We start from the raw sequence: 55,612 nt of genomic DNA, 5'->3' as shown, positions 1-55,612 counted from the left end.
CTGCAGTGCTTTTTTGTGCCACATTGATCCGAAAGACCGTAACTTAAACTAAGGGCGTCTTGCACAACAAAGTTCATCAAAATTAAATAGTTTGTCTCTTGCTCTGACAGTATAATGTCAGAGCAAGAGGACATAGATTTAATTTTATTTAAATTTGTTGTGCAAGACGCCCTAAAATTTCCTTTAGATAAATTAATTTAGGTACATGTAGACAAAAACACCAATCATTTTAAGAAACTGTGATGTTTATAGTCGAGATAACACCACTTTACCTTAATAACTAAGCTTTTTTATAAATTAGTGCTTCGGATATGCACATGTTTATAGAACACAAGTGGCCAACCCAATGTTCAATGCTGATACTTTATTTTACATAATAGAAACCTGGAGAGCTATGTACATTACCTACTTTATAAATAAAACATATTTTCTTTCTAGTTATAGTCTATACCACTCTCCCTCGGGAGTTTTGTGGTAAGTACATAGCGGCGAATGCGTGTGACTTAGATCCGCTTCTACGACTAGACCCTTGCGTTCTAGACACGTCTTCACATACGCCTTACAGTGCTTGATGTCTCGACTGGAGCAGTACCAGGTTATTACCCGTAATACCTTGTTTTCATAGCGGTATTTGTATGTGAATCCTTTGAACAGCAAGCGAGGATTCGTCCCTCTTCCCGAAGGCATGAACTCGGCTGGAATTGTTTTAAATGTAGTTAACCCTTAATAAGGCTCGGGGTATATAGATCTCACATTAATATGAAAAATTGCAATAGCTGTGCCCTATTAAGGGTTAAGGTTCATGTAAATTATGGCGTATCGCAGAAGTCATTCTGAATATTACATTTTTAATGTATTTTATGTAACAAATCGGCCTGTAAAATATAATACATTAGAGCGACTTCTCCGATACGGCCCGGTATGATGTGCTTATTACCTATTTAATAGGCCACTGCAGTCGAGAGTCAGGAAAAAATAATCTTCACTTGCCGATACATACTCAAAACTCACAATCTTTATTCGTGTTCACAGGTAATAGACAATAAAATTATAGGTTCCATGCTGTTAATACAGATATAAGATAACATCAACTCGGAGGTATTTATATGTAGTAAATACTTCTTAACTAATAATCGAGATGTCTCATGGGCCCATAAGCCGCGTAAGGAATTCACCAGTCCAGTACCGAGCCATTACCCCAGCATCTCCAACCTAGCTCCTAGAACCTGACAAACTGTCCGTCCCTAGTGCGGTACTAGTACCTGACAAACTGTCCGTCCCTAGTGCAGTAGTACTGCGGCGGCTCGTGGTCGTGGTCTCCCTGCACGTCCAGCACCCCATGCTGCTCCTGGTGCATCTTCACGTGCGCCCGGCACCCCCCCGTCTTCCGCCGCGAACAGTACCACAGGGTAGTGCCGTCTCGGTTCTCTTTATGCATATTGTAAGTGTAATTCATGTACAGTAGTAGCGCCTTTCCCTTTCTGGAGGTTATGATTTTCACTGGAATTTAAAATGTGGGAGGGTTAAACCGGAATGGATTACGCTGATTACGCAGTAGGAGAGGCTGCCTGTGCACCAGTGCGGAGAGAGAGAGCGGAGCGGAGAAATTGACCAATGAGATTGCATAAAAACTTCACTCATGCAATTTGCGCTCCGCTCATTGGATGATGTTTGACTCGCACACCGCTCCGGTACCCTGCTCCGCACTGGTGGACGGGCACCCTTATTATCTGTGAATATTTTTTGTCAATAACATATAACGCAATAAGCACGCAGCAGCACGGTAGCGTCTCTTACTATGTTCATTATACATTTACAAGGTCTATAAGCTGTAGGAGTCATTCGTCAACTGGCGAGCCTTAGACTGGCGAGCGCGCGCCAGTTGGCACCTTCTGTTTTTTATATCGTCAACTCGCTTGCCCGTGTAAAGATGCAAACGGATTGAAACTAACAAATATAAATAAATATTGTCTCCCTGGCTGATTCGTATAAGAACGTACCGACTAGACAGTCGCCATTATAGTAGATGCATTTTTTTTTTTCTTTTTTTTTTTATCACTCCACAGACTTTATGTCCGTGCCTTTTTGAGAGATCAATATATTGTGAGAGTTTGGTTGTTTTTTATCTTCATCTTTTAACTACTCACTACTCAATGTGGAAGCTTATAATATATATATTTTATCTTTTCTATATATATATATACCTATATATTATTGATATTTTATTTTTTTTGCACTCCTGGAGGAAAATCTACACAGACACCTGGGAAGGGGACCTAGTAGATGCATTGATTTCGGGATAAAGATACGATAACGCCTATATTGGAAGTGCGGAATGAGGCAAAAGGGGACGTGACCTATGACGCATGATACCCAAGTTTGCTATCTCTCTCATCCCGAGCGCAAACTTTACCTGTTATAGCTATGTCCTTCTAATTTTTGTTGCAAACACCGGTTTAAAGGGTTAATATGTCATTGTTTTAGGGACGTCGTTTCAGGGTTACATACATCTCCAAAATGATATTGTGTTTTATTTTAATGTAAAGTCGTATAAAATACCCTATATATTTTAAGTAGTTACCTTAAGCATAATAAATTATAACTTTTGTGGCTGACTCTACATATTTTCACAGTCGAGCCAGTTGACGACAAAAATAGTAGGTAAAATACGGAAGGTCCAACTGGCCAGTTTCACAGTAGCCAGTTGACGAATGACTCGGCGGTAGAGTAGACTAAGAGCAATCAAAAGATAGAACGGTGCTTTATTAATACATTTTGATTAGCTATAAGTATTTGTATTTACATTTTTATATAATTTTATAAACCTAGATTTATGACGAAGCATGTTGTGGATATTTTTTTTATATTTGGCCAAATTGATTCGTCTCGTGCAGTACCAAAGATTATGTTGTTTAAAATTATACGTGTACTTTTTATGTATTTTATACAAGAAATTTGATTATACAATATAGTACTTCTCCGATACGGCCCGGTATGGTGTGCTTATTATTTAACAGGCCACTGGTGTCGAGAGCCAGAAAAAAATTAACCTTAACTTTTCGATACATACTTAAAACTCCAAATCTTTATTCGTGTTCACAGGTAATAGACTATAAAATGATAGGTTCCATGCAGTGCTTTAAGCCTACGAACATTTATCAACTCGAGGCTATTTATATTTAGTAAGCACTTATTATCTAATATAGATATCTCATGGGTCCATAAGCCGAATAAGGAATTAACTCGTCCAGTAACGAAAAATTACCACAGCTTCTCAACAATCTCAAACTATCAACTAGTATCTGACAAACTGTCCGTCCCTGGTGCGGTACTAGTACACACGGCAAAGTTAAATGGTTGGCAGGGCACACTAACGTAGGTAGTGTATGTGTGTGTCGGCGACGTCGACGTCATTATTTAGTTCTGGGCAACCCACACACGGATATTGTAAGCATGTAGTTGTGCCAGTGACAATGATTCATTGTTTTTATGATATGAAGCAAAATTTTGCAAGGCATTGTAATAGAATGAATGGCTCAGTTGGTATGATACACGACACGACTAACATTAATCAGTATGGTGGTTCAAATCCTACTGAACTTGCAATATAACTTTTTTGTTTTTTTAATAGATTTAATTTATTTTTTAAGATGGTTAATAACAGTATTGTAGTATATACGAATAAAAGCAACACAGAAAGCAAATAAAACAAGTTATTAAGTGTTAAAATTACCAAATTTATTCTTGCCATAACATAAACATTAAGGATGTTACGTTTTTGTTGTTTTTCGTTTTAAAACATAGTTGTAGTTTATATTAATAAGGAAAATTTTCAATTTACAGTTTTAAATCATAATAAACATCAGACAAGGATGGAATGGCCGTTTTACTAAAGTAAATAGGCAAGTCATTAGTTATATGAATCAACATGTTAATTAGCTAGAAATAAGATAACTTATTCTAACCTCAGTAACAATAACATCACTAACACATTGGCTTACCCATAATTGTAAATAATGATAAGTATTTAACAAAATAACTAAAATCTTATACAAATGGGAAAATAAAAAATACTGAGCTAACCCCAATAACTATAATTTTCACCACTTTTTCGCCATAATATCTTACTTCCATCCTTGTCTGACTTAAAGAACTTTTCATCACTAAATATCACAACATTGTTGCACCAATCAAAGTTTAAAATAGTCAGTCGCAAAACGCACTCTGTTTCGACGATGCTGATCGGTTAGAGCAATTTTCTTCGGCAGCACGCAAGTGAACCCGTACGGCTTGTAGGGATAGATTATGTATTGTGGCCGTAGAACGGGTGCTGCAGAACGGATCAGCGCTATGTGCAGCTACGATTACTCGATGGCGTGGTGATGCATCCGTATGGACGACTACTGTCTACATGTCCCGAATCTGCGTATCGGTGAACCCATAATTGAACAGTTCTCCTCTGCAAACAAAAAAAACAAATACTTAGCATATACAAATACAAATATTCTAACAGTCAAATAAAATATTTGTAATTCTATGTTACTTACCGTTAAACGTCTTGCGATTTCACTAATTGTAATATTTTGTTCATATAAATACAATTATCTCCGCCTTTTTGAACATGGTTAAGTGACTTTCCATAGTGACTGCGAAGAGTAATTAATTAAATTCACAAATCACAAAGTGAATCACTATGCAGTCGCAGAGGTGAATTGTCACTAAAACTAATTTCGTTTATTCATATTGTATGAGGGTAGAATGGTTTTAATTCTCAAATGAAGAACGAATTATATATTTTTGGCGAAGAGAAATAGTCGACAGCTATGCAGCTTGTAGTCATTTGTCAGTTTCAAATAAATTAATTTTATACTCAACAGCGTTTAAATTAACGCAAAATTTGAATTAAGTAAAATAAAAATAACCATCAGTGGACTCGAACTCACGACCTATGTTTCATAAGTCTAAAATTCTACCAATGAGCTACGAAGTGTATAGACGCAAGCAGTGAAATTTTGCTTCACGTCAATTTTATAACTATTTAACTAACACTACCGGTTGATATTTTTATGTCACAGCTGGTATACGGGCGTTTGCCTACGCGCAAACTCGTTTGTGCTGTTGTGTGTGTGTGTGTGTGTGTGTGTGTGTGTGTGGTTTGTTACTGGTGTGTAAACCGATTTCTGCGTTTATGCACACATAGACAACGTTAGTGTGTACACATACACTACGTTAGTGTGCCCTGCCAACCATTTGACGTTGCCGTGTGTACCTGACAAACTGTCCGTCCCTGGTGCGGTACTAGTACCTGACAAACTGTCCGTCCCTGGTGCGGTAGTACTGCGGCGGCTCGTGGTCGTGGTCTCCCTGCGCGTCCAGCACCCCATGCTGGTCTTGGTGCAGCTTCACGTGCGCTCGGCACCCCCCCGCCTGCCGCCGCGAGCAGTACCACAGGGTAGAGCCGTCTCTGTTCTCCTTGTGCATGTTGTAAGTGTAACTCTTGTACAGTAGTAGCGCCTTTCCCTTTCTGGAGGTTATGATTTTCACTGGAATTTGAAATGTGCGCGGGTTAAACCGGAATGGCTTACGCAGTAGGAGAGATTTGAGTATTCACAAAATAACATTCTGCGGAGTCTAAGGCTGCCTGTGCACCAGTGCGGAGAGAGGGAGCGGAGCGGAAATTGACCAATGAGACTGCATAAAAACTTCGCTCATGTAATTTGCGCTCATTGGATGATGTTTGACTCGCACACCGCTCTGGTACCCCGCTCCGCACTGGTGGACAGGCACCATAATTACCGGTGAATATTTTTTGTCAATATCATATGTATAACGCAATAAGCACGCAGCAGCACGGTGCGGTAGCGTCTTTTGCTATGTTCATTGTAGATTTACAGTAAGGCTGTAGAGTAGACTAAGAGCAATGAAAAACGAGACAGGTCCTTTATTCATATATTTTTATTACTATACCTATATAAAATAATTAAACTTTAATCCAGTCTCCGTCTTTAGTTTGATGATACTGAGGTGCTTCATGGTTGTGGTCGTGGACCACGCCACGCACCAGTAGAGGATTGTTTTTATCCGTTTTTATAAAGCATTTACATTTCTTCGATGTTCGCCTTGTGCAGTACCAAAGATTATGTTGTTTAAAATTATACGTGTACTTTTTATACAGCATGATTTTGCCTCCTCGACTCGAAGGTAATAAAAATCCTGTAAAGAAGATAGTTGGTAAACCGATAGCTTCAAATCTTTCCTTTGACCCTATATACCGTAGATTTATAATACAAAGTGTGCATATAAATATTATGAAATAATAATATTTATATGCACACTTTGTAGTTACTAAAGCATTAGGTTCTCGTACAAATAAAAAATACATAGATATAAAACGGCTATATTTAAATATATGTTTTAGCTTATTCATAACAAAGTACGCTAGCATAATACCTTATGCATATTTTTATACTAAATTTCACATTCACACTCTAATCCACTCGCCTTTTTTCGTTAGATGATATGAAGGAGGGTCGTGGCAGTGATCGTTGATGACTTCGACGATGACTAGAGGATTGTTTATATCAGTTTTAATGCAACATTGGCATTTGTGCATTTCCCGCGCCGTGCAATACCAAAGCATAAGGCTAAATCTGGGCATTTTTTTCTTCAAGTGAAACGAGTGTCTTTTGTACACTAGTAGTTTTCCGCCACGTCTTGAAGGTATCAATATTGCTGAAAAACATATGACTTGGATATATCTATAAAGATACAGTATTGAGTTTCATTTAAAATAAATAACTTAGTTCTGAATGCTAAGTGTTGCGTAAGCGTCACTAAATTTAATGTACTTAAGTAATTACTTCAAATTGTTAGTCCAAAGTGATATTTTCCATAGACCGCTAAGTATTAGATAAGTTATACGCTGAGTATTAACTAAAAATAAATGATTACATTCACCTAAGAGACTGTCAATAGATCTCTAGTTATTCATATCTTCAACCCCTAGAAAGTTTACACCACACCCCTTCCCCGGATTTGATGTACTGTGGTGGGTCGTGGTTGTGTTCACCCTCGATGGTCTCAATGATGACCGGATTCTCTTTATCACACTTCAAGGAGCAACGACAGCCCCTGGATGAACGGCTGGTGCAGTACCAGAGAGTATTCCTGGTTTGTTTCCTGTTCAGGTTGAATGTGTAGTTTTGAAACATCAACAGCGATTTTCCCTTTTGAGAAGGTATCAAACGTGCTTCTGTAAGGTTTCATTAAATGTAAATTTAAACAATGTTACTCAATGAAGTTAACATTTACGAATTTTCGCCGACATTCATGACGAAAGCTAGTTACGTCTGGAAGTTAGATAAATGATCCACCAACGATCCACCTAAATGGTGGATCGATGACAAATAACGAATGATTATGGAATTAAGCTAAGAAAATTGAAGTACTTTGGACGTAGGTCGAGGAAGAAATGTTATTTAGCTCAATAGTTTGACCAATTTGACCAAGATAATAGAACATTATGCATCGCGGAAAGGATAAATTCAAAATGCAACTAATAGTACTACTACATAGTAAAACAGATTTTATTTATAAATATCACTCAGAACTCGAAGAAATGAGAAGGCTCAACAGTCGTCGAAACTTTAGGAATCATTAACGAAGAGTTTTCTTAACGTGACTGGCTTTCTTTCAATACAAATACCAAAGTTAATTTAAAAAATTTAAAGTCTTATTCCAGGACTGTTTTGCACAAAGATTTCAATTCAACTACTTTCAAAATGACAAACTGCAAAATCTGGTACCTGTTTAAATTTTTGTTACCATTTAAGCGTATCTCGATTAATCTCATTTCAACCTCTAAGCTTGCACCACACTCCACTCTCCGATCTGAAGTACTGCGGTGGGTCGTGGTTGTGCTCTCCTTCAACTGTTTCAACAATCAGCGGGTTTTCTCTGTCGCATTTCAAGGTGCAGCGACACCCCCGAAACGACCGACTTGTGCAGTACCAGAGGGAACTCTTCGACAGCTTTTTGTTCAGGTTGAATGTGTAGTTTTGAAACATCAAGAGCGACTTGCCCCTCTGAGAAGGTACGAACTGGGCTCCTGTGAATTATAGTTTCATAATAATTAACTAAATAATACGCAGGATAAAGATAAAAAACACATTATTCTGTGGCAAACACCACACGTGGTGTGTTAGAGATAAGAGGTGTAATAGAATATTTGTCGATATGCCTGTGACTTATATTATTAGTAGTTTGACTTGGTTTACATATTACTAGTTTTACTCGTTTCTCGTTCATCCCCGGCGGTTGGACCACTGCCTTATATGATGTAACCAGTACACTTAATAGATCCTGCAGGAAAGGATAACGTAGGTCAGGTTTCAGTGGCAGGACGTGAGTTCTAAAAAAGTATAAACAAAATATATTTGTATACAAACACTTATTTTATTGCAGATCGTTTTATGATCTTGATAGATTAAGCTAAACATCGACTAGGTCTCTTTGGCACATCATATTGGCTAACGATCATAGAGCTTAACATAGGATCCATTGTTACATTTGACGTATCGCGGTGGTTGGTGGTTGTGTTCGTCGATCATTACTACGTTACGACGTGGATCTTCTTTGGAGCAATTCAATTTGCATTTACACCCACTCTTGCGACTGGAGCAGTACCAGATGCTGTAGTCCCTACTGAGACACTCGTGGTTGAAGATGAAGGTGTAACTCTGATACATCACGAGCGGATTGCCCCGCGATGATTTTATCAATTCCACTGAAAAACATATAAATGCAATTTAAATGTTAATGAATTTTTGACGTATTCGATAATTCAATTTATTTACTTCAAGGGTAACATTGAGTTTAACCTAATAAAAATACTATTCGGTCCTAATATTGACAAGAAATAAACTAAATAACTAACAATTTATCTAAACTTAAACACTATTCGGCGCCTTTCTCCATGTACCGTCTTCCGTATGATAGTATAAATGAGGTCCGTGGTTATACCCATGCACTATGTTTACAACAATCTGTGAGTTGAACTTGTACTTGTGAAGATAAATAATAGGTATAGTAGGCATTCATAAAAGAGTTAGGGCGTCGTCTTATGGATCGAGGCCATGACAATCGCTCTGGGGCGTACGTACTTGATGCAGAGAATCTCCCTCGCAGTGCAGCGTGGTAATGCTGCCAGCGTGATGGGAACCTTTGCGTCGGGTGCGTCCTGGGGCGGGCTATTTGTATAATATTTAATTATGTTTTTCTATGTCTTTTAAATAAAACTTACTATATAGTAGGTAGGTAATATTTATTAGAGGTTATAAATACGTACCTACTCACAAACTACAAAAATGTATGTATAGTGTTTCTTACTTAAAATAAATTTGTATTCAATAAATTGTGTTCATGGTTATGTTTGCCGATGATCCTTGTCACCCCTTGTGGGTGGTCTGTGTTGGTTTTCAATTGACATCGGCAACCTCGTATGTATTCAGTGCAGTACCAAGTAAGCGTGGATTTTGCTTTAAAACTGAAGTTGTACGTGTGATTTTGATACATTAGAAGAGATTTACCCTTTCGTGAAGGTATTAATACACCTAAAATTACATTAAGATTTAAAATAAAGAAAAGTTACTACACAAAACACAAAAAGCTTTTTAGCATTAGTTAATAATGTTTACTAGAGCTTAACATACGACCCATTTTTAGTTTTCATATAGCGCGGCGGTTCATGGTTGTGTTCGCCGGTGGCCCTGGTCACTACTTGTGGGTTGTCTGTGCTGGCTCTCAGTTGACTTCGGCAACCTCGAATGTATTCAGTGCATTTCCAGGTAATCGTAGATTTTCCTTTAAAACTCAGGTTGAACGTGTGATTTTGATACATTAGAAGAGATTTACCCTTTTGTGAAGGTATTAAAACCCCTAAAATTATATTAACATTATTATTGTTATTATAAAAACAAAGAAAAGTAACTATACAAAACACAAAAAGTTTTTTAGCATTAGCTTGTAATGTTTACTAGAGCTTAACATACGACCCATTTTCAGTTTTCATATATCGCGGCGGTTCGTGGTTGTGTTCGCCGATGATCCTTGTCACCACTTGTGGGCTATCTCTGCTGGTTCTCAACTGACATCGGCAACTGCGACATGTTTTGTATGCAGTGCATTTCCAGGCATTCAATCTTTTCCCTTTAAAATTGTGGTGGAACGTGTAGTTTTGATACATCAGAATTGATTTGCCCCTTTTTGAAGATATTAGGAAACCTAAAATTATATTTAAATTATTATAAAACCAAAAATTACATTATGAATATTAGAATACCTACCTATAAATACTGTAAAATAACATAATCATTATTGCTGCAATAGTAAATAGTGTAATTGTCTTTAAATCAATATATATTAAACACCCATAATACCTATTTAAAACTTCTTAAACTATAACCGTTTTCCAAATGATAGATAATAATCATAATTATCCCCTATGTATGATCGTAGCGTTATGAATAAGATCTCGTTCAGATTTGCGTAGCTTTAGTCAGTACCAGGTTGCCGCTGTAGGTAAGATGATTGACGACCAATTTTTGTAGCACTCAATGGAAGTTTATTTGCAGAATAATATATATAATAATATCCATACAATAATTCTTATATTGAATAGCGGTAAGTTAGATTTGATCATATAGGTTTCTGTTCCTTTGATTGCTGATCGCATTAGCTTATAATGATTACTAGAGCTTAACATACGATCCATTTTTGGTTTTCATATATCGCGGTGGTTCGTGGTTGTGTTCGCCGGTGGTCCATGTCACCACTTGTGGGCTATCTGTGCTGGTTTTTAGTTGACATCGGCAACCTAGAGATGTTTTGTATTCAGTGCAGTACCAGGTAAGGATACATTTTCCTTCAAAATTGAGGTTGAATGTGTAGTTTTGATACATAAGAAGTGATTTGCCCCTTTTTGAAGGTATCAGAATACCTAAAATTACATTAAGTTTATTAGAAAACCTAAAATTACACAAAGATTATTTGAAAAACCATAAATACTCTATAATAATCTCTATCGCGTCTAATCGCATCCGTCGTCTGCGTCTGCGTCTGCGTCCACGAGTACCGGGAGCCTCTCCGAGTGACATATCAACTGTACTTTGTATACGTCTGGAGCACCCATGGCAGGCAGCGACTTACGCTATTCTGACTTTCTAGTCCTTTCAATTTCATCACGGTTACAAACAACCGACATGCTAAGAGGAAGAAGAAGGAGAAGGAGGGATTTCTTTGGTGACCGCCACCTAAAGGATAATACATCGTCCAGATTTGCGTGCGAGTCAGTAGCAAGCTAGCAGGTTGTCCCTGGAGTAGGAAAGTTGATAATCAAGTTTGAGGCACTTAATGGTAGTTTATTTTCACAAAAATATATTTATGTCGTTTTTTTATTATAATTTTATGTTGAAAAGTGGTTAAGAAGATTTAATTATAGGTTCCTTCGATTGCAGATCACATTAGCTTTCAATGATTACATATATATTACATAGGTATACATATGCACTCACGTCTGTAATCCCCGAAGGGGTAGTCAGTGTAGAAAAGTGGCTCACAAGCGAGCCACCCACTTTTCGCAACACATTTGTACTCACGTGATAGGTTGCGAAGCATATCACCGTTTTGGAATAAGTACAATGCATTTAGGATACACATCTAGAATCTAGTGAAAACAAAATTGAAGGAATTCATTGGTACAGGCCAGTATTTGAACCCACGGCCTCTCGATTGAGAGGACGAGGCAGATTTTTTTTAATGATTACTAGAGCTTAAGCTTAGATTATTATTATAAATTGTAAAAAAGTGACACATACCAATGAAAGTTGTAACTATGCAAAATAAAGCTGTGAATAATAAAATATAATTATTAAAAAATTAGGTACACCTTTCAGTTTTTTGCAGATTGCTTTCGCTTATTATGATTACTAGAGCTTAATATATGATCCATCTGTAGTTTTCATATAGCGTGGCGGGTCGTGGTTGTGTTCGCCGATGGCTTCCACCACTGCTTGTGGGTTGTCTCTGATTGTTTTCACTTGATATCGGCAACCCCGAGGTGTTTTGTATTCAGTGCATTTCCAGGTAAGCGTGATTTTTGATTTGAAGTTGAGGTTGAACGTGTAGTTTTCATACATTAGAAGATATTTACCTTTTCGTGACGGTATTAAAACACCTAAAATTACATTAAGAGTATTATAATAATTATAAAAAAGTGGCATTAAAAAAAATATACAAAATAAAAGTCGTGAAGTCCTCAAAACTTTGTAGTTTATTTGCAGAATAATAAAATATAATTAGGTATTTTAAAAAAATATGGAAAAAAGCGGTTAGGTGGACCTGATCATTCATAGGTTTAATTTATTTGCAGACCTTCTCTTATTATCTATTTTGATTACTAGAGCTTAATATATGATCCATCTTTAGTTTTCATGTAGCGAGGCGGGTCGTGGTTGTGTTCGCCGATGGCTTCCACTACTGCTTGTGGGATATCTCTGCTTGTTTTCACTTGATATCGGCAACCCCGAGGTGTTTTGCGTTCAGTACAGTACCAAGTAAGCGTGGTTTTTGATTTAAAATTGAGATTGAACGTGTAGTTTTGATACATAAGAAGTGATTTACCTTTTTGTGACGGTATTAAAACACCTAAAATTACATTAAGAGTATTATAATGATTGTAAAAAAGTCGTACCTATATATATATATATATATATATATATATGGGTCAAAATCAGACAGGTGAGCATTTTAGGTTTTCAAATATCTGAGAAATTAAGTTTTATTTTGAAGAAAACTAACAAGTGGAGTATGTTGTGGCATTTGTCATGAACCTATCCTGTGATGAGGCACGCACAAAATTATATATTTTAGAAATTATACCTGTTAATAAGAATAATGACAGGGTCAAGAGTCATTTCGGGAACACTTTTAATTATTTTTTAAATAACAATATAACGAACACGTTTAAGAATCCCCTTCAAGAAATTGTAATTAACCTTTTTCTAAATCAGAAAATATAATTATTTTGATTTTTTTCATAATGAAAACACTTATTTTTCGAATTACTCTCCATAAATTTCCAATTTGTGCAAATTTCGTTCCATATTTTCAATTTATTGTATACATTTTTGCACTACGCTATATATTAATAATATAAATACAAAGGTTTCAAGGTAATTTAATGCTGTATATGCAAGATTTAATTATAGCATTACATAATAGTGACTTATTTGCCGTTTTTGTGATGTTCCCGAAAATGATGGGAGTGTTCCCAAAATGACAACGAAGTTCCCTAAATGACGTTGACCTTCCCTAAATGAACGTAAAGCTAGGCTTTGGGTACATTTGGTGTATGAAAATAATATAATCATCATCATCATCATCTCAGCCATAGGACGTGCACTGCTGAACATAGGCCTCCCCCAATGATTTACACCTTGTCCGATCGGAGGCGGCCCGCATCCAGTGCTTCCCCGCGGACTTGACTATATCGACCGTTCATATCGCGGGGGGCCGCCCAACAGTGCGCTTGCCAGCACGTGGTCTCCACTCGAGGACTCTTCTGCTCCACCGACCATCAGTCCTTCAAGCAATGTGTCCGGCCCACTGCCATTTCAGCTTACTGACTCGATAAGCTATGTCGGTTACTTTGGTTCTTCTACGAATCTCTTCATTTCTGATTCGATCACGTAGAGTCACGCCGAGCATAGCCCTTTCCATAGCTCGCTGGGTGACTCCGAGCCTATTCAAGAGGCCTAAAGTTAGAGACCACGTCTCGGCACCGTAGGTCATCACTGGCAATACGCACTGTTCGAAGACTTTCTTCTTGAGGCACTAGGGAATTTCGGACGTGAAGACGCTTCGTAACTTCCCAAACGCTGCCCAGCCAAGTTGGATTCGCCGAGTGACCTCTTTCTCGAAGTTGGATCTTCCTAGTTGGACTGTTTGTCCAAGGTAGACGTAATTTTCCACCACTTCAAGAATCGAGTTCCCGATAGATATTGAGGTGGGCGCTATCTGAGAATTGGCCATGACTTTCAACTTGTCCATATTCATCTTGAGGCCTACCTGTTGGGAAACCCGATTGAGGTCAGCATTTTGCTGAGGTCTTCCAACGATTCTGCCATAACCACGATATCGTCGGCAAACCGAAGGTGAGAGATGTATTCGCCGTTGATTGCCGGAAGAGCTTCGGAGATACTTATAACATCTCCTTGTCTCACAACTCTCTGCAATGGAATTGCTTCCGTAGTCTGGTCCTATACTCAAACTGACATGGTGGCGTTTCTACACAATCACTTCAACACTTCAATATACCCGTAGTCAATGTGACACCGTTGTAAGGCCTTGTTGTCTCGGTCGAATCAAAGGCCTTCTGATAGTCCACAAACGCTAAGGTTCTATTCTATTCTCTGTGGGGATGCAAGTACCTGCACCTGGCTCTCTCGAGTGGAACCTTTGCGCATATCCCCAAGGTCTAAACTGCCTTCATAAGCTTGGACCATTTCCCACCACGCTGGTCCACTGCGGGTTTTTGGGTTCACATATCTAGATGTGCTAAATCTAGATGAGCAGGTTTCCTCACGATGTTTTCCTTCACCGTAAGAGCGATGGTATACATTGTACTTAAGTTAAAATAATTCATTGGTACATGTCAGCGCCGAGATTTGAACCCGCATCTCTTGCGTGAGAAGCGGGCGCTTACCCGGCTGAGCTACCAACGCTAAGGTTTTTTCGGATGCCTTTTTTGACTTCCTTTTCTCTTCATTTTCATCATTCTCCATCTTACTCGTACTAAATGGATACCTAAAACCAAAATTTTGCATGTTTATGGTTTTATAAGGATTAAAGCATCATTTTGCCCAAAAAAATGGCATTTTAGGAACGTAGGCGTCATTTCGGGAACATCTGTCATTGTCATGACCGTTCCCGAAATGATTATTCGTTAAATATTTTCATGTCTCGCTTGACGCCGCCATGTTAAACATTGGTTTTAGAGATTATGAACAAGTGAGCAACAATATTTATAAGAATTTTGCTAAAAGTACGCAAATTTTCGAAAAACTACTTACTAAAGAGCGTTCCCGTAGTGACAGGGAATTAAAGTACGCTTCACACATATGAAATTAAAAGGTACTTACCAACAAAATCTAATATATTTTTTTCGAAAACACAACACACGCCTTTTGCTTTGAATTGTGAACTTTACACTGCTGCTCGCTAACGCCACCTGGTGTGTGTTGTTTTATTTACATCGACCGATATCCACCACGTTCACGGAATGATTTGATAAACGACGGACAGCATTTGAATAGCCAAAATATGAAGAAGTGTTACTTGTAATAATGTAATTTATACGTATATTCTTAATTTAATGATACTAAAAGCTAATATTAAAATATGACAGTTTTAAGTGGTAATTTTAAAAATATTTGACTTGTCTGAACTATGAAACATGGTATAAGGACGCATTCCCGGAATGACGATTTAGACCTTTTTTGTTTAAAATCAAATAAAACTTACCATAGCGAAATAAATATGCTGAGTGTGCTGTAATTATATGCACAGAACCTTTATTTTGAAATAAGTATTTTAGTAATATCATGTAATAAAATGAGGAAAAACTTTGTAGGAAGCATAATGCTCACCTCTCTGATTTTGACCCATATATATATATATATATATAAAACTTTACAAAATAAAGCCGTAAATGTCACACAACGTGTTAGTTTATTTGCAGTATAATAAAATATAATTAATTTAAAAAAATTATAGAAAAGGGTGAACGTGTGAGATGAGAAGTTTTTTGCCCCTTTTTGAACGTATTAGAACACCTTCAATAACAATAAGGTTATAATTATAAATTGTAAAAAACTGATATACTAAATAAAGTGGTAACTATGCAAAATAAGGCCATGAATGCTACAAAACTTGGTAGTTTATTTGCAGAATAATAAAATATAATTATTAAAAAATTACGTACACCTATTAGTTTTTTGCAGATTACTTTCGCTTATTATGATTACTAGAGCTTAATATATAATCCATCTTTAGTTTTCATGTAGCGAGGCGGGTCGTGGTTGTGTTCGCCGATGGCTTCCACTACTGCTTGTGGCTTGTCTCTGCTTGTTTTCACTTGACATCGGCAACCGCGACATGTTTTGTATTCAGTACATTTCCAGGAAAGCGTGGTTTTTGATTTAAAATTGAGGTTGAACGTGTAGTTTTCATACATAAGAAGTGATTTACCTTTTTGTGACGGTATTAAAACACCTAAAATTACATTAAGAGTATTATAATGACTGTAAAAAGTGGTACCTATATAAAAAAATACTTTACAAAATAAAGCCGTGAATGTCACAAAACTTGGTAGTTTATTTGCAGAATAATAAAAAAAAAATATTACGGTATAAAGCTAGTGTTGCCCAAATTCAGTCTTGGTCTTGCAGTCTTGGTCTTGTTCTTGCGTTTTTGCAAGACCAAGACCAAGAACAAGACCGCGTATTTTTAGCAAGACCAAGACCAAGACTGACCGTGCAAGACTTGAGCAAGAACAAGACATAGCCTGCAAGACTCTTGCGTCTTGCAGAGCGCTATTTCACTGAGTAGTTAGGTGTAACAGTTCGGTGTATAGGTAAGTACGCTTAGGAATTCTATGAGATGCAAAAAACTGTATCAAAGAAAATGAAAAACTGGACCTATGCGCATTACGACTAATACCATAAACATAGCGAATAAAAAAATATCTATTAAAATCAAAAAGTAAACTTTAATAAATAGTAATAGACTAATAGGTAATTGCAAGACTTGCAAGACTCTTGCTGCAAGACCAAGACCAAGACCAAGACTGGGAGCGCAAGACCAAGACCAAGACCAAGACCAGGTGTATTGGCGCAAGACCAAGACCAAGACCAAGACCAGGTGTATTGGCGCAAGACCAAGACCAAGACTGGCTAAGTCTCGTCTTGTTCTTGCATTTGGGCAACACTATATAAAGCGGTTAGGTGGTCCTAATCATTTATAGGTTTAATTTCTTTGCAGACCTTCTCTTATTATCTAGAGTTTAATATATGATCCATCTTTAGTTTTCATGTAGCGTGGCGGGTCGTGGTTGTGCTCGCCGATGGCTTCCACCACTGCTTGTGGGTTGTCTCTGCTTGTTTTCACTTTCAATTGGCAACGCCAAGCTGTCCTGCGCTCAGTGCAGTACCAACAAAGCATGTGTTTTCCTTCAAACTGGAGGGCGAACGTGTGTTTTTGATACATTAGAAGGTTTCTGCCTTTTTTCGAAGGTATTAAAAGACCTAAAATATGAAAATGAATATTATTTTATAGTAAAAATAAGGCACGCCGGAAAAGCTACATTAAATAAGAATTGATTTCACTAAAACTATACAATTTAATCTGAAAATCTATATAAACTAAACCTTTAAATAAAATTTCAATATGTATGATATTTAAAACTACCTAGGTAGCTACTCATAACTAGGTATCTCTCAATTTCATAGCGAGAATTTGTTTCAGCCTTTGAGTCGACTGACCACAAGCACATATTCCTAAATAGTTACTAGCTAAATAGATACGGTCAAATTAATATAGCAGGTCTTTTTTATGTGTGTATTGGCATCGAATCATGAAGGTACGTATACGAATAATAATATATTATGAGCTCATAGCTTGATCCAATTCCCTTCCTTCGATCTATAGTATTTAGGTGGATCATGGTTATGATCATTGGATGCAAATTTGACAAAGTTTGGATATATTCTATCAGATTTAAGATAGGCTTTACAGTTGGTTTTCGGTCGACTGGTGCAGTACCACAGCATTGTTTCGGAACTGGATTTATAATTGTATGTGAAATTTTTATGCATCATTAGGGCTTTTCCTTTTCTTGATGGTATCAAAGTACCTAAAAAAGTAAAACATGAACTGTCCAATACATAAAGGTTAAATGGTGTAGACTAAATTAAGGGTCAATTTTACCAAACGCTTAACGTATTTAAAATTTTATTTAAGTAAAATTTTAAATACATTTTGTACCAACTGACAAACGTTTGACAGGCTACTAAATACAAGTAAAATGAGTCCGCAGATATTTTTATTAAATTAATCAATATCGTTTTATATCATTGTTATTATATTGACTAATGTATTACTCTGTTAATTAATTTTTTACAACTCTGTCACAATATCTATTTGACGGTCGAATGGCGTAGTGGTTAGTGACCCTGACTGCTATGCCGAAGGTCCCGGGTTCGATTCCCGGCTGGGGCAGATATTTGTTTAAAGACAGATATTTGTACTCGGGTCTTGGGTGTTGATATTTATATTTGGTATCTATCTATATATTTGTGTAGATATATCAGCTGTCCGACACCCATAACACAGGTTCTGCCTAGCTTGGGGTCGGATGACCGTGTGTGAGATGTCCCCACATATTTATTTATTTATTTATTATTTATTTATTTATCTTAATACCTATTAGATGTAAAATTACTTAGAGGAAACAGACTTCGATTAAGTAATGAAAATTAGGTGAAACATCACATATGTGTGAAGTAACTTCGTTGCTGTAGTAATAAAACTTCGTACAGTAGTGACATAGATGAACCGTGTTTGGTGAATCAGATATCATCCAAACAGCTTTAGAACTTACGTCAGTAGGCTTAACGACCCCTTCTCAATACAATATAACGGTTCAAAGAAAAAATAATACTTAAGTTTTAAACTAGTGTCATCTCAAACATTTTGAAGCTGTCAAAACGGGCCTTCTATTTTGCGGCAATTAATAGAAATTAAATAATATCCTTGAATCAAACCTTCACCCAACCTCGTTCGCTTGTTTTATAATACGGAGTAGGTATATGGGTATGCTCATTGGGGGATTCTACTACTACAGTTTGAGGGTCATCAACATGAGTCTTGAGGAAGCTTTTGCAGTTATAGCGAGCCCGCTGGGTGCAGTACCAAAGGGTTAAATGTTTGCCTTTGCTGTTCATCTTGTAAGTATAATTGTTGTACATCAAAATATATTGTCCCCTTTGTGAAGGCATTATGATGGCTAAAACAGATTTCAATAGTGAGTATTAATTACAAATGTTATGTCTATTATAGGTATATTCATTGTGTAATGAATTCGTTAATTATTTTACTCTACGAGATTAGTTCCTTAGAATAAGGAGAATTACTACGAATTAAGCGCAACTAGGTTATAGTTTCTCATACAACAGACAATACTACGTCGCTTGGGTTTTTGACTTCTGGTAATAAGTACGGATGATGAATTGTTTTTACTAATCTAAGCAACATATTTTATTAGAAGTAAAAAAAACACTGCGTCTTATTAATATAATTTTATTGCTATATAGGTACTTGTTTTGAGGCTTAGAATTATAATCGATTCTGAATGGTTCGGTTCTTAACGTATTTCACAAAATTTGAAGATTGGAATAGTTGGTATCCAAGGGGACGATTTTAATAAGAAAAAAATGTTTCACAACATTTTATTACGTAACAACCTACTTACATATTTATAATTTAATGAAAATATAAAACGAAACATATACGAAAACCAATGCTCATTTCATGCGGCTTCTATGAAAAACCAATAAAGAATAGAGTTAAGTGATTAAATCTTAACCCACCCTCCATCTTTTGTCCGGTGGTACTGTGGCGGCGCGTGGTTGTGATCCTGTGACGAGCTCGTCACTAGTGATGGATTGTCTCTATTGGACTTCGCGAAAGCTCTGCACCCAGCATGTCTAGACGAGCAGTACCAAAGTATTGCGACACCCTTTTTTCCAATCTTGTATGTATAGCTTTTGTACAAAAGCAATTGATTTTTGCCCTGGCGTGTTTTTATCAAAGCGCCTAAAAAGACAAATAAGTTAAGTACCTATAATAATATATAATAATAATTTTTTTTTTAAGTTTAAGAATAACAAGAAAGATAAGCCCTTCAAAATAAGTAGGGCCTTCAAAATCAATTTCACCGAACTCAATTTACTTACCAGTTTTTTTAGTTTTTCGGTTTTAACATTAATTTAAAGCAAATTCTTTAAAAAACATATTTATCCTTCTTTTAAGCTATTTGAGGATTTACTGACATTTGCAAAAAACGACAATTTCTCTAGCAGAAGAGCCTCGTCTTGACTAGAGAGAGAATTTCCGTCACTCGAACCATAAATAAACCACCGATACGTATTTATACAGCAGTTTTATTAGGAATCAAAATTGGATTTAAAGTTGTGTGAGAAACACCTTCAAAGCAGCCGTATTTTTTGCATCACATTATCATATCACTCATATTTGATAAAGATTCCTTCAGTGGTTTCTTATATCATTGATATGCAATTAAATCTTGACCTTGACCCACATTCCTTCTTTTGTCTGATGGTACCTGGGCGGGTTGTGGTTATGTTCTAGTGACGAGCTCATCACTAGTGTCGGCTTATCTCTGTTGGATCTCAGCGACGCCCGGCAGCCCGCTTTGCGGCTCGAGCAGTACCACAGTATCGACGATTGGGTGTGCCGAATCCAGTATGTGTAGTTCTTGAACATTAGCAATGACCGCTTGCCGTGTCTAGTATTTACGAGGGCTACACCGAAAAGATCGGGAATAGAATACTTAGGAATAAATTAGAGTGAAACCTTTTTGGTGTATCAAATGTAGTGTTTTTTCAAACATAATTCCATTTTCGAATTTTAAAAAAAGTAAAAAATAAAAGAGTATTGACCATTTGAATTTGACAAGTCGGTGTAAAAAATGGAGCTTACGCGGGAACATTTCCGTGCAATAATTTTTCACAACTTTCGTCGAGGTTTATCTCAAGAACAATGTCTCGCCGAGCTTGTTTCTATTTATAAACTTGAAGCACCAAGTAAAACGACTATATATCGTTGGTATTCTGAGTTTCGCTGTGGACGTTCCTCTCTTACCACAGTCCCTTCTACTGGTCGGCCAAAAACAGCGGTAACACAAGATAACATCGATGCTGTACGCCAGTTAATAAAAGAAGATAGACATGTGACATACGAGCAGATTCGGGCTTCTCTCAGCATTGGTATGACAGCCATTCAAACCATTTTACATGAAGAACTGGGTGTCAAGAAGTTAGTTTCGCGCTGGGTGCCCCACCGTTTGACCGAGGAACAATAGTCGGCTCGTGTTAATTGGTGTCGATCTGCTCTGCAACGGTTCAATGGAGGCAGTTCAAATGCTGTCTACAATATCGTCTCTGGTGATGAATCGTGGATTTATTCATATGAGCCCGAAAGAAAACATCAATCGGCAGTTTGGGTCTTCGAAGGTGAGGTCAAGCCAACAAAAGTTATTCGCTCACGCAGCGTGTCGAAAAAAATGGTCGCTTCGTTTGTATCGAAAACTGGCCATGTGGCTACGATTCCATTACAAGAACAAAGGACGGTTACTGCTGATTGGTACACAACAGTTTGTTTGCCGGAAGTCGTAAGAGAACTTCGTAAAACTAACCCGAATCGTCGTATAATCCTTCACCACGATAATGCAAGCTCTCATACCGCTCGCAAAACAAGAACGTTTTTAAATATGGAAAACGTGGAGTTGATGGACCATCCTCCGTATAGCCCTGATCTGAGCCCCAATGATTATTTTACATTCCCAAGAATTAAAGATATGCTACGTGGTCAACGGTTTAGCGGCCCAGAAGAGGCGGTCGAAGCTTACAAATCAGCTGTTTTGACAGTATCCACTTCAGACTGGAATTACTGTTTCAATGATTGGTTTAATCGAATGAAAAAGTGCATTGAATGTCACGGAGACTACTTTGAAAAACAATCAAAGTAAATAATATTATGATATCTTTGTACTTTTTTCTATTCCCGATCATTTCGGTATCGCCCTCGTATCAACGTACCTTTTGAAAAGAAAATGCTATCATTGTATTATGAATTTAATCCCTTGTATATTTGTTATAAGACTGTGGAGGCTTTTATGTTTGTTTTCTTTATTATTTGTACAATTATACAAAACGAGGATCAGTGTGGTAAGTGTAAAAACAATTGACTACACACAAGGCAGGCTTTTCCGGGCAAGTGGTACACACGAAAGATGACTCCTTTCGTTTTTTATTCTTGGTGCAGACACGACAAGGCTTCGCTGGAACAGCTTTTTTCGTAGTAGGAGGGAGCTTTTCCAAGTAATGAAAGTTATTCAATGGGACACGACTTCTATGAACAGTTGGCGTTGCAGGTGGTACAGATGGCGGCAGAAACGGCGATGGTAGCAGATGCAAAAGTGGGGCTGCTTGATCTGGCCCACGCTGTACTGGCGGTATTTGTGGTCCAGCTGCGGGAGTAATATCGCTACAGTTCAGTCCCAGTAGATATTTTACAAAAAAAACTCAAAACTTCATTGGATATGCGGTCTTTGAAAAGTAACAATCAGTCCAAATTTAGTAGCATCAAAACTTCTTGCCAGCTAAATTTATACATTCAGAGAGTCTCATGTACCTATCAATTAGAATAACTCTAAGTCTGGAATATTGAAAGGTAGAGTATCCTAACCAGACCAATATATCTCACAAACTAAATAAAATTTTCTGGTATACAAGAAAGAAAAAATAAATAAAACATTAATATTTTTATTTATCGAGAAAACTTAACAAACTATTTATTAATCTGTTTATAATTATGTACCTATACTTGTGTAGAGCAAAATTATGTTGATACAAGTAAAATTTTGGGTCCAATGGAATCTCACTCGTTTTTGTGTCATTCGTATGTAGTAGGTTGCGAAAGTGGGTCCTTATAGTGCCTAAAGCCTAGTCATTATGGACATGGCCCTTAAATCTTGACCCACCGTCCATCCGCTGTCCGGTGGTACTGTGGCGGCGCGTGGTTGTGATCCAGTGACGAGCTCGTCACCAGGGACGGATTGTCTCTATTGGAACTCACGTACGCTCTGCACCCAGCATATCTAGACGAGCAATACCAAAGCCACTTCAACCGTTGCCCGTGGTTGTGAAGTTTGAACGTATAGTTTTTGTACATTAGCATTGGGCGTAGACCAGTCCTTGTTTTTATAAGTATGCCTAAAAACCAACAAAATAAATAAAATTGTTAATTGTGATAGCAGATAATAACAAGAAAGACAGGCGTCAATTTTCTTCCGCACACATAATGTATACTTCAGAGAGATCATCGATCATCAAACCTCAATCATGACAGGAAACATAAATTTTATTTACAGAAAAAATTACACAGGTATTTCCAATATTCATATGAGTTTATTTTAAATCTTGACCCACGTTCCGTTTTTAGTCTGATGGTAGTTCGGCGGGTCGTGGTTGTGTTGCAGTGACTCGCTCGTCACCAGTGTCGGGTTGTCTCTCACTGACTTCAGCGACGCCCGGCAGCCCGCCTTGCGGCTCGAGCAGTACCACAGTAGCGTGTACGACTCCACTTTAATGAAGAATGTGTAGTTTTTGTACAACAGCAGTGGACGTTTACCGTTAGTTGTCTTTATTAATACACCTGTAAAAATTTAAGGACCATTAATAAACGTCGCTTAAATCTTCATCGTTTAGAGACCGACCGAAAATTTACTACGCAGAAAAGTCCCCTCAGAATTGTAGTGTGCTAGAGATCTGATTAATTTCTTAAAAATATAGGTAATACATAACCACCAATTACCAAACTGAAATTATTAAGGGTACATACATTTTATTCAGAGAAAAATATTGGTAATCCATCATTTTGACTTATGATTACAAACAAAGACATTACACTTATGACTACACAAATCAAATAAGTTAATTTTAAACCTTGACCCACGTTCCGTTTTTCGTCTGTACGTAGCTGGGCGGGTCGTGGTTGTGTGTCAGTGACTCGCTCGTCACCAGTGTCGGGTTGTCTCGCTCTGACCTCAGCGAGGCCCGGCAGCCCGCAGCGCGGCCTGAGCAGTACCACAGCAGTGAACTCCGCTCAGTTTTAATGAAGAATGTGTAGTTTTTGTATAACAATAGTGGTTTCTTTTTTTGGCTTGTAGATATTAATACACCTTGAAAATGAAATTATGATTAATAAGAATTTCGAAGGTTGTCTGGGTTATAGGCTATGATACCTTTTGTACTATTATTAAGTTGGCGTATGTTATCAATCAGGCACACAAGAATTATATGTGAACTGTTTTGCGTGGATTTAAATTATCAGTAGGTATATACTATAGCAGTCTCTATAGAGTTCTTGTGTGCTTAGTGGATCTGATTGATACTTCTACATTATGACGAAAAAACAAAAAGAGGGCAAATCAAGCTTTCATTGTTTTAAAATATATATTATTCATCATAATAGATAATACATGTGTACATTGCGATTAACTAAAAATTCACCATGTTGTTTTAACAAATTTTCAGTGAGACTACCACTGCAATAAGTAAAGAGTTGCTAACATTCGTGAGTGCCCTTTGCGTACCTATTCAAAAGCGACTAGGTGCGTGTAGCTGTTGTACATTTATGGGTAAGTTTAAGCTTTAAAAGTTTTCACAAAGTAATCTAATATTACATATTTATCACATGGCAACAAGGAACTTCAATTAAAACACCACTAAACAATCTTTTAAATAATAACAAATATCCATACTATGTATAGGAATGTTGACTGTGCCCTATATTTTGTACCCACACGATCAAGAGCATATCTCAGAGATCGTCCACAAGATCATATAGGGAAGCTTTTGGGTACACCAACCCACACTAAGCGAACGTGGTGGACTAGGCCTAAAACCCTTCCTCAATTGGAAAGAGACCCGAGCCTCAGCAGTGAGGAGATGAGGGGTTGCAATGATGATGAAGCTGGTGGGTCTACTGCGACTAGCATAACTTCACACCTATATCTCTACTTCCGAAACCGTTTAATGGTAGGGAGCCAGAAATCCTCGCACGTCCGAGTATACGTAGGGTCGTGGTTGTGCACAAGGGAGGCCCCGGTGACGGTCTCGGGCTGCATCTGAGTAGTCCGCAGCCACGACTTGCAGCCCAGGGTGCGCCGCTGACTGCAGTACCATAACATCGTCAGACGATTGTTCTGAAGGTAGAAAGAGTAGTTTCTGAAGGACAGCAGTGGACGCCTGCCGTTCCTTGATATTAAAACCGCTGAAATCAAGCATTGGTGTTAGTTTTATAGACGGTGGATAGTGGAAGCTCTGATTGGCTCGATTCAGTTGTGGGCATTCGTTAATTTGGGGAATCATGGAGGTGGCAAATTTAATGGTGTTAATTTATTTTGAAGCAAGTTACGATGATGATGATCAAGACTAGGTATATCGAACTTTAGAATATAAGATTAAACATTTACCTTTCACATTTCATACGTAGAACAATTTATTTACTGTAGTTCTAGTAGAACTAAGTACTGCTACGATGTAACTTTCTACATTTACGTACATAGAACAATTGACTAATACTGTGTTTCCCCGACCGTGAATAAGTAACGACCAAATGACCAGGAACATTTGTTTATTTTTATATACACTAAATAAACATAGAGACTAAATATTTCAGAATCTCTTTATTTGCACCGAGAGCCTTTTATTTTAACTTATTAATATTTATTTTGTCAATTACACCTATACTTAAATCACATATTTAAATAAAATCTTATTTTAATTATAATACATACATATTTTTTTGGAATGGTCCATGACTGGTTTTCTAAATTCTCACTAGTCTAATATCATAATTTTCTTAAGTAACTAAATAATTCATTGCTTTTTCCTATCTAATGATATTCATTTAAGGAAACCTAATGCTATGTAAGCTTACAACTAAGCAATATTGATGTGTCAACTCTCAAATAGTGCACTAGGTAGCAATTCCTACCCATACCCCTTATGAAGCCGTACATCAGAGTACCTATTCAATTTGAATAATATTCATATTCAAATTACGATAAACTTGGGGTAGTAGACTTCTCAAATTAAGACCGTAATCACATCAAAGCCGTTTCCTATAAAATGCAGTCTATCTCACTGTCACTGATCTCATTTAAAACGCTCACACTCATAGCAACCACTCTACAAGGTAACTCCACAAATCTACTCGTCACTCATAATAAATAGCATTGAAGTTTAACAATGACAATGTAACGCAAGAAGTTCTTCTAGTAATTAAACTGTGCCTTTTTCGTTTGCTAATCTTAAGAGTAATTTTTTGCTCCCGGAATATCCAATACGTAATGGCTGATCTGCTTAGATTAATGTAGTATACGCGTATTCTCCGAACAAAACGAACACACTTGAAGATCTAACAATCTAAATCTACATCCAAGTTCCACCGTCCCATCGCTGTATGTTGGGGGGGCTGTGATAGTGAGCTATCGAACCATAGAGCACCGTAGTCGGGTCATCTTTACTAGACTTAATGTAAGACTTGCAGCCTCGCGAGCGCCGACTGGTGCAGTACCAAAGCATTGTGGATCTGTTGTTGTGTAGGTAGAACGTATAGAAATTGCATATCAGTAGTGGACGCTTGCCCGGTCTTTCTACCAAGGCCACTGAAAATATGAAAATTAGGTATATTATTATTTAGATGTGTTAAATAAAACTATTGCATGATTACGATTATGCAGGGTCTCAGATGCCTGTATACAAACGACAAAATTAAGGGGCCGATACTATATTACATGAAACAAACCCCATGTCGCGGGCTCTTATGTCATAGGGGAGTATACACAAATACCCAATTTTACAGGCGTAATATTTTTTTATTTTATTTAAAATACTTAACACGACTTTTAATGTGTCTCTTTTCGCTCATTCATTATGTTTAATTGAAAGTTCAGATTCTGACCCTAGTTCCCTCGTGGCTCTGACACATGGTCGGCGGGCCATGTCCATTCATTGAGTATGAATGGTCTGGAGACGAAATAGGCAGACGTTCCCCTCTGCCGAGGTAGTGGGCCAGAAAGGCCAGGCTTATCGATAATTGTTACATCCATGGCAAGAAAGAATGACGACACTGTGTTCATAATTAAATTTCTCTTCACATAACCCTTATTGCTAGGAATTAAAACTCATAATGACACGTCCCATGATACACTATCAAGGTAAACGGTAACATTTCCCCCCGCAAAAATTGGCAGACTTTTTTTACCAAGAAAGATCGCTATGACGCTTCCCGAGGGTACACCCGAGTCCGCGATGTTCTATGTGTCCATTGGATTTAAACACGAGGAATTAATATATTTGCCAAATATGAAATTTCCTAGTGTGCACATCCAATTGACATCAACATTCAACATTGAAATTTAGCATACTTCGGGCCATGTCAGGGAGGAATGCACTACTTATTACACTTTGTACATAATATACATATTTTATGAAGATATAAATCAATCAAATGACAATGGGCGATTTGGGACCTATGTCCAATAAAGATGAGTCATACAACTCATACATCATTGGATAGCTCTTTTCAAGTGAGCAAAAACATATTATCACGACAAATCCGTATAAGTTGTCCATTTTGAAATATATTCGTCGGAAGGAAGTATTTTTCTATGACATTGCACTCTCTCTCCTGATGACAGTTAGGGCGTAATACACGTAAACACGTATTATTAAAATGGGAGAAATTACTTTCAACTGGTTTTTCTTACTGAGATAATAAACAAATATAATATTATAATGAATGATGATCATTATCTTATAAAAAATAAAAATGAATGTAAAAAAATAACAAAAACATTAAAATTACAGAAATATAATATAAAAACTTTCAAAGTACGATTATTCTAATTGGACAGTAAATCGGGAGTAGCGCTTCCATTATTCATATTCTGCAAAAAAAATCCTTTTCAACGACGTATCACTCATTTCTATTGGTGATGGTCCCAGCTTCCATACATGTGTGCCCAGTCTCTTTTAAGCCAAGTTCCGTCTATTTGTCGCATGGTCGGCGGGTCGTGACAATGGTACAACGAAACTTTGACCACAGATGTGAGTGAGTGTTGAGTTTTCAAAGATGCTTTACATTTTCGGCTCTTCCGGCTAGAGCAATACCAGAGTATGGAATCAGATGTGTGGAATGCTTTGTAGTAAGTATATTTTTGATACATAAGTATTTCGCCGCCGCGATGAGAAGGTATAAGTATTCCTAAAATAAAAACACATATTTTTTTAATAATTACTGTGGAAATTTTGGTAGACAATTGAAAGTTTGCATGACAGTGGTCTAGCAAAGCGCAGATCACATCTGCGTGATTCTAAATCGTAACGTCATTAAAATGATAGACTTTAAAGTATAAAAAAAAATACTTAAATACGTCCATAATAAAATACATACATTTACAAAATATAAAAAGCAGGCTCTTTATTTTTTATAATCTTTCTGAAAAACTAATAATAAAAGAGCTTGAAAATTTTTAATGTTGTCCATTGGATTTAATATGAAATTTCCTGGTGTTCACATCCAATTGACATCAACATTGAGAAGATCTCGGAGCCTGTCAGCGAGAATGGCACTACTAAAATTACACTTTGTATATGTTCCGTGGACGCATTTTGTAAGTTTTATGTAAAATCTCTATACAGAAACTTAGGTTTTCCCCGTTTGCTGCCAGTTTCTATAACTCTTTCTACTACTCGATTCGGTCTAAAGTAGGTAGGTACTTACATGAAAACATTAATGAAAAAAAGTTTATTTAACCAAAATGAATGGATTACACACAAGTTATGTTAATAAATGGGCATTCCATACCATATTAAGAAATTACGTTTTTAGCCAAGTTTCTTTTGAAACGTTATTTAGCCTATATATAATTCTTTAATTCTTACTTGGCACAAAAGGTAAACACTTAACAATCTTAGTTTGTCTATTTGAATTTAATTAAAGGCAAGTTTTTAAAATAAAACATAAAAACCAATGAAATTACAAACGATAATTATTATTTTCGCAATCAAACCTTTATTTTAGCTGTAATTTATTTGTTACAATACACTGACGTGCAAAGAAACTGTTCCACTTACAAAATGCAGACACTGGTTGCGACTATTGGCTATAGCTTGTTTGGCTACGGATCAATATATGGTTCCTTAATTTTTATATCATAACATTTTTTTTGTGAATATTTGTTAGATTTATTTATGTGTTTCTTGTTATGTGTTACGCGTATATTTCTTTTCCTCATTTTAGCTCGTTCTGCATATTTTTTTTTCATTTCTTCATATTTCTCGAGGTTTACTCGCTTCAGTTTCTCTCTGTATCGTCTTTGTTTTTCTGCATTAGTAAAGGGCCTCTTTCTCTTTACTTCTATTAAAAATGCTAAAAATAAAAACAATATGTATATGAAATAAAAATAAAAACGGACATTGATATCACAAGAGTAAATAAATTCAAGCAGAGGAGCGGCCCAAGTGCCTAGACCTGGCTGAAGATATCGAGTTGAAATTTGACCATAATATATATTTAAGTATATGGTCCCTTGAGGCTGTGAAACAATAATTTCCTCCACGTTTATGTGCAATAAACTTCGTTAAAACTAGATATCACTTGAGAAACTTACTCAGGTAATACTAAATTAGACCTAAAATAAAACATTAAAAAAAGGATGGCGTCATTGCTTAAAGCAATCTCTACCAGAGTACCAGTCAACTTTTGACCTAAATCCATACAAAGTCCATGAACGTAATCCTACACCACAGCGCCTTACACCGCGAGGTTCCTGACGGCCGGGTGATTGCACACATCAGGAGGTCCATGATTGTGCGCCCCCAGCACCTGGTACACTCGGCACGGGGTCGTGCACTTGGACTTGACCACCGCCATGCACTGCAGGCTGCTCCTCTTAGAGCACCGCCAGAATATGGAGTCCTTCTTGGAGGTCCGCCAGTACGTGTAGCCGTGGAAGAGCAGAAGCGGGTGCCTGCCGCGCCCTGACGGCAAAAGGTGACCTGTAGAACCGATAACGTTGCTTAGGCTTATTTGTTAGGTAAGTACGGTCGCCTGCGCCTAAAAGTATACAGGCGGAGTTTTTAAAATAGCGATCCCTGATGATGATGAGACCAGCTACATCTGTTATAAATCCAGGGACGTGTTGTGTGTGATGTGTGTAGCAGTGGTGTTTATGTGGATGTGCTTGAGCAATGTGAGCTTGAGATCGCTATTTTAAAAACTCCGCCTGTATACTTTTAGGCGCAGGCGACCGTACATACACATTATTTTTCGATTTCGATCGACATTTTAAACGAGTTCTTGAGTAGAGGCCACAAACAAGCAAGAGTAGCAAGAGAGTAGCCAGTTGAGGCTGGGTAGGACTGGAGGACAGAGGACTGTAGTGTGGCTCTCCTAGGAAAGGCCAGTGGACGATTACGGTTTTATTATGATGATGAGCTAATAGGGAATATGCAGGTGGTTCAAATAAAGGTCAAATATTATTTATAATAAACTTTGTTATTTCATAACTACGACTCCATCAATATTTTTGATTATAATTTATTTTTGAGCAAGTAAATGAAGTTGAAAAGTACCAAAAAACTTCGGTAAATTCTAACTTCAGAGAAACGTCACCCATTTTCTTAGGGCGGATGTGACGTCAAAATTCTTTATATATCAATCTCAGAATAATAACTTCTTTGCGTTTACGGCGGAAGTTAAATAAATGTCAAGTGTAAACAAAGAAATGTTAATGTCACCGAATTTTTGTGATGCTCGTTGTGATCAGATACGATGGATCCGATGGATCACATAAAAATTCTTCCAATAGATCCTAGCCTCCTATAACCTCTCCACTTCTTGTTTGATATGCTTGTTTGTTTGCAAAGTTTAGGACTTTTTATATTTTTTGTTGGTAGTGTATGGGCTGCCACTAGTTGTTCTATTGTAATGAGGCGTAAACAGCCATTCGCTAGTCAACGAGCCACTCAAATATGCTCCATATTGCAACACAATAAAATTAAATTTGGTATTGTAAGTATTATGACATGAACATGACACAAGTTGCTCTTTCTACTTTTAGGTTATAATGGCAGTCGTTAGTATATTTCAAAAGTTTTTATTTTTTTCTAAATTAAGTTATGGAAGAATTCTCGTAATCAGAAGAACTGGACAAATTAAATTTATTACGCACAATTTATTGTGTACAAAGGCCCTCTGGTTTGCGCGCTCCCATTTCAAAAGAGCTACTAGTAGCTATTTACGAGCTCCCATTACAAAACAGCCACTGGTCACACTTTATTACCATTATAAAACAGCCACTGATCACACTTTATACACTTCCTTTTTCGTTTGTTACCATGACAACATTGGTATTGGTATTAGGTAAAAAATCTATGCCGATTGACGGGACTCATTATTCTGAGCCGTGAAATTAAAAGATTATGACGTCACACCAGCCCGCCATCCTGACGGGAATTTCAAAGTGGTCGTGATGGTTGTAATTTTTTAACTTTCTTTAAAATACCTTAAATTACTTATTTTGGAGTTGAATTTTTTTTACTATAATAAAGTGATGTAAAACTATCCAATAAAAGTATTAAAAAAATTTATGCATATTCCCTATTGTGTGAATAAATAAAAAACTAAGTAGTTACTTACCTAAGTAGGTATATTCCTATCCTATATACCTATTTATTTAATAATGAAAATAAAATAACGAGGTTCTACATAATTATGATTTTATTATAATACTTCCCTCACCTTAGGTACATTCTTTAAACTACAGTATGATGCCGTCACAATTTCTGGGGGATAAAGGTAAGTCATAGCACATGACAGTGACACCATGATTTTTATAAAACAGATAACCTTTATCTAGATATTTTAAAACGACACTAGGAATACTTACTTAAAGTTAGGAAAATATTGGAAACCTTCATTTATTTCGTAAATGCATCGTAAATACATCATAGTTTCGTTATCTTCAGCTTTTGGCAAGCAAATACATAGAATGATTAACTTATTTTCTTTTCTAAGTTGATTTAAATATAAAATATAATAGTAACACATCTTATTTATTTAAAATTTTCGGGTAAAAAATATACCTAGTAAGATTTTGTTAATCTTTATGTGTATTGTTCTTTAGATTTATTGCATATTTTTTATAACCAATAAAATCATAAATGTATAAAATTAGGCTACAAAATATAGAAGTTAGTAAGTTTAATAATAAACAGTCTTTAAAATGATATAAGTAGATACGAGTAATATTCCTGAAATAAGATACCAGGAATTAGGAATTTATTAGAACTCTTAAATATTAATTTACTGACCGTTAAGAGATCGTTTAAGTCTACCCTAATTATAAATTATTCATTGTCTATATCTTAATTCTAAGTTACAATGTCGTGTACTACTGTATTATAATACTGCTAAATTAAAATGGTGTTCGATTCAATCACAATTTATTGCCATTAGTCCATCTAGGTACATTATCTTTTTCATAACATCTATATGCATATTTTGTACGAGTTTTATTGAAATATATGTTTTAACATACTTGTTACATAGTATGTTTTCTATGTAAACATTCTAAGTGGTACCTATATAGGAATTAGGAATATTTATGATGATCTATGACAATTATAATTAAAATTTCATTAAGATTAATTACCTACAGTTTATATGTATTTATAAGTGTATAATATTTGTATTTTGACGCATACCTACTAAGTTATAATTTTATTAAAGAATCATCAGTGTATCATCATTAATATAAATAACCATTTATACGAAGTATAAATACTAAGTTTATATTTATTACTGTTAATATAAGAACAATCTTCGTCATTCTGTGTAGAACATCGTCATCGTCAGCGTAACATGCTTCGTCAAGTTATATTGTTTAGTTCATTTTACCTTTTAATATTTTGTAAAATTTGATTTTAGCTTCGTGAAAAATAGTCCCTTGGCTCGTAAAAAGTAAAGTCAAGAAAACGACAAATACCTACAACAAAACTGAATCAACAAGAAGATAATGTATATATAAACAGTAAAATATATATTGTTTTGTAGGGAGGATTTATTGTGTGACTACTAAAGTGTCTCTTCTAAACTACGATCAATTAGCCTCTACAACTTAGCTGCCATGATATTGCAAATAGAAGGAAAAATGTTGCTTAGCTAGATTATTTAGGGATCCACTACCAAAAAAAATAATATATAATCACCTTAAATAAATTAACATACTAGAACACTCTGTAAATATAATAGGTATAATACCTACTTTATAATAAACTAAACAGGTATGTTTAGGAACAGTAAAGGAAGGATTGAGGATAAGAAGCTAAGTCCAGTCGAGAATCGAGACTGTATAGTTATAGAACTAGAGCATAGTAGGTATGCCTACATTATTACACTCGCGAGCAATGAAACAGTTCCACCTGCCATTGCTATCTGCTAACAGATATTTCATTCCACGCGAGTATATTCAAAGAACTTGAGACCAAGAAGAAGAAGTACCAACCTACATACTTGTAGTAATATTTCGAAAGATTCCTACAGGTTGAAAACTATTGTCCAAATTATCCTAAAACGAAGGATTCAACAAACGTTAAATACTCAGTAAAAAAAAGGTGGGAAAGAACCGTCTACTTCTTTCTTAACATCAGTGACACAGATCGGGAGCTTTTCGCAGGGGGGGTGGTCGTGGGCCTTCAGGGTGTAGCACTTGGGGCCCATACTGATGGCTCCCGCGCGACAACCCTTGAGTCTTCTGGAGCAGTACCACGTCACTCGGCCGTCAGCGTTGCGCTTCTGATAACTGTATGTGTATCCTGACAGTAGGAGCAGGGGATGCTTGCCGCCTCGCCGCGTCCATAGGTAGGTCCCTGTGGGCAGACAGAGATGGCTATTGAATTAGTGTCCCTACTTCGAGGTTCGGTTGCTTAGGTTGGTAAATAGCGATGAAATCCTTATACGAGTTGCATGCAGATATTTAAGACTGAATTGGAAACATTAAAAAACAGCTAAATGTTTTATAAAAATATATTTTAACTATTAACGATAGGAATAAAAACATCATAATAATAATGTTCAACAGGTAATATATACCTATAGATAACCTTATGATAAAATAGTATTTAACAACTTAATTCATAATGGTATTAAGGCACACCAGTTTGAAAATATTTAATGTATAGCAAAAAGATGTATTTAAAAGATCAAAAAATTTACTATCAAAATCTAATGATATTCTGTACATATTAATCATATAGTTTATATATTTACATATTTTAAAAAAAATCAATCAGTTAACCCCCAAAAAGGAGTGGCAAGTTTGCTTCATCAATAATTCTTCGTAAATTTAATGTGGATTGGAATTTAACTACCTAACTAACTTATGGTGCACAAGTCCACATTTGTAACATTTCGCTCTAGATCTTCATTTCGTACCCTTTATTAGAATAGTTCAGCTTTATTCTCACACTCATCTTGAATTTATCAGGTGTATAAAATAGCTGAACACCAAGGCACATATTAAATTTTTACCACTGTCATAACTTTTTGTAATCCCGTAAAAAATATTTACTGTTACAAGTCCAATTTACAAAGTAATTTACGTATTGACAGTGCAAAATGAACAAACGTCAGTTATAATACGAGCGGACAAACACATTGTTCCGCTTCACGAAGCGCGGTTTCCCGTGCGAGTGCGAGCCCCAAGCGTCGATCACAGCGTAGCTGGCGTCCGTGAAGACCTTAGCTGTGCACCGCTTGCTGGTGCCAGGCTGGACCATGGTGCAGCGCCACTGGGTCATCTGCTGGCTCCGCTTCACCAGGCTGTAGGAGTAGCCCTGCACTATGAGCAGTCTGCCGCCGCGCTGGGATGTGCCGAAGCCGACTGGAAAGCGGATTTTTAGGGGTGCGTTTATTGGACTTTCATTGGTTTGGTTTGAGAAGACGTTTAAGTTGCAATTCAATTGAGGGTGACTTGTGCCAAACATTTTAACGTATTTAAATCTATTATAGGTTTAAATACGTTTAAAATTTTGGTGCAAGGTGGACCCTTGGTTTAGAAATATAAAATGTAGTCAAGAGATTGTGAAACAAAGTAAATAACGGAATACCCGTATATTAGCAACGATGTACGATTTATTCATATGAATTAATAATAACACAACAGATAGATAAGTATCTGGTAAGTTTTTTGGTCTTTAGTATAATGAAGGGTTATTTGACAAAAAAAACTCACTGAATGGCATTCTATAGCTAGAATTGTATTATTATTTTTTACCGGAAGTACCTAATGTTTCAAATTTTGAAATATTTTCCGGAAGCCATTCGCTTGTAAGTATTAGGCTTGTGCGTGTGCGTATGTACTTGCTTCTCTAGAGTCCCGTCGGGGTACAAGTAGATGTGTGCGTTGCACATGTTGGTCTTCACACAGCGATACCGCCTCCCGTTCTTAACGGCCTTATGCCATTTGTACGAGAATCCATCGACTAGTACCAAGTTCTGTCCGTCAGTTAATTCTATGAAATGAACTGGAAGAAATGAAATTATTTGTTTCACCTGAGATTACCTTTTGTTTTTGCTGAGCTTCAGCTGCATCGAAAATTTACGTAATAAAGAAATATAGGATATTCTAAATAAGCCCAAAAAGTGTTACCTAGTTTATTAAAAACGAATAATCGGAGCGCTCCAGCTCTTTTGTGCTACGTGGTTTCACTGCTTTTGTCCTATCCAACCCACATCCCAATGTTTTGCTAATTTTCAAAATTTGTTTAGAATGACGAGCCGACCTACCTTTCGGCTTATTATACCAGTTTAGCAACAGGAAACATATATTAATATATAATATAAGTTAATTTAATAAGCATGGTCTATCAGCAGTCACCCTACAAGATGTAAAGTAAATTTTGTGGTAAGTATGGTGTGTATAAATTAAAGTATTCATTATTTTCGAATCAAAAATACTTTATACAACCAATAAAAATAACAACGAGGCACTTTATGATAACCTAATTTTATTGTTAACCATAGGTTTTAATTTTATGATTTTACAAATAGGACAATTTTTATAGAGTAACTTTAACAAAACCTCTTGTTTGAATAATTGATTTCATATTTTCCCAAAGCATTTAGCCTGTACTCGGTGGGCGGGTGGTGGTGTGTGCGAACTTGTCTCTCCAATGTGCCATCAGGGTGTAGGTAGACATGAGCGGTGCAGACATTCGTCTTCACACAACGGTATCGCCTCCCATTCTTTATGCGTATATCCAATGAGTAAGCGTAACCGTCAACGGATATCAACTGCCTTCCATTTGCTAGTTCCATTACAAAAACTGGAACTGAAATAACTTTATTTAGATACTATTACATGATTATGTTTTATTTTTGAACAAAATAATCAAATAAGCTCATCCAATCCAGATCTGCTTCTATTCAGAGCAGTTTTGCATCTGGAAATGATACCCTACCATTTTTAGGGTTCCGTAGCCAAAATGGCAAAAACGGAACCCTTATAGTTTCGTCATGTCCGTCTGTCCGTCTGTCACAGCCGATTTACTCGGAAACTATAAGTACTACAGTGATGAAATTTGATGGGAATATGTGTTGTATGAACCGCTACAAAAATATGACACTAAATAGTAAAAAAAAGAATTGGGGGTGGGGCCCCCCATACATGTAACTGAGGGATGAAATTTTTTTTTTCGATGTACATACCCGTGTGGGTATCAATGGAAAGGTCTTTTAAAATGATATAAAGTTTTCTAAAAAACATTTTTCTTAAAGTGAACGGTTTTTGAGATATCAGCTCTCAAAGTCGTAAAAAGTATGTCCCCCCCCCCTCTATTTTTATAACTACGGGGTATAAAATTCTAAAAAAAATAGAGGTGATGCATGCTAATTAACTCTTTCAACGATTTTTGGTTTGATCAAAGTATCTCTTATAGTTTTTGAGATAGGTTGATTTAACTGTAATTTTGGTTAAGTTATTATCGGGAGAGTTTAGGCTCCATTCACCAGGTGTATAAATTGACATAATAAGTTTATTATATTTGCTGCTACGGAACCCTTTGTGCGCGAGCCCGACTCGCACTTGGCCGGTTTTCATATTCATGTTGCAACTATCTCGAACAGCTAGGCTATTTTACAAATAGGAATTTTTTTATAGAGTTTTCTACAACGAGTAACTTTAACGAAACCTCTGGTTTGAATAATCGATTTCATATTTTCCGAAAGCATTTAGCCTGTACTCGGTGGGCGGGTGGTGGTGCGTGCGAACTTGTCTCTCCAATGTGCCATCAGGGAGAAGGTAAACTTGAGTATTCTACTTCATTTCACTTTTTTTGTCTCTCAGCTCTGGAACAGTGAAATAAAAAGATTTTTGACAGTAACAATGTTTGAATGCTAACTAGCCGGATCTCCACCAGACGATCCAACGCGATCCGATCGCCCAATCCAAGAAGTTTAGTATGTAAAATTCCATGGATCGGGCGATCGGATCGCGTTGGATCGTTTGGTGGAGATCCGGCTATTATCCATCTATTATTATTTTTTTAGCTATGCTTGTATATGAAATTAATTTATACTCATTTGTAAAAATAGAAAAACCCATATACATAATTATTATTAAACAGTTATTAAATTTAATAATTTTTAAGATATCTGACCCAGTTGGGCAGTATAATCTGGGCAATTGCAGAAGTCAGTGGTTTATTGCTAAGAAGAGAGATGATCTTACCTTCTTGATAACCTTACTTTGGCTTGATTCAGCCAGTCACCTATGATTTCTTTTAATGTCTCTTCTGTAGCATCTGCATATACATTTTTACAAATATCTGAAAATATAAATATGCCAAATTATAGCTAAAATACTATTACAGACAATAAGTGCAGCATTTACTGTCATAACTCTCGGCTGTATGTAAGACGAGATTATTCGGTAATTAATAATTAGTTTTATTGTTTACATAATAAACGTAAATGCGGTAAATTATAATAATAGGTATATTATTCATATAAATACCTATAAAGGTACTTACGAAATATAATTTGACAAGTTTCCGTGACAAGAAATGATTTCTTGTCAGAGTTCTTCATCTTCTTTCCTGTCAGAGAATACTGCTGGGCTACGACATCAAGCAATATTCTTCTGAGCAGGTTTGTCGTCAAAGAACGAGGGTTTTTACCTCCAATGCCTGCTAAGAATTTTACCTGAAAAAATTAAGACTTTTAAACATTCAACATATAACTTATACAGCGTCGGGCTGGTTGGCAATTAATTACTCAACTACTTCCTAACTTGCAACTATTCTATTAGAGTTCATTTGTTAGTTTTGAAACTGCAAATTGCTTATTTATGTTTAATCTACATTAAAAAGACAAATAATGAAGTGTGAATATTTAAAAAAATTAAGAGACTCTTACTTACAATAGCCTGTTTATTTTGGGTATCTTTCAGTTGGTCATTTAAATGACAGAAACTTTCATCATCCTTTACTGGAAGGGATGTCAGAAAATCTGGCACAGAGAAAACATCTTCTCTTGGTCTCTTAAATGAAACTTCTGAAGGGGCAAAAAATATACGATGACACTGTTGCATTGCATACTGATGACTTATAGGAAATTCTGTAACAGAAAACATCCATGAACATATTCAACATCCTCTAAATATCCCATGTAGGTGATATAAATTAATTTAAAAATGTAATATAATTATGTCGGCGAAGGTGAGGGGTGCGGCAGTAGCTCTCCAACTCCATCAGATATAGTAGGTATATAGGCGTACAATGGGATCCGGGCTTGATGGAAACACTCTTAGTAGCAATCACTTCATTTATTAGGTAGGTGCACTTTACAGAATACAAGTCGGTAACAATGATACGAAACGCTAGTTAGTCGTTTTAAAGGAAGAATAAAAAATCTTTTTTCCGCAAAAGATTTTTTTTTAAATAGTGGAAATTAGTAGAATATCTGCTTAGTTACATTTATAGATAAAATGCTATCGATTATTATATTTTTATATATAGACCGGAAGCCGCTAGCGTATATTGAGGAGGCTTATGATAATGTTCGTGGACTTCTTTCTCCAGCGTCCCGTCATGTTTAAGGTAAATGTGGGCCTTGCAGTTATTTGTGCACCGGTATCGCCTGCCGCTTTTCACGTTGGTATCCAATTTGTATGTGTAGCCATTTACGCTGACATATGTTTTCCCGTTGCCTAAATCCATGACAGTGACTGGAAAAAACACATATTTATGATTAATTTGAAAAAAAATCTTAATCCCATTAAAATATAAAGATAGCCAGATAGGTATCACGATGAGCAAAACCGTTGCTTGTATGATTGTAATAGGAGAGAATAAAAAATCCTTTTCCGTAACTGATGGTTAAACCAATCTCATTTTTTTATTACAATTATTTGCTTGATGCTAGTTAAACTTTAAGGTATTTTCCAGAAGCTAATCTTCTATAGTTAGGAGCCTTATGGTTATGGTCGTGGACAATTCTCTGAAGGGTTCCGTCGTGGTTGAGGTAAAGGTGGGCCTTGCAGCTCGTGGTGCACCGGTAGCGCCTGCCGTTGCCGATGTAGATATCCAGCTTGTATGTGTAGCCATTAACGCCGAGATATGTTTTCCCGTTGACCAATTCCATTACAGTGACTGGAAAAATATATTTATGGATAATGTTTTTTTTTCATTATTTCATATTCTGTGTGCTATCAGTGCAATGCTCAATCGACTGTTGATGATCCCTCGCATCCCCTTCTCTTTCACCGTAAGACGACGCGGTAGAATTGCACTTGAATTAGGTTTTGTTGAACTAGTTGCCAAGAAATAAAAAAAATACCTTTTCGGTAACTGGTTGTGAGGTGCCGTTTTCATAGCGACCGGTAAGCAATTATTATAAAAGGAGAGACATATGCCAATTATTTTAAAAAAAATCGTACAAATACGAACTGTATTATTTTTATTATAATTTTCTTAATGCTAGTTAAATTTTTACGTATTTTCCAGTAGCCAATCGTCTATAGGTAGGAGGCGTATGATTATGTTTGTGGACTTCTCTGTTCAGGGTTCCGTCACAGTTTAGGTAAATATAAGCCTTGCAATCACTTGTGCACCGATACCGCCGGCCGCTTCTCACGTTGTGATCCAATTTGTAAACGAAGCCATTCACATTGAGACAAGTTTTTCCATTTGCCAATTCCATTACAGTTACTGCAATGACATAAATAGACCACGTAATATAATTGTTCTACTACTGTTGGAGGAGCTGAGAAGGGAAAATAAAAACGCCTGTCCCTCAACAGCATCTAGTATCAAGTTACCATCTCGGCTGTTCTAGAATGAGAGAAAACGTAATATACAGTAAAATCGAAAACATTACCCTCCTCCTTCGGCAGTCGGATAACAAGTAAAATAATGCATCTGCAAAGTAGTCATAAATAAAAGGCGTGTAAGTAAAATTTTAATTATAATTGGCTTTGCTAGTTAATTTTGACGTATTTTCCATTAGCAGCTAACCGTTTATAGTTAGGAGGTTTGTGATTATGTTCGTGGACTTTTTTCAGAAGGGTTCCGTCTTTATTCAGATAAATGTGAGCCTTGCAGTTATTGGTGCACCGGTACCGCCTGCCGCTTCTCACGTTGGGATCCAATTTGTAAGTGAAGCCATTCACATTGAGCAAAGTTTTTCCATTTGCCAATTCCATTACAGTTACTGGAAAAAATATTAATGAAGTAAGACCAGTTTATTCTGTCAAAACTCAGTTAACATTGCAGCCACCGCTAAAATCAAAAACTAAGTATATAGATAATTATTACGACACGCGCGTAGCCAGCCAGCCAATTTAATTAAATTACATATTCCGTGCTTAAATTTTAACATATTTTCCATTAAGTAATTGTTTGATATTTGGAGGCTTATGATTATGTTCATGGACTTGCGTTTCCAGAGTGCCATCCGGGTTCATATAGATGTGCGCCTTGCACCCGACAGTACAGCGGTATCTTCTGCCATTCTTAACGCACTTGTCCAAGGTGTACGTGTAGCCGTTAACGTAATACTGTTTCTTTCCATTTACGAATTCTATTTCTGTGACTGCAAAACAATAAGAAATAAAGAATGATAAAGTTCAGCACGTGGGTACGAAATGTACACGTATGTAGCGATGTATAGAAAAATAATTTACACATATAATCGCATTCAATCGCATAGAAATAACTTTAATTAGTCGTAGGGCGTCTCAAACTTGAACGCTTATTATTGTTTTATAAATAACTAGCTGTTCCCGCGAGCTTCGCTTCGCCTTAAAAAGTTTTCCGGTGGGAATACCGCGATAAAAAGTAGCTTATGTTCTTTCTCAGGGTCTAGAATATGTGTATACCAAATTTCATTCAAATCCGTTCAGTAGTTTTTGCTTGAAAGAGTAACACAGAGACAGACACAGTTACTTTCGCATTTATAATATTAGTTAGGATTAACGTCGTCTACGTTTGAGTAAACGTACAAATTTATTGCTACTAGTTTATTTATAAAAAAAATCGGATGAAACAACTCGAAGAAGCTCTCTTCTACATAATTATTTCAGAAAAAAAAAACATTAATGATTGGTCAACATCAACAAAACTTAACACTGTTTTTCATTATAATCTTACGTATTTTCCACAAACAAGCTTCTTATACTTGGGGGGCTCATGATTGTGTATGTTAACTTGTTTCTCGAGAGTGCCATCAGGGTGCAGATACAGGTGGGCCAAGCAACGGTTGTTGGTCGTACAACGGTATCGCCTTCCGTTCTTTACTCCATTGTGAAAAGAGTATGTGAAACCTCGAACGGATATGTACGTTTTTCCATTGGTGCATTCCATTACGGTGACTGTGAGACGAAAAAAGTAAGTATTTTTTAAGGAAAATACATGATACATATACATACAGTAAAACTATAAAGTCCTGAAAACGGAAGTGGATTCTCACTAATTGTTTAAGACCGTATTTAATGGAACTATTATATTTATTTAAGGACAAATCCGTTAAAAAGCTATTATCAATCGGTATTTTATTTTTAAAACGTATGTAAATGTAAGTAAATAACTGACAATGATAAAAAGTCTCAGCAAAATCGCACTCTTTAATGTCATGCCTTTAGGGCGCCTTCAAATTAGTCGCTAAGTGTCGCGCGACTGCAGCGCTGCTGCAGCGCTGCAGCCGCGCTGCTGTCTAAATTCCATATAAATTATTAACGCGCGACTGCAGCGCTGCTGCGGCGCTGCAGTCGCGCATCTTTTAAATTACAAAATTTATATGGATTTTGACAGCAGCGCGGCTGCAGCGCTGCAGCAGCGCTGCAGTCGCGCGACACTTAGCGACTAATTTGAAGGCGCCCTTATAGTTGGACTGTAGGTAGGTACGTAATATTATGAATAAAATAAAATAATTGCCACATAAAATCGATTATATTAATGGACTCTTCTGTACAATTTAATGTATCTTCCAGAAGGCAATCGTCTATACTGTGTAGGCTTATGACTATGTTCATGGACCTGTCTCTCCAGGGACCCATCGGGGCGAAGAAAAACGTGAGCCTTGCAATGTTGAGTACAACGATATTTCCTCCCATTTTTTACGTTGTTGGCCAAAGTGTATGTGAACCCATTAAATAATTAAAATATAAGATTTTCCATTTGTCAACTACATAAATATGACTGTAACAGATTTATTTTTTTTAAACAATCCCGTATATAATTATTTGTAAGTGTTAAACGGTGAAGGAAAATATCATGAGGAAACCTTCATATGTATACGTAAGTACATATATTTAGCAGACATTAAGCCGCTGTGGACCAGCGTTTTGAGAAATGGTTCAAGATTGGGAATACAGCTTAGACCAGGCCAACTGTACATAGGTTCCATTCGACTGTGCCAGGTTCAATATAACAATATTTAAATTGTTTATACTGCATAATAATTGCATCAAAATTGAAACACAAAGAGCATTAATCAGAAATATAAAGTTTTATTCTTCACAACTGAAAACAATTTAGTTTGATCCCAGTTTATAATTACTTGTATTATAATTTAATGTATTTTTCACAAGCTAATTGTTTATACTGTGTAGGCTTATGACTATGTTGATGGACCTGTCTCTCCAGGGTTCCGTCGGGACGAAGAAAAACGTGAGCCTTGCAATTATGAGTACAGCGATATTTTCTCCCTTTTTTGACACTGTTGGCTAAAGTGTATGTAAACCCATTGATCATAATATAAGTTTTTCCATTTGTCAACTCCATCATTGTGACTGTAACAGAAAATTTAATTTTAAAATAAATCTCGTCTATAAGGATGACAGGTATATTTACAATGCAGATGGCAGAACCGTAGAGTTGGCCCGTATGGAATCAGTTGAATATTGCAGTAAATTACCAATCGGAGAGGTGCTGACGTGCAGAGTATGTGTGGTCGGTCGTACATGCGAAAATTGGCTCACATGAGAGCCCAGGAACGAAGCCTCTCTTCGCTGTGACCGAAAACGGTCTGGATAGATATAATATGTATATAAATTACCAATAATTTTGAATAAGGTTTTCATTGAAGACTATGAACCGAAACATATTTTGATAACGATATTTTTTTATTATTGTTACGGTGAAGGAAAACTTTGTGAGGAAACCTGCATATATAAATATATTTAGCACCCACCAATCCACTGTGGACCAGAGCGTTTTGAGAAATGGTCCAATCTTGGAAATGTCGTTTAGACCAGGCCAAATGGACATAGGTTCCATTCGATTGTGCCAGGTTCAGGTACTCAAACACCCTGATAGATAAAATATAGTGTTTGTACTGCATAATTGCATCAAAATTCAAACACGAAGAGCATTAATTAGAAATATTAAGTTTTATTATTAGTCTTTCACGACTAAAACTTCACAATAATAGACATAGTTTGACCCCAGTTTATAATTACATGTATTATAATTTAATGTATTTTCCACAAGCCAATTGTTTATACTGTGTAGGCTTATGATTATGTTCATGGACCTGTCTCTCCAGGGACCCATCCGGGCGAAGAAAAATGTGAGCCTTGCAATGTTGAGAACAACGATATTTCCTCCCTTTTTTGACGTTGCATAAAGTGTATGTGAACCCATTCACTAAAATATACGTTTTTCCATTAGTTAACTCCATAAATATGACTGTAAAAGAAAAATTCATTTTAATAGCAACCTCGTCAAAAAGGATGACCGATATAATATACAATTCAGATGGCAGAACCGTAGATTTTGCTCGTATGGAATCACTTAAATATTGCAGTAAATTACCATTTCGAAAAAATAATTTTGAATAAGGTTTTGAATTGAAGACTGTGCCCCATGACATATTTTTTAACCATTTTTTAAAATAAATTGTAACTGTTAAACGGTGAAGGAAAACATCGTGAGAAGATCTGCATATACGTAAAAATATTAAGCACCTACCAAGCCGCTGTGGACCAGCATGGTGGGAAATGATCCATGCTTGGGAATGCTGTTTAGACCAGACCCAATGCACATAGGTTCCCTGAGAGATGAGAATATAATAGAGTGTTTCACAAATTCAAACATGAAGAGCTTTGATCAGAAATATAAAATTTTATTATTAGTCACATTTTTTATAGTGTTACCCGATTTTATGATTAGGTACATGTCTTTATAATTTAATGTATTTTCCACAAGCTAATTGTTTATACTGTGTAGGCTTATGACTATGTTCATGGACCTGTCTCTCCAGGGTTCCGTCGGGGCGAAGAAAAACGTGAGCCTTGCAATGTTGAGTACAGCAATATTTCCTCCCATTTTTGGCGTAAGCTAAGGTATATGTGTACCCATTAACTAAAATATAGGTTTTTCCATTTAACAACTCCATAAATATGACTGTAAAAGAAAAAATAATAATTAAAGGCAATCTTGAAAAATATATGACCAGTATAATATAAATCTTAATCTAAGACGGGAGAGCCGTATAGCTTTCGCAATCGACACTATGCTACGACCACTTTGGCACATCCAAGAAAACATCGTGAGGAAACCTGCATATTTAGCTCTCTTTAAGCCGCTGTGGACCAGCTTGGTGGGAAATCGTCCAAGCTTGGTAAAGCTGTCAGACCAGGCGATATGCACATAGGTCGTTTATAGTGTTTCGTAGTTGTGGCCGTGCACCTTTTTTTCAGGGTTCCGTCGGGATTGTTTATTATTATTAAAATTGATAGGTTTGTTGAAACAAACAATATATTTTAGTTCTAATAAAAATAAGTTATATGTACATTTATTTGTATTATGTATGTGCTAATATAATCTATTACATTCAACATTGAACTATGTACACATTGATTTACCCTAAGTTAGTCTACAGTTCATTATTCCTCAAGTTCAAAGAAGAAGTAGTTGAGGTGTTCTGAGCAGTCGTAACAGTACTGCACACATTTGGCGACACTGTAGTTGAATTAGCCGAGTTCGAAGCAGTTATTACTGAACCTCGCATATTGATTGCGGCAACGCTAAGCACGCTCAAAGTAGATGTAGTTGAACAACGCACGCCTGATGTTGTAGTAGGATTAGTAGCACTGTCGCTCTGAGACGTCATCGTTGCCTTATGCTCATATGTGTTTGCATTACTTGCGCTGCGGGTATACTGGAACGTAACAGATGCGCTGACTTCATGAGTATGCGAAGAGCTACGGCCAGCCACAGCTGGTGAGGTTTGATTGCTCACGCTGCTTCGAGATCCAGTTGTTAAACCGTCCGCTGTTGCACTGCTGCGAGTCACAGCAGCTATTGCGACGCTATGAACCGCCGTTGGACGGTGAACTGGCATGCTGCTCGGAACCAAAATTGTTGGACCATGCACTATTGCGCTGCTTGGAGACACAGTTGTTGAACCATGCAATGTTGGAGATACAGTCGTTGAAACGTGAGCTGTTGTGTTGCTCCGAGAATATGTTGCTGTTGTTGCTGACGTTGCTGTTAAGAGATTTAGTTTTGCGTTGCAGTAAACTTTCCTTAAACCATGCTGCGTAGCGCTACTGTGAACTAAAGTTGTTGAAGCATGTCCTGATGCGATGCTTGGAGACACAGTTGTTGAACCATGCAATGTTGGAGATACAGTCGTTGAAACGTGAGCTGTTGTGTTACTCCGAGAATATGTTACTGTTGTTGCTGACGTTGCTGTTAAGAGATTCAGTTTTGCGTTGCAGTAAACTTTTCTTAAACCATGCTGCGTAGCGCTACTGTGAACTGAAGTTGTTGAAGCATGTCCTGATGCGATGCTGTGAACAACAGTCGTTGAAACATGTGCTATCCCGCTACTGTGGACCTCAGTTGTTGATATGTGCGATGTGGCACTACAATGAGCCATAGTCGTTGAACCGTGTGCTGTCCCGCTACTGTGGACCACAGATGTTGAAGCATGCGGTGTTGCACTACCACGGCCCATAGTCGTTGTGCCGTGTGCTTTTGCACCGCTGTGAATAGTAGTCGTTGAACCGTGTACTGCTGCATTGCTGTGAACCACGGTCAATGAACTTTGCGTTGCTGCGGTGCTGCGAGCCATATTTGTTGAACCATGCGCTGTGCTTTTGTCAGCTACAGTCGCTGCGTGTGTAACAGTTTCCACATCGAGGGCGGCCGTAGTAGCCACCGTGGTTTCCTGTCAAGTGACAGTGGCCGTGGTTTGCGGCGGAACCTTGGTCTTAGCACGAACGTACTGTCCATCAGGCAGTTCCTCGTAGACTTCTGGTGCATGCGTGTGGTGGGACACTAGTTTCTCGACGTTGCCGTGGTTGTCGAGGTAGACGTGCGCGGGGCAGCCGGCCGAGCACCGGTAGCGCTGGCGCCCGGAGCTGTTGCTGCAGTGGAACGAGTATGTGTATCCTTTTACCAAAATATACGCATTCCCATTGGGTAACGGCAGATATTGCACTGAAAAATTGTATGTTGCGTTTATTACTGTCTAGGATAGGAAACCTTAATGGTTAGAATCTAAAATATTAGGTAATAAGTAACTATAGAGATACACAAAATAAAAATATGTTACGTAAGTATCTAATGTATTTATTATCTCGTGTGAGTCTTAGATGAAAGGTTCATGAATTGAATAAGAAAAAAAATACTATTTCGTGTATAACAATATTTATTCATAATTACATAATATTTCATAATTGTATAATAATTAAATCTATATAACTATTTCCCCTACCTTTTGATTATATTATGTATGTACTTATGTAAAAAAAAAACACGCACTCACGCCTTGTACTAATGTACTCCCTTGCGGGGTAGGCAGAGGTGCATTGCTGCACCCACTTTTCGCCAGAGTGTTATGTTAGCCCCAATGTAATAGGGGGCGGGCCTATTGCCATTTTACGGGCACATCCAAGACCCGAGAACAAATATCTGTGTTTAAACAAATATCTGCCCCAGCCGGGAATCGAACCCGGGACCATCGGCTCAGTAGTCAGGGTCACTAACCACTTATGTATTTAAGTATTTATTATTAAACATGAATGTTTACTACATTTTGTACACCTTCCTCATTTACGTGGGTGGTCTGAAAAGTTTCCGACCTAACATAGATACAAGACTTTTTTTCTTAAAATTTATTTTTATTCTTCTACATAGTCTCTCATATAGTAATAAGGCAGCGCCAAAACTCGGATTTATTGCGCCTAAACTGCGCCAACAGAGCATTGGAAATATTCATTCGAACACGTCGTTGGTCTGACGTTAGCAAACGCGGCAGCCAACGCGCGGACAGCCTTCTCATGCCTAAATCTTGATTTAATATGTGACAAACACGTTCTCTGGACATTTTCATTGCCTCTGCTATCTCTCTCACTTTAATTCGGCGGTCGTCTAACACCATTTGGTGAACTTTAGCGATGTTATCGTCAGTAGTTGCAGTTTTTGGACGTCCCGAACGCTCATCATCTCCGAAGCTCTTACGGCCACGTTTAAATTCGGCTCAACAAAATTTTACTGTGGTAAATGACGGTGAAGAGTCCCCGTACACAGAATCTAACTCATCTTTGATTTGCGTAGGGGCATTCCCTTTCAAAAACAAATATTTTAAGACAGCTCGATACTCGATTTTTTCCATTTTCACAGAAATGCTCACATCGACTCACTCAAACGACTGTAAAATAAAAACCGCGCGTCAAAAATGGCTGAAACTTTGAAGTGTTGCTGTCAAAAGATGTACAATTACATTCCCTGACTTTAATTGATGTATGCCACCATCTTCACGTTGAGGTCGGAAACTTTTCAGACCACCTACGTATTCTTTAAGTCTCTCCTCCACCCAAAGGTTGCCTGGAAGAGATCGCTTTTAGCGATAAGGCCGCCTATTGCGATTGTAAATTGTTTTTAAGTCAATAAAGTAGTATTCTATTCTATTCTTCTATTATTCTATTAATTGACCATGTTCCAACCCTCTGCTATACCTACCCGCCATAAATACGGCTTTTTGATTGGTGGAACTCGTTTATCGCCGTCGATAACACACCCTTGAATCAGTCGTTGCAACACTCTACAGCTTGACATACAGCCCGTTCGCCGTCCTCGTGTACACGGGGGGCGGGTGCGAGTGCTCGTGCACCTGTCTGTCCAGCGCCCCGTGCTGCGTGAGGTACACGTGCGCCTTGCAGCCCACTGTACAGCGGTACCTGCGCCCGCTCTTGATCGCCGAGTGCTTTATTGGGAATATGAACATATTTGACCCGGCTTGATAACTGTCTTCGCGTTAAGCTATCCCTCCCGGGTTTATCTACCTGCAGCCGCTGCACAGGTGCGTTATCGACAAGATAAACGTCACTATATCGCGATTCGCCATAAATTCGGCGCTGTGATTAGTCGAACGCGCATTACACGATTTATCGATGTCGATAAATGACCTGTGCCGTTGCAACACGACCTACACCTGCTGTCTTTGCGTTGACCTGGCTATATCTACATGCTACCGCTGCACAGGTGCGTTATCGACAAGATAAACGTGACATTATCGCGATTTGCCATAAAGACGGCGCTGTGATTGGTCGAACGCACATTATACGATTTATCGACATCGATAACAAACCCGTGCAGCGGCAGCAGGTAAATATAGCTCGGGAGGGTTGAAGCATGGCCAGGGTAAGATAACGCGATTCGCTCTAAATACAGCGCTGTGAATGCTCTGATCAGTGGAACACGCATTAAACGAGTTTATCGACGTCGATAACAGACCCGTGCCGCTGCAACACTCTACAGCTTGACATACAGTCCGTTCGCCGTCCTCGTGTACACGGGGGGCGGGTGCGAGTGCTCGTGCACCTGTCTGTCCAGCGCCCCGTGCTGCGTGAGGTACACGTGCGCCTTGCAGCCCACTGTACAGCGGTACCTGCGCCCGCTCTTGATCGCCGAGTGCTTTATTGGGAATATGAGTACATTTATTTGACCCGGCTTGATAACTGTCTTCGCGTTAAGCTATCCCTCCCGGATTTATCTACCTGCTGCCGCTGCACATGTGCGTTATCGACAAAATAAACGTCAGTATATCGCGATTCCCAATAAATACGGCGCTGTGTTTGGAGGAACGTCGACGTAGATAAACTTCACTATATCGCGATTCACCATTAATATGGCTCTGTGATTTTTGCAACGCGCATTAAACGAGTTTATCGACATCGATAACGAACCCTCATGCTATATCTACCTACTCCCGCTGCACGGGAGCGTTATCGACGTAGATAAACGTCACTATTTCGCGATTTGCCATATATGCAACGCGCATTAAACGAGTTTATCGACGTCGATAACAGACCCGTGCCGCTGCAACACTCTACAGCTTGACATACAGTCCGTTCGCCGTCCTCGTGTACACGGGGGGCGGGTGCGAGTGCTCGTGCACCTGTCTGTCCAGCGCCCCGTGCTGCGTGAGGTACACGTGCGCCTTGCAGCCCACTGTACAGCGGTACCTGCGCCCGCTCTTGATCGCCGAGTGCTGAGAGTATGTGTAGCCGTTGACCAGCATGTACTTCTTGCCGTTTGCTAGCTGCATTTCTGTTACTGCGGAGGAATGTTGGAGGGGTTATGTTACTAATGGTAACACAATGATAGGTGTATGGATCGGCTGGGTTATATATAATTATGTCATCGTTAACCACTATGGGGCCACAATCGTCATGGAACTAGATCAATGTTCAAGAATTCATCTAAATAATCCTGTATTTTGGTTGATGCATTTATACCAAAGTAGGTACCTAGTCTAGAACTGTATAAAATTACACGACTATTGAAGGATGAGAAATACACAATTGCTACTACAACAATAACTTTATTAGTATTTAAGACATACTTCTAGTACTGTATAAAATATTACGACTATTGAAGGGATTAGAAATACACAATTAATACTTACAACAATAACTTTATTAGTATTTAAGACATACTTCGTAGAAAGTAATTAAATAATGTACCAAAAGACTACACAATGCACACTAATACCTTATCTTTAATTAAATGAGGTAAAAGAAGCGTTCACTTTATCTTAGTATACAAGACCCCAGCAGACCGACCCCAAAACTCCGAATAACTTTTATTCGATTTTGACAAATTACATACCTACATAATGAAATCGTAATAAACGAAATATTTTAACACCAAAATTGGGATTGTGAATGATTCAAAACTAGGAAGTTTGATATTTAAAATATCGTAATAATCATATTTGTAAAAAAAACTGAAAATGTGTACCCGTATAATACGTACTATTCAGTAGGTAGTTGGTTTTATCCAGGATTTTTTTACTGAAATGGTCTCTACAATACTCTACATTCTACTACACATAAGGAATATTATCATGTTCGTTTATATAATTTTACATGATTATTTTAATATAAACAGCCTTAATATATAACGCACAATCACTAGTATTACTTATAGGGTGTCCAATACTAATAATTTACTCAGATCAAACACGAAATAATAGTTTAGAAAACAATTTGGTACAGTAAAAACATGATAATTTAGTATTGTAATTATTATTATATTAATTTCGGATATTAAGCTTCTGGAATCTGCACCAGGGAGAGATTTTACTCTATGGCCAACTCTGAAAAGATGCACTAAAAATAAAGTAGACTGGTAAAGGGATATCCCAAGAAAACTTAGTAAGCTAACTATCTAAATTATATTTATAGGTATAGGTATTGACGATGAAAAGTGTTACCTCAGGGTAATTGCATCGTTCACTGCTTAAGTAACAATGCACAATTTTGCGAATTTCTCAATATTCCCAAGAACAAAAGTTAGTTAATTTAAATTTCAATTTTTAGAAAGAATTAAGTTAACTTATTGGACACCCTGTATAATCTTTCATTGCTACTTATGATTATGAAGCTGATCGATAATTATTCAAAATTATATTTTAAAACTACATACTATTTTATGTAACACTTAAAGTAAAACTATGCCTTATTTTGGCGTTCTGCCTGTTGTTGCTGCCTGTGTCTATACATACTACGCTCAATACTTTTGAACGGAATAACTTTGTCTTCTAAACCCTTTTCAAATACTCCATGCTCCTCTAGTACTTCGTTGTAGATGCGACGCATCGGAATGTGTTCAGTTGCAGCTTTTTCTATACAATGACGCCTTATTTTTTTATTCAACATTTTCATAGGTCTCTCACAATTGTGTAATCCTTCTTCGACTATTACAATACCGTTGTTAGTTATAATTTTTGCTTTACACAAAGACGTGTTGACGCACCTCCAAACTTGGTTGCCTTCATTGTTTGTACTCACTAAATGGTAACGATATCCGTTTCGAACAATGTCTTCCCTTTTTTTCTTTCCAGGTATTACTATTTTGTACTCTGGATTGCAACTGACCATTCCTGCTATACCTAAAATTATATGAACTGATTAATAAATATAATGTAAATTTTTATTTTATACATACATAAATGTACATGAATGTTAAATATATAATTGTAATTCATATTTTATGGACTATTTGTCTTAACATATAATTCTAACTAAATTATCATTAGTAAAACAATACCTACAATAAAACCACTTTTAACTTTAATATTTTTAATTAAATTATTCTTAAGACTTTTTATTGGTTAATAACAAAACAATTATAAATATTTATATTAGATACTGTAACGACTTTTTCATCTTTTGGGATACTGTAACGACTTTCTCAACTAGTCAAATAAGTCGGTACCACAGGTATAGGTAGGTACTATACACTACTTATACATTTTAAATTTAAGTCAAAAAAACAAATAATCACAGAAAACACTTAGTTATTTACAAAATAATTCCAACAAAACTATGATGCAACTATCCAAATTTGTTTTTTGGCTTTCTGCCTATGCCTATGCAATGTACTGGTTAAACTTTTCAACGGTATTACTTTGTCACCTAAGCCCTTTTCAGCTATTTGTAATTCTTCCAGAACGTCTTGGTAAATCTGACTGATTGGTGTCGCCTCATTCGTCACTTTCTCGATGCATTTGCATTTTATTTTTAAATTGAGATTTTCAATTTCATCAGGTATACAATTATGGGTATCTTCTTTGATAATCTTGTTTTCTTCGCTCGTCACAATCTTTGCCTTACATACATCTTTACGCACGCATCTCCATACTTTGCACCCCTTACGGCTTATATCTCTGAAATTATATCGGTACCCATGCCTAAAAACATTAATGCATCCTTTTTGTGAAGGCATTATTTCAAAATCGTAAGGATCGCTGATGAGTACTGCCGTACCTATAAAATAAAATAAATAAGTAAATATATTTATAACCGCCTAACTAATCATATAAATATAATTTCTTACATACATAAACAAACATAGATTTGTACTTTTACAATGTCAGGCTCCAATTCAAACAGAATTATTACTCATTAGTTTAAATTAAATTATCAACCACAAACCATGCCGTGCACGAAGCGATATAAAATCTAAAAATAAATTAAAAATACTGAATAGTGAAAAAGATACCAAAAATATATTTTTAAAACACTTTTATATTTAAATGACAATGCTAGCATAACAACCATCTTTAGTTTTGAATACAAATGGAGGGCGATGACTATGTTCATTGATACTTGACGCGACTCTAAGGTCTCGGTCGACGGTGATTCTTACACTGCAACGTTCGTCGGTGCACCACCAGTACCGACGATTTCCTTTATCTATTAAACTGAACGTGTAATCCATGTACAACAAATGGTTCATGTACTGGTCGTCTTCTTTGACTTGTATAAGTTTTGCCACTGAAAATGCAAAGTAGTACTTTGATAAAGTTTCTGTAATTATATTAGTTGATGCACATTACCACAATACATGGTGTTGCAAAAGAAGTTTATAGTAATAGACGAAAGGGGCCACTCACATCTCATCATTCTGAACAACTTTTAATAATGACAAAATAATGTTTACCGGGTTTATTCGATTTTTTATTTACTTATAGCATTCAGAGATAAAAAGGTTTTTTTTTATCGGTGCAGGAGTTTGTAATTTTGTTACAAACATAGATACACGATACCTACACATAGATCTATGATGTTTATAGACATTAAAAATACACATACATATTTCACTGGTTGGCGTAATCCATTAGGTATGAACTTCCAACATTAACCTTTTTTATCATCAGTGTTGTATTATAGCTACCTAAAGTCTTATATAAGATCCATCTCTAGCTCTATGCAAGTTAGGCGGCGGGTGGCAATGCTGATTGCTCAAGGTGATAACTCTATAATTCTCATCGGTGTGTACTCGAACCCGGCAGTCTCTGGTCTTGGTGCATCGCCAGAGTGTGTTTTTCCGATTGTTCACAGTAAAAGTGTAGCCCATGTACAACATATACTGATGGCACTGGTCACCGTTTCTGACTCGTATAATTTTTGCGACTGAAAATTGAAAATACAGTGGGGTTATCGCGAAGTCAAAACGAAGTACGAGTATGTACCATTTACATTTTACAATTATTGTTTGTATCCGAATTGTTGTCAAAACAAGTTCACGACAGTACTGAAAAGAGGGTCATCATGTGTTATAGTATAGTCGATATGTGAGGCTTTATTTGACGAAGCTGGCTTCAGTTGGAAGAGGAAGGCCAAGCACAGTGTTGGAGCTCCTGGAAGACCATTAGCAGTGGACCGTTATTGGAAGACCATACATCTGAGAATTATTATACTAAAGGTTGCTGTAAGTAATAGGGCTATTTTGTACTCATTTAATTATATATTTATTTTTGGTGCAAATAAAATATATTATATTGGTGTTTAATTTTAACTTGAAAACTTAGTTTATTGAGTGCATGTAAAGAAGTGAAGCGTCAATGTGTTTAGAAAAAAATCGTGGGATAACACATAATTGTAATATTTGTACAATAAAGAGTTAAATAATAATAATTCTCACGGGATACCTTTTAAGGTGAAGCGAAGAACAAACATTTTATATTTTTCTGATGCAATTTAGAATACAATATACCTAACAAATTAAAAATATTAGCTGTCGAAAATTTTAAAAAAAAAAGTAGCTTTACCCTATAGTGTTCGGTAATTTATTATCGGCTTGTGCCCTCGTGGGACCTGCACAAAATCCCAACATTTATAGTCACAGCACATATTACTCGTATAAGCGTAACATAAACGGATTGTCTTTTTTTTTCTTCTGTCAACCAGGCGCTCGCGAGCTCACTTACGTTTATATGTGCTGTGACCTTATTTTTTTCTATTGATACTGCTAGCTAAATTCTTATATAACAGCCATCACTGGTCCTATGTAAGGTCGGCGGCAGGTGACAATGCAAGTTGCTGGAGTTGACCACTCGGTAGTCCTCGTCGATGTGAATGCGCGCTCGGCAGTCTTTCGTCTTCGTGCATCGCCAAATCTTCCCAGATCGAGCTTTTCTGTCTTCACCAAACGTATAGCCTAAGTACAACAGCAGTTTGCTTCCAGTGGACATTGTGATTTCTTGAGCTGAAATTATAAGTAATTAAAATATATTATAAAATACATAATTCAATTAGTATCCTGAAGTGGATGATTTGAATTTCAAAAGTTAATTACGATTGGTTTAGAATCAACTAACCGCTTGTAAAAATATGTAGGTTCCTACAGAGGTCGTAAACAGATTTTGTTCTTTTAGCATATTATTCATACATAATTAGGTATGTGATGTGTAAGTAGGTATGTTAATTTATTTTTCTTGTATTGGGTTTCAATTTTATGTTATTTAAATATGACCTTAGTAAAGTTAAACCCGCATTTGATCATTAAATACAAACTCATATCAATTGAAAATATTGTTATTTTATTGAACTCATTAATATCATAAATAGTTACTTAGGTAATCTTCCTTTATCCATCACATATTTTTGCGTAAAGTCCATTTATCGTCTTAACATATTTGGCGGGGAAATGTTTGTGGTCGATGAAGCTCTTATAAACTATAATTTCATCAGAATAACTATCTATGTATATAAAAGATTTGCAAGTTGGGTATCTGGTACATTTCCACGTCGTCCATTTCTTGCCTTTGTAATGAATAAAGAATAAATAGTTGTCTTGCATTAGATAGTCTTTTCCATTCG

The 55,612-nt window shown here is 36.8% G+C and overlaps 3 protein-coding genes and 2 long non-coding RNA genes across 5 annotated transcripts; all 5 read right to left on the bottom strand.

Annotated features, from left to right (window-relative positions):
* Nucleotides 1–997: 997 nt before the first annotated feature.
* Nucleotides 998–5,783, bottom strand: LOC125488697. The gene is made up of 2 exons (XM_048621930.1): nucleotides 5,306–5,783; nucleotides 998–1,500 (listed from the first exon to the last, which is right to left on the bottom strand). The coding sequence occupies exons 1-2, from the start codon at nucleotides 5,382–5,384 to the stop codon at nucleotides 1,256–1,258; spliced, it is 324 nt and encodes a 107-aa protein (XP_048477887.1). The 5' UTR covers nucleotides 5,385–5,783; the 3' UTR covers nucleotides 998–1,255.
* Nucleotides 5,784–6,383: 600 nt separating this feature from the next.
* On the bottom strand, nucleotides 6,384–7,444 carry LOC125488701. Its single transcript, XR_007266418.1, has 2 exons — nucleotides 6,958–7,444; nucleotides 6,384–6,732 (listed from the first exon to the last, which is right to left on the bottom strand). It is a non-coding gene; the product is annotated as an uncharacterized LOC125488701 (long non-coding RNA).
* Nucleotides 7,445–22,663: 15,219 nt separating this feature from the next.
* On the bottom strand, nucleotides 22,664–25,339 carry LOC125488700. The gene is made up of 2 exons (XR_007266416.1): nucleotides 23,862–25,339; nucleotides 22,664–23,571 (listed from the first exon to the last, which is right to left on the bottom strand). It is a non-coding gene; the product is annotated as an uncharacterized LOC125488700 (long non-coding RNA).
* A 7,533-nt stretch (nucleotides 25,340–32,872) lies between these two features.
* Nucleotides 32,873–40,237, bottom strand: LOC105389640. The gene is made up of 4 exons (XM_048621836.1): nucleotides 38,997–40,237; nucleotides 38,022–38,193; nucleotides 34,645–34,873; nucleotides 32,873–33,860 (listed from the first exon to the last, which is right to left on the bottom strand). Exons 1-4 carry the CDS (start codon nucleotides 39,207–39,209, stop codon nucleotides 33,773–33,775), a joined length of 702 nt encoding a protein of 233 aa, XP_048477793.1. The 5' UTR covers nucleotides 39,210–40,237; the 3' UTR covers nucleotides 32,873–33,772.
* LOC105389641 lies at nucleotides 37,090–38,739 on the bottom strand. The gene is made up of 4 exons (XM_038120148.2): nucleotides 38,411–38,739; nucleotides 38,022–38,193; nucleotides 37,721–37,817; nucleotides 37,090–37,338 (listed from the first exon to the last, which is right to left on the bottom strand). The coding sequence occupies exons 1-4, from the start codon at nucleotides 38,621–38,623 to the stop codon at nucleotides 37,317–37,319; spliced, it is 504 nt and encodes a 167-aa protein (XP_037976076.2). The 5' UTR covers nucleotides 38,624–38,739; the 3' UTR covers nucleotides 37,090–37,316.
* Nucleotides 40,238–55,612: the final 15,375 nt, after the last annotated feature.

Source organism: Plutella xylostella, chromosome 6 (genome assembly GCF_932276165.1).
Source record: "Plutella xylostella chromosome 6, ilPluXylo3.1, whole genome shotgun sequence".
In the NCBI taxonomy this organism is placed as follows: domain Eukaryota; kingdom Metazoa; phylum Arthropoda; class Insecta; order Lepidoptera; family Plutellidae; genus Plutella; species Plutella xylostella.
This window is presented reverse-complemented; position numbering and strand designations above follow the sequence as displayed.

Excerpts from the sequence above, each read along its gene's own strand:
- LOC105389641 (XM_038120148.2), bottom strand. The coding sequence starts at position 38,623 with ATGTTTTCTGTTACAGAATTTCCTATAAGTCATCAGTATGCAATGCAA. Across the intron at positions 38,194-38,410 it reads CCCAAAATAAACAGGCTATT|GTAAAATTCTTAGCAGGCAT; the intron begins GTAAGTAAGAGT and ends TAATTTTTTCAG. Across the intron at positions 37,339-37,720 it reads AAAGTAAGGTTATCAAGAAG|AGCTGAGAGACAAAAAAAGT; the intron begins GTAAGATCATCT and ends TCACTGTTCCAG.
- LOC125488697 (XM_048621930.1), bottom strand. The coding sequence starts at position 5,384 with ATGGGGTGCTGGACGCGCAGGGAGACCACGACCACGAGCCGCCGCAGT. Across the intron at positions 1,501-5,305 it reads AGGGACGGACAGTTTGTCAG|TGAAAATCATAACCTCCAGA; the intron begins GTACTAGTACCG and ends TTTAAATTCCAG.
- LOC105389640 (XM_048621836.1), bottom strand. The coding sequence starts at position 39,209 with ATGGATTTAGGCAACGGGAAAACATATGTCAGCGTAAATGGCTACACA. Across the intron at positions 34,874-38,021 it reads AACTTGTCAAATTATATTTC|TCGGCTTCGGCACATCCCAG; the intron begins GTAAGTACCTTT and ends TCCGCTTTCCAG. Across the intron at positions 33,861-34,644 it reads TTCGTGAAGCGGAACAATGT|GGACCTACCTATGGACGCGG; the intron begins GTTTGTCCGCTC and ends GTCTGCCCACAG.